The sequence below is a fragment of the Sinohyriopsis cumingii genome, chromosome 11 (assembly GCF_028554795.1).
Source record: "Sinohyriopsis cumingii isolate HCF-2022 chromosome 11, ASM2855479v2, whole genome shotgun sequence".
Taxonomy (NCBI): Eukaryota; Metazoa; Mollusca; class Bivalvia; order Unionida; family Unionidae; genus Sinohyriopsis; species Sinohyriopsis cumingii.
Genome location: NC_142971.1, coordinates 71,156,384 through 71,228,472, shown reverse-complemented (window position 1 = coordinate 71,228,472; position 72,089 = coordinate 71,156,384). Strand labels below are relative to the sequence as shown.

At 37.3% G+C, this 72,089-nt stretch overlaps 1 protein-coding gene across 2 annotated transcripts; it reads right to left on the bottom strand.

Annotated features, from left to right (window-relative positions):
- Window positions 1-14,954: 14,954 nt before the first annotated feature.
- LOC149788690 (protein FAM167B-like) lies at window positions 14,955-60,312 on the bottom strand. Of its 2 annotated transcripts, XM_089974772.1 has the most exons (4): window positions 59,899-60,312; window positions 25,461-25,578; window positions 22,481-23,472; window positions 14,955-20,378 (listed from the first exon to the last, which is right to left on the bottom strand). In XM_089974772.1, the coding sequence occupies exons 3-4, from the start codon at window positions 22,976-22,978 to the stop codon at window positions 20,121-20,123; spliced, it is 756 nt and encodes a 251-aa protein (XP_089830898.1). In that variant the 5' UTR covers window positions 22,979-23,472; window positions 25,461-25,578; window positions 59,899-60,312; the 3' UTR covers window positions 14,955-20,120. The 2 variants fall into 2 exon arrangements, with proteins under 2 accessions (XP_089830898.1, XP_089830897.1); XM_089974771.1 differs by lacking the exon at window positions 25,461-25,578.
- Window positions 60,313-72,089: the final 11,777 nt, after the last annotated feature.

The following is a 72,089-nucleotide window of genomic DNA, read 5'->3' as shown; positions in this document are numbered from 1 at the left end:
AGTGCCAGAGGTGTATATTTCGTTGAAATTGAATTTCGTATGTGATTTTCGGATTCTAATGTGATGGCTTCTTTGACAAAGGATCGTTTTGTGCATTACAATAATTGATTTGGCTTTGTTCCGCCACAAACGATAGTTTGTAAAGTCTTTATATTCATGATAGCAGTTTTGTTTGCGTTGTGCTTTTGCTATTTCATTGGTATACAATTCTGGTTGTTTTGATTGTTTAATTCTTTTGATGGGTATGGGACGTGTATATTTAGGATAGTAAGAAAGCAGTCGTTCCAGATAGACAAGTCATAATATGGGTATATATCAGTGAAATTTACTGCGTTAAAGTTTTGTGATAGTTCGGTGAGAAATTCATTTTCAGCAAAGAGTTTGAAACATCTGTATTGCATGTAGGAGTGTAAGTTGTTTTTCTTTGCGAGTTGCATCTATAGGATAGTGATCACTAATAGGGAAACATGGTATGTTTATCTCGTAGAGATTGGTAGGATTGGTAGTGTAGATGTGGTCTATCAGAAAAGAAGTACAGGCTTTTACCCTTGTTGAAGCAATAATTACCTGTGTAAGGTCGTGTAGTTGTATCATATGTAGCCATTTAGTGTTAGTATGAAAGGGGAAGTCAATGTTAAAGTCTCCTGTGATAATTACTTCAATGCTGGGTCATACCATAGGCATATTCGACCTTCCGACTAAGCCTTGCAGTTATCGCATGCATGACATTTTGCAGAATTAAATCAAAGTAAACAAAATCCTCATATAAATTAATTTAAGTGTTTCTTATTTTAAAAAATTTGGGTTTTGGGTATTTGAGTCAGGAGATGATTTGCTCTTTTTAAATGATACTGTGTTTTAGGTTGTCAATGCATACATACATACATACATACATACATACATACATACAACCATACATACATACATACATACATGGTCAGACAGACAATGGTAGCTCATTTGGATGAGTATCAGACTTGTAATGCAAGGGTCGCAGGTTCAATACTCGCCCAGACAAATGTTCATTTGGGAGATGAATTAGTCTGTCATTTTCTCGGCATGGTCGAACCAGTACAATGTGTCAAAGTGTTAAAGCCAATATAAACAAAACGCGTTTATACATATAAAACATATTGACTGATATGTGATAATAAATCTTGTTACATTTAAAACATATTGACTGATATGTGATATTAACTCTGCACTAATCCTTAGTTGACACAACCTTTCATTGTCGCAAAACCTGAAAGATCGTCACATAAACATTTTGATATCAAATTATAGTAAAGTTTTATTTTGTTTTAACATATATCCATGGGTTATGTCATGGGTTTGTTTTAAAATAATCCGTGTAATATTAAAAACACACGGTGGTTGTACATGGTTAGGTGACATATTATTCAATTATCTAAAAATTAGTCATGCTTCAGAATAAATGACTTGTATGTCTAGACAGAAAAAATATCAATTCGTATAGGATAAATTTCTGAAATACCTCTCTCTCTGTACCCATTAGGATACAAGAGCAAACCAGATGTATTCTTATAAAGGTTGAAGCATAGGGCACTTGCTCCCGATATGTATACGATCTGGAGTCAATTAAGAAATAAATAAAACGTTAACAATTTGGTGAATATAGCAAATCACTTTTCTAAAATTTCGAAACAGACTGAATGATCGATAACATGCTCTCATTTGGTCACGTGAGACAATGAATGCATGGGATTCAATTTCATAAAATAATGTACGTATCTTTAAAACTGACTATAGGGTTATATTTGTGTAGCCTACCGCATGTCTACCGCGTGTCTTCATCTTTGTGTTGAAAGAACCGAGAAGACTTCTTGTCTACTTCTTTGTAAGCATATGATCAAAGCAAACCACAATGTTCACCATTATGATAAAATTTTATGTTTTTAGAGGTCGCTAATTCCCTAAATCTCTGACGGGTATGTCTGGCCAAAAAAAGCAGGCTTTTAAACTGGAACTGGCGTGTCTTGTCTAAAAGCTAAACTTTAAAAGTTCTACTGGAACTGGAGTGTCTTGTCTAAAAGCAGATATTCAAAATTCCTACTGGAACTATATTTCTAGCCAATACTTGTGGTATTGTGACTACAAAGTGTGTGTGTGTGTGTGTGTGTGTGTGTGTGTGTGTGTGTCTAGAGAAATGGTCAATTTAATCTTTACTAAAATAATATATTCATAAAGAATGTTACATTTTACTTGCCTGCCCGTATAATATATAAATTTATCTGTTAGTACCTCTTATAGTGACGAGAGTTCAAGGAGAAAAAGGAAGAGAAATGAAGACAACAATGCTATTGGATCGTTAGCCTAATAACTGATCCATTTATCATAAGTACCAAGTTCATTTATAAAGACTTAAACCGTAAAAATATACTTTAGTGGTCTTTAGACTGGTTTCACGAGATATATGGTAAAATTAAAGCAATGTAGTTACGGAGGCACTGGTAATGATGCTTAAACACCAACAATATAACTTTTTACTGGACGATTGAAAACATATGGATTTAAAAAGAGTACAATTTGAGCATATCTTCCTAAATGGAGCTACTTGTATATAACACACATCCTCACACCCATGCACAGGCGTCGTAATATACTGGAGTGTTTGTTTTGCTGTTATCCTAGAGTACTGTTAATTATGTATCAATTATCTCCTTTCTGATAACATATGGAAACCCTTTTGTCCTCCTTATAAATGGGTAGGACGTGCTCTTTGAATGGCAGATATGTATTCAAAAATGCCGGTTCAAATGCTAAACTTGTTCACAGTTGACTATATTATGTTATCCTCTAAACACGTTTTGTCTTCTTTCGTTTGAATTTGAGACGTGCATGGGGGTAATACCATTATTTGTTCACTCTTCACATTTATAAATAAACCTTTGCTTAGAATTGCTGATTTCGACACAAACGTTCTTGATATTTGACTTGTGAACTGAAGGAAATCGATGACAGATAACAAATAAGCAGTTTGTACAAGACCTGACTGAGTTAGATTAGTGTCCATCCATGAGGTGTATTGTTTTCTATTGACAACCTTCACACCTTAAGGTCTAGAGAGGATGTGAACACCATGACGTGTATCGCTTTTTATTGACAACCTTTACACATTTAGATTTTGTGAGGAGGGTGAACGCCATGATGTGTATTGCTTTTTATTGACAACCTTTGCACATTTAGATTTAGTGAGGAAGGTGAACACCATGATGTGTATTGCTTTTTATTGACAACCTTTACACATTTAGATTTAGTGAGGAGGGTGAACACCGTGACATGTATTGCTTTCTATTGACAACCTTTATACATTTCGGTTTAGAGAGGATGTGAACACCATGACGTGTATTGCTTTTTATTGACAACCTTTACACATTTAGATTTAGTGAGGAGAGTGAACACCGTGACGTGTATTGCTTTCTATTCACAAACTTTACGCATTTAGGTCTAGAGAGGAGGGTGAACACCATGACGTGTATTGCTTTATATTGACAACCTTTACGCATTTAGGTATAGAGAGTAGGGTGAACACCGTGACTAGACAATTTATAATGCTTATGCGAGTCAAAGGCTAGCAATGTAAACATGATTGTAAATAATTAAAAAGTAATAATGAAATGAACCAAGGAATGAAAAAAAGAAATGCTTAGTAAATCAATTAAAGAAATAATGATTGGGCATAAAGTAACCAATGGAAAAAGGAATGTGACGTTATGAAGGATTCATTATTCACAACGTAAATGTACGGTGTAGCGAACAGCACCACATGTATTCCGTATGTAAAGAACATGTAGCAAAGAATTCAAACTTAGGGTTTCTCTGTTCATTAAAGTTATGTTAGATACACATACATAGCCATGTTGCTATTTAAGTTTCTTGTTTATTTACAATGAATACATCTAATTTACTACTGGAGTTCATGTCTCCACTTTATACTGTACTAGCAGTTTGTAAAGGTACGAAATGTATTCTTTTCTGGCAGTCTTTTCAAGGTATGAAATTTCCCTCGTACTGAAAAACTGTAAATGTTAGAAATTTCTATATGTACTGGGAAACGTTAAAGGTACGAAACTTTTCTTGCACATTGTAGGTGGCTAGCTCGCGTCAGTGTCAGTGGTCAAAATCAGGTCAAAAAATATGTACAAAAGACCCGACAATCGAAATCAGAATGCTCGGCAATTTTTGATGGACTCTTAATGTAGATATACTAGACGTTAAAGATAAACCAGTTTGTAAAGCCGTCTGTTAACGTTTTGCCAGTGAAGATGAAACAGTCTCTAAAGCAGTATGTTAACATCGTTCCAATGTCATCGTGAACTTTAATTTCTGGTTTGCACAGTCGTCTATTAACATCTTATCTTAGCGCAGTGTCATCGTTGTCTTTAACTTGCTATAAGCAATCATAAAGCAGCTGAGGATAATTTCTTCCATCCCATTATAATGGACATGTTTTATGGAGCTAACGATAACAAGAAATTAAGGGACGTGAATTTAAACATTTGACCAAACAAAAAGCATCTGTCTTAATATGATCTAATGAGCACACATTCTCCGAGAGGTGAGAGATACACTTATTCATTTATGATGGGTTATAGAACCCAATGCAAAGATATATTAACATGGGCGAAGGTGATTTCTTCGCAATTTTTGTAGTAACCGAATCGCTAGTTTTAATTCCTGTAGGAAAACCATACTCGACTACACTAAGACGATGAGATATATAAATAACACAAAAGGAGAACAAATACTCCAAACATCGTCCATTTTTAAAACCTAAATCGATATATGAAAATTGAATAGCTGGTTGTTGTTTAATTCCTTAAAATGTACTGCCTTGAACTCTGTAAATGTACATGCTTTTATACCTTATACTATATATAGATATAAATGTAACGTTACATGACAACGATTTTTCGGATGATAGAAGATATTTTATATTTAACTAGAAATCGATGGGCCAAAGAGATATCTGTTATTTTATGTAAATTTATGTACGCGCAAATTATATCCCGGATATTTCATTGTTATCGTTGCAATTATAGGTTATTTGGGTGACTAATAAGCAAATATAGAGAATTATTGAAAAGAAAACATGTCGGCTGCAAAATACTACTGTTTGTCAAATGATGATGTACATTGTGTTTTCTGATTTTTGTTTTAACTGGGTAATACCACCACTATCACAACCAAACCAATTGCTACCTACCGCAACTATTACCAACTAGCACCACATCAAACAATATACACCATAAAATCGAAAACCAGCTCCAACAGTGATTAAAACCTCCTATAATATTTCTTCCAATATCATGTTACGTTCCATTTTATGTGTGTCTTGGCTGTTATCATGTTATGACACGCCTCAATCAATGTTGATATACCACATCAGGATCATCTTATGACACGCCGCAATCTCTGTTACATTACCTCATCACTATTATGCTATGTCACACCTTAACCTTGTTTGGTGTTTATCACCATCAACAATATTAGCAGTATTTTGGATAGTGTTTGTTCAATATGCAGCATTACTGTTAAACGTCACCGTATGACACGGTTAGTGTACAAAACTCAGCCTTATAAAGTTTATTTATCGTTCTGCACCGACATATAATAAGAATAGTATACAATTTCTTCATGTCCTGTTCAATACATATTGGTAATTTAAATAGTAAGAGGTTTTGTGATCTCAAGAAAAGGAAATATGTATTTGATTGTCTCATTTATAACCTGTATTCAGTATACTTTCTTCAAGACAATCACTTCATTAAAAGCTAGGAAAGTTCGATATCGGTATCCTAGGGATTTGAATGGGTTTTTATGTTCATATTCTACTAATTACAAAGATGTAGTTATATTATTGAATAATAACTTCCAATCCACCTTCGCTAAATAAAAACAGATAAAACGGGTAATAAATAAGGGGTTTTGATTCATTTGATGGATTCAAATATAGATAGTTTTAATTATAATAATGTAAACAGCCCAAGAGCATAAGAAGTTGTCCTATATATACAGTATATGACATGCATAAATAGATGTATGGAGAGTGCAGAATATGGAAATCTATAGGTGTACTTGAAAAAAAAAACGTGTCACAGTAAAACAAGACCGGATTTATGTAGTGTGTCCAAAAATGCATTCACAATTCCTGAAAATGTAAATGTTGAACCAGGAATAAAGACTGAAAATTCGCTTGTAAAAATTAAAAGTGTTGTCCATAAAGGAAATCAAAGGACAAACATTATGTAAAATTCATAAAATTCATTATTAAATGACCCTGCATAAGTGAAAACGTGTGAGAGAAGCAATTTTAAAAGTTTAATCCCAGTATGTATATGCTGAGCAATTAGATATTTTTGAGAATATACTTAAGCCTGACTTCAAAACTGTTATAAATTATCCACTTTTCTTTGAAATTGTTATTAAAATGAGATGAAATCCATTCCACATGCATCCTTTAGGACAAACATATTTATGATAGAGAGGCAAAGTAACAAAAAGCAGATACATGCATGTTAGAAAGAGTGATGCGATTTGAATAAATCACCAAAACTTGATATAACAAAAAGAAATGAGTTAAAATATACTAGGACCAAAATGATGGAAAGTGTGAGGACTAGGTCTAGAGCTTAAGAAGGAGTTAAAGTGACTAAATACTATTTTAATTTAAAGAAAGGAAACTACATAAGTAAAATGATTTCACCTTTTGTTAAAAACAATGATTCTTTAACAGACAGAAAGACATTTTAGATGAAATATAAGCATTTTATTTGAACAACAATCGTAAAAGTATTCGTGTCGATCTGGAAATTCTGGGTAATTATGCTACATAATTATTCGGACATTCGAATGCTGAATGATTTAAGAAATATTTCTCAAATGGTTCAATATAAAGAATATAGAAGCTGCGAATATTTAGCAAAACGTGTCTAGTGAAATAAATCCAGATTCTGATGGATTCACCATAGCATTAAATAAAATTGTTTGGTAGAATCTTTAACAGTTTCTAGAGAGGACTATTAATTTTGGTAATGAACTTAAATAATTAACTTCCATATAGACAGGCAGAATAGGTATATCATAAGGTGATTACGCTAAGTAGCATGTTTCAAACTGTAGTCCCGTATCACCTCTAAATGTATCATAAACGTTGCCTAGCATGTATTGCAGGCAGGTTAAAAACTGTGCTACCTATAATCATACACAATGATCAAACAAGTTTTCCACAAGGATGACGCACTGGATAGAATAGAGGAATTGATATGACATAATGTTTTGCACCAAAGATGACAATATACCTGTATTAATCTTTCAATCGACTTTGAAAAGACATTTGATTCAGTCGCAAGGCCATTTATTAATCAAAGTTGTTTTGTTTTCAATTTTGAAGAAATAATAAAAGTGAGTTATTTCTATTGGAACAGTAAATCTTCAGCAATTATTAATGGTCAAGTCTCTGACTGGTTTGGAATCGAAAGAAAGTGCAGACAGTATTTCTTTTCTTCAAATGTATTTATATTATAGGTCATACGATAAGAAAAAATAAAGATATTATTGGAATAAATATAGATGACATTAACTACGTTCATTTTCAATATGCAGATGTTATATTAATTACACTTGATGGTTCAAAGACATATATGATGTCTGCTTTACAGCTAATGCATCTCTATTCAAAAACTGCTGGCCTTATTGTAATTATGGAAGAATGAAACTAGAAGGTTCAACAATAGTACGGAGAGTAACTGCAACAAAAACACTACCTACTGTTTCAACCTTAGATGGTTGCAGTAAACATTAATTCATATAATTTTGTCTCATAATAGATTTCGCAAAGAAATAACATTATTCCAAACGAACTCTGTTCTCTCTGTGTGTTGCATGCAGATACAATATATCTTATTTAATGACAGGTAAGAAAAACTTATTCAGTGACACCATAAAATGTGTTAAAGTACGTGTTGTCACAAGCATCATTTTGGAATTTTATAAATATGCACATTATCATTTGTTATTTTAAAATATGTCTATCAAAAATATATCCCATTTTTACGTTCTGTCCAAAACATTTTCTTTCTTCCAACAGTGGTAATAAATACTTGATTAGAATTTCCTACGCTCCTTGTCTTAAGGAACAGTGTTTCACTAATGTTCCTATACTTCCTGCATCTCATATAGATTTCAAATTCGTCATGTTAACAAAAACCTTTGAGGAAGAAAAAATTGCTCTCCTTCGTTGCTATCGCGATCATATAGGCCACAATTAGCTTGTAGAAGACGGGGGCCTTGAAGAGAAATAAATCTACGATCTTGCGAAAATAATATCCGACATCTTTTTTGTAGTATGCTGAGGAAGCAATAAGTCAACAGCGCAACATTCTAGATACCGCAAATAATTAGTCGGCAAAAACCCAACAGATATTTTCGTACCATGGATTACCTTGCCATCTGTTTCTTGCATTAGTTAACACTTTTACAGTTGGGTATGTAAAATTAACATACAATACTGAAAGTGAATTTAAGAACAACATACGTCAATTTGAAGAACAAAAAATATTTAATCGTAACAGCACATACATGTTGCATACAGCTCTACTGTTATATGTACAAGAACTAAAACTGTTATTTATTTATTTTTTTATTTTTTTTTATTTGTTTTTTGGGTTTTTGTGTTTTGTTAAAGCAACAAATCTAAAGTGCAGAACTGCAGATAGTACTAAATTTTGGTCAACGAAAGAACTTGTATGGTACATTTAAATATTCCACGACCCTTAAATAACTTCATATTTTCAGTTCACTCGTTTCGTTGATTTTCTCTAACCGTGATGTAACCGACTTTTATTTTAAGGCAAAAAATGGGAATGATATTCAATGCGAAAGAAAGTTTATATTACGTCTTGTCCAAGTTCTACCTAAATCGTGTGAAGTGTATAATAGAGTTTAGCTGACGGCTTGTCCAAGTTCTGTCGTTTCGTCGAATGTCTGTCTAAATGGAGTTGAGTGTATAAGGCATTATAGCTGTCGTTTGGTCGAATGTCTGTCTAAATGGAGTTGAGTGTATAAGGCACTATAGCTGACGTTTGGTCGAATGTCTGTCTAAATGGAATTGAGTGTATAAGGCATTATAGCTGACGTTTGGTCGAATGTCTGTCTGAATGGAGTTGAGTGTATAAGGCATTATAGCTGACGTTTGGTCGAATGTCTATCTAAATGAAGTTGAGTGTATAAGGCATTATAGCTGACGTTTGGTCGAATGTCTCTAAATGAAGTTGAGTGTATAAGGCATTATTGCTGTCGTTTGGTCGAATGTCTGTCTAAATGAAGTTGAGTGTATAAGGCATTATAGCTGACGTTTGGTCGAATGTCTCTCTAAATGGAGGTGAGTGTATAAGGCATTATAGCTGTCGTTTGGTCGAATGACTGTCTAAATGGAGTTGAGTGTATAAGGCATTATAGCTGACGTTTGGTCGAATGTCTGTCTAAATTCATTCAAACGTTTCTTAAGTATTCAGTTAGCCAGCCACTCTAAATGTCATCATAACAGGTTTCTCGTTTAGCCTTGGTATATCTAAACTAAATAGATCAGCAAACATATAAAAAAACAAGGATTCCTCGTCAACAGTATCTCTATGTGTCAATGTCTGTGCCAATCTATGTGTCTTGTTTTTCTTTACATTGATCTGTTACATTTTACGCATTAAGTTAAGAAGAAACGTATCATTATTGTATGGCACATCAACACATTGAGTACCCAATAAATGGCTATAGTGCCTAAAGGAACGTTAAGGCAATTAATGTGTCACCAGTGCACTAAGTGCCGAATGAATGGGAGTAACGTGGCTTAAAGGAATGATATGGCTATTAATAGCAAGGTCGTAAACTTGACGATTTAAAAGTAAAATGTCATCAGCAAAGTGATTTTAGCATTTCTAGGTTAATGAGCTGGTAATTTCAATTTTCTTTTTGGTATCTGTCTAACCGATTGAATGTCACCTATATTTATCTAACCGCAAGCTCCGTACAAATGATTTTATGTCAACTGTACATTGCTTAGAAAAAATCATCTATTTCAAATGTGTGTATAAAATATGGCCGTAAAACTGTTTCTACTAATCTACATTACTCACTCGTGAAGACACAGTTGGATGGTGGTGCGGAAACTTTTGTTGGGAGAAACCAAAGAAGAAGAGCACGGATCAGCGACCACATATGTGAGCATAACTTTAGTAAGAGGCGAGTCTTGCGATAGGCAGAGATCCATCAATCGGTTGTTATTTCAATGTTGATATTTCTTTAAAGCACATAGGCCTTTTAAATTCTGCTATTCATCTGCGTTTATTTATTTAAATCAAACAAAGCAGAAATAACCACCAATCTCTAAAAACGACTGCAGTTATGAAACAATACGGTATGCAGTTTAAGATAAATGCAGCTTGGCCTAATGAAATCCGTTACTGTTCTAATTTACGATATACATGCAACTTGGTATAACGAAATTTGTTACCGTTCTAATTGCAAGACTTGTACATGAAAATATATGCAGGTTTCCTGCCGATCTCTGTATCTCACAATCCGAACCATAGCAGTGGAGAGAGGAATGTCAAACTGACAGTATCTTTAATTGATTGAATTTATAATTTACCATAATATATATAAAATCGTGCGTAAGAAAGATAAAGATTATCTAAATTTGCCGTCATGGACCACATTGTATGGGTCACTAATTACAAGAAACTAACGTCGGTTGTTGCAAACAAAGTGTCATGACTTTGCAATTATGATGGGCGAGTATATAATTTCTTTCCAAATTCCTCACATAATAAGTGATCAACCGCTTGTGTATTGGCGCAAATGGGCACTTAACCCGTTCCTGCCGCACAGGCATTTTGAAATCGCAATGTGCAGCTGCGAAAGAAACATATATGCATGTTTAACGTATCTGTCTATGTTTGATTATCTATCAAGGTTATATGTTTACGTGATATGCTTTTGTGTGCATGTTCAACACTAGACCATACCATAATGTATTTTGTAGACACACACACACACACACACACACACACACCATGTGCACTTCTGCCTATCAAATTTCTAAACCCGTGTAAGGGGTCATTTTTTCGAATTGCTGAGATTTAATTAAATTTTGTTTGGAAAAATACGGTAAACTTCAGTGCATTTAATACATATCTTGGACATCTGTTTGTGATAAAGAAAGTTATGTTAAATTGATTATATGGAACGTTTCCTCCAAACCCACCAAGTATGTAGCATATTAATTAATGGTACCATGGGACCTTCTTCGTGGACTCCAAACGTTCTCATAGCGTGAAACTAGATGTGATAGGGAGGAAGTATCATTCCCTTTTACGTCTTATCTTTGCGTTAGGATTAGGCTCGTTGTCTTTCTTTCCATTAAGAGTTACGTAATCATTCTGAGTACACACGTTGCTATGAATATACTATGAATTCAAGTTATCTCGATGCAACACACCATTTATATACTTCAACAACGCTACGGTATTATTACAACTACTGTACATTATTATCTTTATGCAGACTACGGACTATTAAGATGCACAGTAATGAGAGAGAGAGAGAGAGAGAGAGAGAGAGAGAGGCGTGTATAAATCTGCGCCAACTCTTTCATTCTATTTTCAATTTCATTGCTAGATTCCTACAATATGTATGAAATTAGCTGACATTCTCACTTTAAGCCATTGTCACTGATATCTTAATCAGATTTTAATCAGATGTTACAGGTAATGAACTTCGAAGATAATGAATCAGACATTATGGTAAAGATTGATGGAAAAATGACCACATCATCGATAGCTACAGTCAAGATGATCCGTCTCTCTGTATGGTACAATGTATATTATTTCAGTGTTTGTCTTTCAGATCCATCGCTAATGGCGTGTATATCAATGGTAGATTAAGAGGCATTATACGCACTTTCTAAAGGATTCATTGTGTTTTATGTCAGTTACACTGGCCTAATTAGTGTCTTGATTCTTGTTTGTAAAGGATGACTGTATAATTGAAAGTACTTGCAGTCTTTCTACAACCAAGAGAAGGTAATGTTCACGTGGAGTGTCTATAATGATTTGTATTTTAAGACTGAATATTGAATCATCGATTTCCTATTTTGTACTGATCTTTAGATACGTCCACCTATCGAGATGGACCTCTCCGGTGGCCTAGTGTTAGAGCGTTGGCCTTGGATGCAGGAAGTTGTGAGTTCGAACCCATGCCGTGTGTTATAAAAGACTTACGAAAATAGTACTCACAGCTGCCTCGATTGGAGCTCAGCAATAAGAGGTTAGTGTTAGGACAGGTCGGCCTCGTTTAATGATAATGTGACTAGGTGGGACATCATGCTACATGTCTGAGACATGATGTCCCAGAGCAATGCATCACTATAAACTGCCACACTTCAGACATCGTAGCGATATGACTTCAGAATTGCTATAGCTACATTAAAAATCTAAATCACACACACACACACACACAAACACAACCACTCAAGATGTCATTCTTGTATCTTTTGTATCTACCTCCCTTTGATAATCTCCAAGCCCCATGCCTGTCCATTCTTTAATGTTTTCTTACCCCCTCTTTCTCTGACTGTCTCTTCTTCTGTACGTCCGCACTGTGTCATACAGGATATTTTTTGACAGTCCAGATGATCTTGAGACATGGCCGTACCACTTCAATTTGCGTTTTTCTCACATTGGACAAGAGGTCTTCATAGGGTCCGGTGGCTCCTTGGATTCTGCTGTGGACCTCTTTGTTAGTTAGGTGCCCAATATCTTTTGTAATGACCTCATTTCAAAGGTTTGTATCCTTCTTTGTAGATCAGATCTGAGCGTCAAGTTTCACAGGCATACAGCACATAATATATGACAATCGAGCGCATCAGCTTTATTTTGGAAACAAGAGCAATGTTTTCCGTCGTGCCCACAGGCGCCTCCTTAGGTATCCGTCATTTATGTCCAAACTTCCTGACCATATTTTACCTGATATCCGCAACTTATCCTACTGTTTTTTTTTAAAGTTCGTGTGTCTGTATGCAGTTCAGACTTGTCTGTCCAGATCTGAGTCCAAAAAGTCTAAAATCCAGACACAAAATCCGATCACAGGGCGAATATTTGGTGCAAAAACGTATCGTCTGAAAGATACGTTTTTCCCGCTATATTTTGAAATGCGGTAGAAAGTCCAGATTATTTAGTATCTTTGCAGAGCTATGTCAGTCTACTTTTCTGTACCTATGTTGGTGTATCTTAAATGACCTTGACGCCACAGAGCTCGGAAGTAGGGTACTATCTCCTGACTCACAAACGTGGCGGGAGGGGTTGATATGTTTGTAAGCGGGTGTCACGCTTAATTTGTTTTTCGTTATCTAGAGGTTGACCGCCCTCGTTATTATTGCCCGGCTCGAGTAAATATAAATATAAGTGGTGAAACTTATTGGTGGAATATATAGAGATCTGAGCAGATATATAGAACAAACCAACACGAGACCCCTTACATGTAAATAAATAATTTAAACAATTACATAAAACAACTGTGAGAATTTATTACAGCTGGAATATACTCTGTTTTTAGATATAAAACTTCCACCGAATTACAGAAGAAGAAAAAAACCCAAATATATTTAAATAAAGTATCCGATCTGTTTAATGATAGTTTTAGTTCATCATAGGATCGAGTGAGCAATGGAAGTCAATGCCTTGTACGATTGCATAACCTGTTTCTTCGTTCACTCCACTTCCACTGTAGCTGTTCCTTCGATTATGTCGGTCTTGCCTCTTTCGGTCCTCACTCTTTGCGTAGCACGTAGATTCACGGATACTTCACAGGATATGTCTCATAATACGTCTCCAAATTAATACGTTGTACCATACGTCGCAGAATTAATACATCGCACCATACGTCGCAGAAGCTATTTTCTCCCTTTACAACAATATAAATAGAGACAACCTAAATGTCCCGTTGTCTATGATAACAGAGGCTTTACCATTATTCCCCTCGTTATCATATCTTGCTATCGGTGCTAAACAGATGCTAAGGCTATCAGTGGGCTCCACATGTCCTATAATGACCCTAGTTAGTTATCACGCATTAACATCACACATTAACACCACACGAGGCATAGCGGTTCCTAGCCAGCCTCAATTTACACGAGTGAATAAATGATATAAACTACATGGCTTACTATGTCATTTCAGTCAATACACACTCTCCCTTAATCATACGTGAAATCTTCTAAATTCGGTGAATTCACACGGATTCTCGTAACTCATATTAACTAATGTAATGCATGAAATTCCTAGAACCTAATTCGCATGCCAACTAGATGACAAATTCAAACAATTGGTCAAACCTATCTAAAGATTAATGGATGACTTCTTATGCATAAACACAGTTATACTTCATAAAACAAATTGATATATGAATGTAGAAATTAAATTCATGCAAATATAAGTAAATAAATTCAGCAAAGCATTGTATATGGCATCAACAAATTACATTTAATTGTCACAAATACCTTTGAACTTTCATCGTTCCTCACTCCTACTGCCAAATTTGTTCGTCGGTTTTTTCTCGACAACAGTTCTACGAGAGAATTTCTTCCAAATGCTCTTGGAGTCTTCTTGATATGCTTTCTCTTGCAGAAAAGTTAGACTGAATACAATTTTCGATACATACATACATACATACATTGATACATACATATGTATTCATAGAGACAGACAGACAATGGAGCCATGGTAGCCCATTTGGTAGAGTGTCAGACTTATAACGCAAGGGTCGCGGGTTCAATACTCGCCCAGGCAACTGTCTTTGGGAGATGCACTTGTCATTTCCTCAGCATGGCAGAACCAGTACATTGTTTCAAAGTAGCATTAAAACCAACAAAAACATGTGCATACATTAATATATTTATTGTTCATGTGCTCGGTCAAGAGATTGATCTTGTTACATATAAAACATATTGACTGATATGTGATATTAATTCTGCGCTAATGCTTAGTTGACATTACATTTCATTGTCGCAAAACCTGAAAGATTGTCACATGAACATTTTGCTTTCAAACTACAGCCATTATTTTGTATGTACTTCCATGGAGAATGTCATGGGTTTGTTTTAAAATAATCCGTGTCACAGTAAAAACGCAGGGTGGTTGTACATGGTTAGGTGACACAGTATTCAATTATCTGAAAAATTAGTCATGCTTCAGAATAAATTACTTGTATGTCTAGACAGAATAGATATTAATTCATACAGGGAAAAACTCTGAAATACCGTTCTCTCAGTACACATTAGGATACTAGAGCAAACCAGATGTATTATTGTAAATGTTGAATCATAGGGCACTTACTCTCACTATGTATACGATCTGTAGCAAATTAGGAAGTAAATGAAACATTAACAATTGGCAAATATAGCATATCACTTTTCTAAAATTTAGAAACAGACTGAATGATTAATAACATGCTCACTGCTTGGTCACGTGAGGACAGTGAATGCATGGGATTCAATTTCGTAATGTTTTTAGTTATCTTGAAAACTGACTATAGGGTTATATTGGTGTAGCCTACCGCATGTCTACCGCGTGTCTTCATTTTTGTGTTGAAAGAACCGAGTAGCCTTCTGGTCTAATTCGTTATAAGCATAGGATCAAAGCAAACCACAATGTTCACCATTAAAATATAAGTTTATGTCCATAGTGCTAACAAATTCCCTAATTCTAAGACGAGTATGTCTAGTCTAAAAAAAGGGCAGGTTTTTGAACGGGAACCAGAGTGTCGTGTCTGAAAGCTAATATTCAAAAATCCTGCTGGAACTATATTTCAAGCAAATAATTGTTCTAGTGTGTCTACAACGTATGACGTCTGTGTGTGTGTGTGTATACAGAAATGGTCAGTTTAGTCGTTACTAAAACAATATCTTTATAAACAATGTTACATTTTACATGCCTGCCCATGAATATTATATAACTTTAAGTACTGGTGCCTCTTATTTTAGAAATCAGTGAAGAGAAATCAATAAAAAAGGAAGATAAATGAAGACAACAATGCTAGTAGATCGCTAGCCTAGTAATTGATACAGTCATCAGACGTACCAAGGTAATTTATACAGAAGAAAACCGTAATGATATGCGAGTCGGCAATATCTTAGCGGACTTTAGACGGGTTTCAAGAGCTCTATGGTAAAATTAAACCAATGTAGGTGCGGAGGCACTGATAATGATTCTTAAACACCAACAATAGGACGTTTTACTGGACGATTGAAAATAATATGGATTTATAGAGAGTACAATTTGCGCATGTATTCCTAAATGGAGCTATATAACACACATCGGCACATCCACGCACCGGCGTCGTAATTAACCGAAGTGTTTGTCTTTGGTGTTATCATATAGTACTGTTAATTATGTGTCAATTATCTCCTTTACGATAATATTTGGAAACCCCTTTGTTCTCCTTAGAAATGGGTAGTACGTATTGCCCTTCGAATGGCAGGTGTATGCAACACTGACGGCTCAAATGCTAAACTTGTTCACAGTTGACTACTTTATGTTATCCTTTAAAACAAATTCTTGTTTTGTTTTGAATTTGAGACGTCCATGGGTTTAACATCATTATGTGTTCGCTCTTTACATTTGTAAATAAACCTTTGCTTAGAATTGCTGATTTAGGCACAAACGTTCTTGTTATTTGACTTCTGAACTGAAGGAAATCGATGACAGATTAAACATAATCATTTTGTACAAGACCTAAGTGAGTTAGACTAGTGTCCATCCATGAAGTATTTTGCTTTCGATTGACAACCTTTACACCTTTAGGTTTAGAGAGGATGTGAACACCATGACGTGTATTGCTTTCTATTGACAACCTTTACATATTTAGGTTTAGAGAGCATGTGAACACCATGACGTTTATTGCTTTCTATTGACAACCTTTACACATTTAGGTTAAGAGAGGATGTGAACACCATGACGTGTATTGTTTTCTATTGACAACCGTTACACATTTAGGTATAGAGAGGGTGTGAACACCGTGACTTGTATTGCTTTCTAACGACAACCTTTACACATTTAGGTTTTGAGCGTAGGGTGAACACAGTGACTAGACAATTTATAATGCTTATGCGAGTCAAAAGCTAGCAATGTAAACATGATTGTAAATAACTATAAAGTAATAATGAAATGAAGCAAGGGATGAAAGAAAGAAATGCTTAGTAAATATATTAAAGAAAAAATGATTGGGCATAAAGTAACCAATGGAAATAAAGGAATATAATGTTTCGAAGGATTCATTATTCACAACGTAAAGGTACGATGTAGCTAACAGCATCGCATGCTGACCATGTGTAAAGAACCCGAAGCAAAGAATTTAAACTTAGGGTTTCTCTGTTCATTAAATTTATATTAGATACACAGACATACCCATGTTGCTATTTTAGTTTCATGTTTACTTATAATTTATACATATACTTTGCTACTGGAGTTCATGCCTACTTTATAGTCTTCCTTCCAAAAATACCTTTAAAGGTTCGAAATGTTACCGGTACTGGGCGTTTTTAAATGGTACGAAACTTATTCTTGATATAATAATCTTTTCAGGGTAGGAAATGTCTACCCGTACTTGGAAACTGTAAATGTTCGATACTTCTACCGGTACTAGGTAACTTCAAAGGGACGAAATTTTTAAACGCTCAGTTCTAGAGCTTGTCTCGCACACTGTAGGTGGCTAGCTCGCGTCAATGGTCAACATCAGGTCGAAAAAATATGTACAAAGGACCCGACAATATTGCAGAATGCTCAGCAATATTTGATGGACTCTCTTAGTTGAGATATACTGGAGTGTAAAGATAAACCAGCTTGTAAAGCCGTCTGTTAACATATTTCCAGTAAAGATAAAACAGTCTCTAAAGCAGTATGTTAACATCGTTCCAATGTTATCGTCGACTTTAATTTCTGATCTGCATAGTCGTTAATTAACGTCATACTAGTGTCATCCTTGTCTTTAACTTGCTAATAGCAATCATAAAAGCAGCTGAGGATAATTTCTTACATCCCGTAATATTGGGCATGTGTTATGGAGCTAACGATAACAAGAAATTAAAGGACAGGAAGTTAAGAAATTGACCAAACAAAAAGCATCTATATTGATGCGATCTAGAAAGAGTAAATTCCCCGCGATGTGTAAGATACACTTGTTGATATATTATGAGTTATAAAAGCCAGTACAAAGATATATTAGAAAGGGTGAACGTGATTTCTTCGCATTATTTAGTGTACAAATCAATAAATGTAATTACTGTAGCAAACCCATTATTGTACACACTAAGAAGCTGATATAAAACTAAGATAAAAGAAAAACAAATGCTCGGGAGACCGTCCATTTTTAAAACCTTAACCGATATATGAAAATTGAATAGCTGGTTGTTTATTTACTATTTCTTTAAAATTCACTGGCTTGAACTCTGTAAATGTACATTTGTTTTGTATACTTGACACACACACACACACACATAAATAAAAGGAAGATAAACTCTTCAAAATAAACGCAAATATGGTGCCTCTTTCAAAGTTAAAATTTAACTGAAACTGAGGTAAAACTTACTCAAGCGGTACGAGAGTTATAGATGACACATATAAATATTCAAAATGCATGGCCGAAAATATTTGTAAAAAAACAAACAAATAAAATGTATTACTTTTTTTCTGGTGGTTCATCATAAAGCTGGGAATAACGATAGCTCCTTTGGTAGAGCTCGTAACGCAAGGGATGCGGGTGGGATACTCTCCCGGACAGTCCCTTGTTGGGTGCCTCAGTGTGTCTTTGAGAGAGGCACTTAACTCACATTTTGTTTTGCATTATACAATGAATAATGTGTTAAATTGCCTTTAAAACTCATACAAAATATGTGGCCATTCCACGCTCAAAATATCCTGGTTCTCGTCCGATATTCCAAAATGGCTCTTCACTGGGTTCTCACATGACAGATTTTTTTAAAAAAATAAAACAAAATCAGTCTGAAAATCCACGTATTTCGAAAATTTTAAATGAAACATTGCCAAAGGTATTTTATGGCTTGTGTCTCCAAAGCGTTTAGAGGGCAGTAGACTGGAGGAGACGAGTTTCTCCATTCAGAACGCATAGGTAGGTTTATACTCGAAACATCGGCTGACAACGCTCATTAATGTCATTTCATGACTTTTGTGTGATGAGATCTTTCAGGCACATGTCTCAGTAGTGTTTGCACAATAGGAACAAAAATAAACCCTTCCTAATTCTTTGAGAAAGTCATAGGACTACGAACATTACCAGATCGTTACCTCGATCACCCCACGAACTTGTCGTATACTTTCAGATATATTTAAACATTCATCTTAGAAATCTCGGGTTATCGTACTTTGACTTCGCTTGAGTTAGGGAACAGTTAAGGAACAGATTCACGTTGTTTTTACAGGAAAATTATTCACTTAAATCTTTAACTGTTTCCTGTTTTTTCTATTGAGTATAATTTTTTACGGACTAGTATTCGATTCTGACTAATGTTGATATAGGCTTAAGGTTCAGTTCGAGTTTCCTTCCTTAATTTAGGAAACAGGTGCTTGCGTGCTCCTAGCTCTGTCATAAATCATCATATTTAACAGAACTATTTTTAAATACTTCCTCCACAAAGTTTTTAGATGCATGGTTTCTACGGTAAAATAATTAAGTCTGGTATTTGAGTGTAGCCGCCTTTGGCGAATATAATCTACCCTTATGTGTCAATCTTAACACAAACAATTGACTTATACTATGCAATGAATATATGACACACAATGAAGAGGTCCTTTATAACAAGGTGGCCCTCATTTGAGGTCCCAATGCAATGATCAAAAAGCTAGTATACTGGCTTTGACGTATGAAATTACTGGCATTTGATGTTAGTTGGCAATTAATTGTAAGCGATGACTGTACAAGTGTTGACATTTTGTATGGAATATAGTCATTTACTAGGGTGATGAAACCAAATAGTTATGACTACAAGGACAGGGGCAAGATTTTGAGATTGCAAAACTCCTGGAATGTTTAAGCTAACATGTCGAGAATCTCCTAGCGCTGAGGTTCATCCTGGTGATTCCAATCTGTCGAAGGGGGCACTCGTTTACAGAGTCAGGGAGGGGGACATCACAAACTCCATCAAGTTCGCGGGCTTCTTGAAGGTCGTGTGTTATGTTGTCTAACATTTGTTTGTGTTCCTCACAGCTCCGCTGTAACTTTAGCTGATGGATTTCGTGACGAATGGACAACAACTGGCGTGCCAAATCCTGGTCTTGAAATCGCATCTCCTGCTGCAATATATCAATCAATCGATCATGTATCTTTCTAAATATCTTTCAACCAGTCTGTCTGTCTGACTGTTAGTCAATCAATAAAACGCCAGACGGACATTCTATGAAAGGTAGCCATAAACATCAAAGACGCTATATGTTGATCTGTCAATCATTGTATAAAAACATCCAAGCAATGGGTTGTATCAACATTAAGTCAAAAAATGAAGATCAACAAAAAATAATGATCTCATAAATAACTGATTTATCACCTGTTCAGTTTCTGTAGCTAGCCATGGGCTTCTCACCCTTAATTGTATCAATGAATTTAATTTTACCCACTGGTCGCATAGGGAACGACCACTTGGTTGATTAGCAAATATCGGTTCTCTAAGTGGTTAAAGCGTCCGCATCCTATGCAGTAGGTCGTGGGTTCGAGCACCGGCCGAGTCAGACCAAAGTCTTATAAAAATAGTACTAGCAGCTGCCTCGCTTGGCGATCAGCATTAAGAAGGTTACTGTTAGGACTGGTCGGCTTGGTGTCATGATAATGTGACTGGGTGGAGCATGATGCTACATGTCTGCGGCATGACGCCTCAGTGCTAAACATCGCTCTAAACTGCCACACTGCAAACATCGTAGAGATATGACTGAAACATTGTTAAAGCTACGTTAAAATCCAAATCACACACACACATATATTACCCTACAAATACTTTGGCAGATAGATCAAAGTTAGTGTTAGCATACATTGCAGCCTAGCTAGCTAGCTATCTTCATAAATAGATATGGAATACCCTTATATTTGTATCAGTTAAGTGTGCAGTACTCAAGATGGTGCCTCTTATTAGGCGGTGATTGAAAATGCCTTCGTCGTGTAGAACCTTCGCTCTTATATAATTTGAAGCTTGCTTTCATCGTTCTCTTGTACAGTGGGAAAATGCTGCAAAGCAAATTATAACCTTTATTTTGAGTAGTGTACGATCGATCGAGAACACAAAGGTCTAGTTTGTGAAACTGAAACTACTCATTTTTATTAATATATATTTTTTTCAGGATAAATTTAGACAATTTGCAATTAGATTAATTATATGTTCGGCTGGGTCTTATTAAACCTAAAACATAAAACCGAGGTTCTAGTCACGACAATGCACACATGTCTCATTTACTCAATCATGTACCATATTTACTTTGAATTCTTAGTGGGTTTGGATAAAATGAAAAAGAAATTCGGGTCTTCTCAGGACACGAAATAAAGTTTCCTGAACGTACTCATCACGACTCGAGTTCAGAAAACAGTGCAAATATTTATTTACCATTGAGGTGAATGAAGTCAAAATAACACTGAGGTGAATGAGGTGACAACAACTTTGATGTGAACGAGGTGAAAATAACATTGAGGGTGAATGAAGTGAAAATAAATTTGAGGTGAATGAAGTGAAAATAACTTTGAGGTGAATTAAGTGAAAATAGCATTGAGTTGAATGAGGTGAAAATAAATTTGAGGTGAATGAGGTGAAAATAACTTTTAGGTGAATTAGGCGAAAATAACATTGAGGTGAATGAAGTGAAAACAAATTTGAGGTCAAAATAGCATTGAGGTAAATGAGGTGAAAATATCATTGAGGTGAATGAGGTGAAAATAACATTGAGGTAAATGAGGTGAAAATATCATTGAGGTGAATGAGGTGAAAATAGCATTGAGGTAAGTGAGGTGAAAATAGCACTGAGGTAAATGAAGTGAATCCACATTGAGATGAATGAAGTGAACAAAACAGCATGATATTGCCTGCACTAGCATCAATGCATTTTCTGGTCCTTTATGAACGTTTCCAATGTTACGTCCTTAACACGAAATTTTGGGTCTGGGTCTAGATCTTGCTCTTGAATAGTTTTAATGAATTATCAGCTGAAAATCAATGTATGTGGAAAACAATTATCCCACTGTGATTTAAATTCAGAGATAACATTTACTTATATAAGTGCTTTCAAATCTAATGCAATATATCAATTTCGTGAAATGAATGAAACTGATTGAATAAATAAATGTGTAGCCTCTTCTTGTTAATAGTAAAGTCGTTATGTATTATTTGTTATATTTTTGTTTCATGTATATTCCTTACCAATTCATTTCTAATCCATTCTAGTGCATTATCAATCCTCTCCTTTCTTTCCTGCGTCCACTGCTCTTTTGTATTGATAACATCATTTACAGTGTTATCGGCGAACATTGGCTTTGCAATCTGTAAATTGGACCCCATATATTTGTCCCTCCATAACATATAACTAGAGCGTCGAGTCCTAAGGTTTAATCTCGAGGCTGTAGCTTTCACCCGTGCTAAATCATTAGAAACATTTTTAGGAATTTTCACGTTGTCGTTCATATCCCTTCCATGTTTTGTAAAGGTGAACGTCGCATTTAGACCATAAATGTCAATATTGCCCAAAAGGGGTGCAGGAGAATTAGGTTCACTTCCACCTTCGTGAATTATGGAAAGATTCGGGCACCGGAAGTCTTTCATTCTGTGTATGTCTGACTCTTCCGTTGATAACGTGGTAGTTTGTGCTATCATTGGAATGTTAAGCGCCTCTTCATTTCCTGTTAAGTCTAAAGTGAACATTTAAAACTTTATTAGTCACAATGCATATCCTATATTTTTCTTATACTTAAACGGACATGCAAAGTATATGAACTCTCCACTTAAATCATCTTCAAATACGACTACAATCAACCCAATGTTGCAAACGTTTAAAATACCACTATGTTGTGCTTTTACAGTTTTTGCTTTTGCATGCAAATATTGTATTACAAAATCACGTTGAATAGCATTCCACACCTTTTGGACATTTCAGAATTTAACTATATTTTGCCAGGCATTTCTCTTAGTATTTTTTGTTTCCAGTCAATAAATTTGTCAAACATCCATGAAGACGCTGCACTCTACAATACTAATTTTCCTTTCTTCTGTTTTCCTATTTCAGGCACTGAATATTGGGATCGATAACACTGCCATCTCATTATCTCACTGTTATCTCACAAGTCGTCACATTGATTCCTCAAGGGACTGGAAAAATGACTCTGATGCGACGAGAAGAGAACGGAAGGAAATAGTATCTGAAATGGCAGAAAAAATATAATGTATCCATTGCCTCGAAAAATGATTTGTTGAGGTATGGAAACAAGAATGTATGGTTTTTGCCTTTGATGAATATTTAATTTAACGTTACAGTTTCGTAGTGATAAATGGTCGGGAGAAGTATAATAATGTATATGAACCCTACACTGATGATTGAGAAAATTGCAGAGAGAGAGAGAGAGGAATGTTTGCCAGTATGTTTGCATGCATGCCCATTATTTGCAAAATTACCGCGACCGGAGGCCTAGTGGTTAGAACGTCCACCTCGGATGCGTGATGTCGTGGGTTCGATCCCTGTCCGAGTCATACCAAATGCTAACAAAAATGGTACTAACAGATGCCTCGCTTGGCGCTCAGCATTATGCGGTTAGTGTTAGGACTGGTAGGCCTGGGCTCAGGATAATGTAACTAGGTGGGACATCATGTTACATGTCTGTGACATGATGCCCCAGTGCTAGGCATCAATATAAACTGCCACACTGCAGACATCATAGCGATATGACTGAAAAACTGGTAATGCTACGTAAAAATCCAAATCACACACACACACACACACACACACACACACACACACACACACACACTTTCTAATTATAGAATTTGCCTTCTGTACGTATTTTCATGAAAAGAATAGCAAGCTATAAACTTTTCTTGGATGAATTGTCTGTAATGACTTCAAAAGAGACTTAATCCTAATACTGAACATATTTTCATATTACGATTGCTATGGAATTCTAGACTGGTTTCAGATATATATGCCTAATATACTTCAGGCAGAATACTCTACTTCAGGCTTGGAATTTGTTTTCTGGTCTGCAAATTCTTAAATCATTACGAATAGAATCCAATCAATCCAAGGCTGATAAATAAAAAGAATCCGCCAGTTATTAACTCCAAATATCCACGTAGCTGTAGGCATCCAATCTGCGTTAAACAGTTATATGTCATGACATTTCACTTTGACAGTGATTGCTTTTAGTTGATAGACAGATTTAATTATAAAGTATTTGTCTCCGATTACTGAAAAGTAGACATTTCTTTCTTGGGCGAGGGGGAGACAAAGTATGTTGCGGACAACACTGCTCTATAAGCTGATGGCCTTGAAAATTAACACGCTCGCATTCAGAGGTACAGCAAAATAATATACAAATATTAACAAAATCTTGTCTAATTAACTCTCATAGTAAGAACATTTTCCGTAACTCGCATTATTAGAATTACTTATTCGACAGCTTTCTTCGATATTGGATGTACGCACAAGACAGTGGTTCACCCCAATAGATCTTGCACACTTTGAATTGCCTTTTGTGTATAGGTTCTGGGGAAAACATGAAAAACTTGCCCTGTGAACAAACTTTTTATTTATTTTCATAACGCCGGAAGACCTTTAAAAAAGTGTGTCACAAATATAATTCTAATCTGTTAACTTCGATGATATGGTAACATTAAAACCATTAAAGACTTTCCAGTCAAAATGGATTGCCTTTCTCATGCTCTCCTGTACTGAGTTTGCTAATTATTCCCCTTTCCAAAATCACTGTCGTTCCTTTTTCATGCAATTCTAATGTACGTACAAAGAATTTTCAGCCGGTGCAAATTCCTGTTCACATATCGCCTTAGAAAAATTTCCTTGTTGCAAATACAAAGCCTTTTGATACAAACGTGGATATACTACTAAACGAACTCTGCCTGGTGTTGCTACTTTAGGCACAATTGTCGTGCATAGTTTGCCCTAAACACAAAGGAGTCACGTCTTTTTAGCTTCGCTTCATTGCATTGTTTTATCTTTCTTTTCACTTTGGTGCGAGTGTCTGCACCTACCAGCACACGCTGACTAAGCAGTTTGTATACATAAGCCACTGACTTCAATACAAAGAATGTAGTTATCCTAGACAGCAAGTAATTAGTCGGCGAAAATGTACACTCGGTCAATAATACAACTTTACAAAAAATAATGATGTATTACGCAGTGGTATCTTCTAAAGTGTTTTCGAACCATGCGTCTAGCTCGTATAATTGAGACACTCTCGATGTATTTTTCGCTGGATCATTACGTCAAAGTCAGCCTTGAGCTGCCAAATTAACTGTAAAAGACAGCAAAAGCACCTAAGTTACACAAATTGATATAATAATATCCAACAATGCAACAATGGATTAATTAGTCAGTATAAAAAAATTGATTCATCTCTTAAACGCAGTCTCAAAATCTATTTTTCACGTATATATATCTGCAAAAATTGAAAAGCGAACACTGTGGAATAGAATTGTTACACTATAATAGTACCGTAATAGCTCATTGCATTCGGATTATTCAGGCCGCTCCCTTGAAACTGAGTAAGTGCTTTACATTACAAACATTATACTCTGTAAGAAAGATTTTCTTCACTTCGTGAAATTCCCATTATGTCTTTTTTTTTTTCTTTTTTTTTTAAGAACGCATAAGTACCTTTGCTAATGGCGAAATCTGAACCTTTGGAAGTCGAATCGTCCAAGGTTGAGGAATGCAAATGAAAACTTGGGCAATAAACCAGTAATCGTACATATTTACCTTGTTAAATACGTACAGGGACTGGTAGTAACAGACAATATTTTCAGTATTCTATCAGGGTTCGAGGTTTAGAACAAACATCTAATTTACAGTTTGTTAAAAACAGTTACAAGATGACAAATTACCATATTAAGGAGGACCAAGGATACACTAGTTCTCTGAGAGGAGTTTGTAATAAGCGATACACCGGCTAGTTCTCTGAGAGGAGTTTGTAATAAGCGATACATCGGCTAGTTCGTGAAATATTATGGTCTCACTGGACAGTTTATCTAGTGAATTTTCATCCGACGATGACCAATTACAGAAAAATGAGAATAATTTTACACTGAAGATACAAATAAAAACAAACTAATGATTTTTGTAGAAAGCATACATGTGAGATTTTGACTGCAGTAATCAGGTTAATTCCTGATGCAACTGGTGGTTTTTATACTGAACCAACACTGCCACCAACCCCTAAATTTTACATTCATTTTTGACAAGAAATAGCTATTTTGAATATTTTTCTGTGACAAGGCAGCTAAAAGAATCAGTATGTGCCTTATGCATGAATAAAGTTCACCAGTACTATAACAAATTAGCATTCTTTTCATCACCCCTCAACCATCTAGATTTTTAGATATTTACCTCTGTAGCAGACACACACAAATACGTAAGCCAAGTCGACAGCTCATTTGCAGCCCAAGTTATGCATTTGATCTCCAGTGCAAATCTAACTGTGACAGGCAGTCACCAACAAGCCAACCTATTTCCAAGCCTAACTCAAAGTAAATCTGAACCACATTATAGATTTAGCTTATGTGTGAATTTATAAATGCTAGGCTTGTGATAATTAGGTTCATGCCTTCTACCTTAAAAATTAGGGGGGTGTCAAAATACGAAACTATCCGGTGAGACCTAAGACGCTGGCATCAACTATTTATAAATTCGAAATATAACCATTATTCTCTTCAGTCAAGACACGGCTCAGTATCTCCACCGTGTTTTGTGTCTGTCCGTCTGTTTAAAAATCATGTTTTTCATTGGATCGAACCTCTGGTATAAAGAAGTATATAATGATTTTCGAATTTTCTTTTTCAGTGCCTTTTTTCGTAATTCCAAAATACTATAAAGGAATATCCTTTCAATATATGGAACTATGTCTGTTCCTCCTTTTACATTAACATTAATTTGTTAACATTTTTTGCTTCTTTGTTTTTATTCTGTTTACAATGTTATTTCCCCGCTCCGGTGGCCTAGAGTTAAGAGCGTCCGACTCGGATGCGGTAGGTCGTGGGTTCAATCCCCGGGCGAGTCGTACCAAAGACTTACAAAAATGGTACTAACAGTTGCCTCGCTTGGCGCCCAGCATTAAGAGGTTAGTGTTACGACTGGTCGCCCTGGTGTCAGGATAATGTGACTGGGTGGGACATGATATGTGTCTGCGGCATGATGCCCCAGTGTTAGACATCACTCTAAACTGCCACACTGCAGACATCGTAGCGATGTGACTGAAATATTGTCGAAGCAACGTTAAAAATATCCTAATCACACACACACACACTCACACAATTTTTAATAGATAAAATATATTATTTCCGGAACCAATAATTTCATTTGAGAAATTATTTTTTTTTAAATGAAGCTTCTATAACTTTCTTGCTTTTCATTTTTCTAAGAACGCAAAGCACATACACATTGAAAAAATATTAGGAAGCGTTCCAATAAAAGTAATACAAATATTATTACAACGAATTAAAGATGCTTCTCGGCTGTCTTATTCCGTAAGGGAATTTGAATGCAGAATCGTCGACATAAAGGTAATTGGAACCCTTTCTTCATTCAAAGATATTGTCACCAGTATGAGACAACTGAAAAAGTGATCTCTACTAACAATCCTTCATTCTACATTCTAGTTTTATCACTTTTACAGTCATTACAAACAAAACGGCAGCACCAACCTTTAGAAGAAATTATATTTTGGAAATGTAGATTTTTCATCAAAAAAATTATTTTGTTTTACAGTACCGATTTACCTTCAAGCAAACTAAACTTAACGATTGTTAATTTCAGAAAATTGCTTTAAAATACAGTGTTGGATAAAGTCAAAGTACATCAAAAAAGAAAAATGTATTGTCATAGAAGAAAATGTATAAACCATCACCTACCACACTATAATAACTTAAGTTTTGGATACCTGGTTTTGAAACAGTCAAACAATCCTGTAATTAACGTAACGTCATGCATACAGGATGTGTATTGTGATAAAATACTAATACTTTCTCAGGAGTTAATATTGAAAATCAAACATTGCGCGTTGGTATAATTTGGTTTAAACTTTATATCGAATGTCTTTATATTCCTTCATGATCCACAATAAAAGAAGACTTGACTAAAATACGGTTTCAACAAAAGGAAACAAATTCATACTACCTGTTGACAATGTCAACACAGCTAGAAGGTAGCTTCACTGTGTACCCTTTAGACAGAGTGAACATTGTGTTACCTTATAAAAGTTTTGGGTTTTCAAATTTACCTACGTCAAACTTTTATTTACACTCATGTATTTGAACTCTTCAGCAGACAGCCCTATATTTATAAGTGCTATCGTTGCATACCGGTAAATAATTAGAAAGCTTTTGCTATTTCTTAATTTATATTTCAAGAAACATTCTGCGGAGTTCCAATGTTGCGTTGATCGGTATGTCCAAAGTTAAAATGTATTCGTTCCGTCTTTGAATGATCAAAATGTTTGTAGATAAATACTGACAAACCTCTGCAAGCACTTACGCTTGACAATGTAACATGATGCCTTCAAAAGAGAGATAGAGTTCAAACGAAAGTATGGTAAACAATTCAAGTGTGAAGTTTGAAATGTCTTAAAGACTTCAAAGACTTCACGTTGATAAGAGTTCGGTGTGATTTATTGATTTATGATTGTAAATAGCATCGTTTTAAAAAAGTACCCTGTTCCACAATGGCCTTAGTTCCAGAGAAACGCTTTATAAACAAATGTTCAGTTGTATTATAGTAAAGAAAATATAAAATGGGATTCAATAAACACCGTGTCTGATCAGTAAACACCGTGTCTGATCTGTAAACACCGTGTCTGATCTGTAAACACCGTGTCTGATCAGTAAACACCGTGTCTGATCTGTAAACACCGTGTCTGATCTGTAAACACCGTGTCTGATCTGTAAACACCGTGCCTGATCTGTAAACACCGTGTCTGATCTGTAAACACCGTGTCTGATCAGTAAACACCGTGTCTGATCTGTAAACACCGTGTCTGATCTGTAAACACCGTGTCTGATCTGTAAACACCGTGCCTCTTCAGTAAACACTCTAAGAAGTATTGACCTTACCCCATCAATTTCTCTAAACAATATTGATTTCATCCCATCGATCATTATAAACAGTGTCGATCTTATACCATCGATCACACTAAATGCAATTTATTAGAAAATGCGAGAATATTCAAACGGTAAGATTCGTTCAGTGTCAGTGAAACATCTAATTGTAAACGGTGTTTTATGTAATACTTTTTATAAATGTCACATTTTAACTAGTTCAATGTTTTATCTACTATTCCAATTCGCAAGAGAATATTTCGTGATGTAAGAAGGCGCGATAGATTGTTCACCAAACGAAAAAGTGCATGGAGGCTTCAGACAGGCTGACATACAAAGACAATGTTTCAAGACATAAAGACAGACTCGACAGTCACGTGCATGTTGTATGCAAAACATCTTTAGTCGTTAGGTCTGTCAGATTATACTTACATCAAGTGCGTCGTGTTTGTTTATCAAACTCGCGTTGAAAACAACTGAATATAAGAGCATTGAAATGAGACCTGCTGTAAAAACGAGTGAATACTTTGGCGAAATAAATTTGCTGCAATAGTTTTGTCCTTCTAGTTCTCCTAAATGTTTGCCTGCTCACTGGTTCGTTTTATTTGGATTTACGTCAAGAATGCATTTGAGGTGTTAGTGGATTCCCTAATGTCATATCCAGTGCTGGATTTAGGCCTAAACTAAACAAGTTTCAGTTTAGGACCTCACAGTCTGAACTCACAGTCTGAAGGGGCCACTCAAATTTATTTTATGCCAAATAATATATATATATATATATATATATATATATATATATATATATATATATATATATATATATATATATATATATATATATATATATATCTGTTCCAATGTAATGCGTAATACGATCAATGCTTTGTCTAAAAAAGTATGGATGTTTTTTGTTCAAGTAGTCGCGCAGGATATTGCCTGGATGTTACTTCAAAACGACATATGTGGACAGTTTATAATAACATTCATTATCCTTGCAGAGTATCCTCCCATGCCTACGAGATTATAGAATTTGAACACGCACAGAGGCCGGTCGTAAAGTTTTAATTTCGCCTTAATTTTGACCAACTTTAATTTTTAATATTATATCACTAAGGATAAATTCCGAATTTTCCGGATGGCTTATAATGGATGAAGTATTAATGAGCCGTGACTCGTTCCCTCAGAAACTTACAGTAAATTAAAAATTACCTAGTACAGACATTGTGTACATTAACTTGTACAGTAGACTCAGAAGTACATAGTACAGGCATTGTGTACTTTATCTTGTAGAGCAGGCTCAGAAGTACAGAGTACAGGCATTGTGTACTTTATCTTGTACAGCAGACTCAGAAGTACAGAGTGCAGGCATTGTGTACTTTATCTTAAACATCAGACTCAAAAGGACAGAGTACAGGCACTGTTTACATTAATTTGTACAGTAGACTAAAAAATACAGAGTACATTCATTGAGTACTTTATCTTGTACAGCAGACCCAAAAGTACAGAGTACTTATCTTGTACAGCAGACTCAAAAGTACATAGTATAGGCATTGCGTACATTAACTTGTACAGTAGAATCATAATTTTCAAGAAGTTAAGTATAAATCAACTATTTAAAACAATTTTTGCCGTGTGTTACTTTCCGCTTTATGAAATATGGTAAAGTTGTACACACGGTCACGGTCTGTTGAGCACATCACCGTCCGTAGGCCTACTATGCTCGTACACACTGCCCATAATACTTGTACACCTTGCAAACTATACTCGTACTTTACATTAATTTTTGTGTTACGTTTAATATTTGCATGTATATATGTTTGGAGCATTTCCAACGACGCAGAATGGAAGATTCAGAAATAGTACACCAGATACAAGAATGATTTCAATATATCCTATGCATTAACTTAGACGTGTACAGGAACCGCCCTTCTGTTGTACGATTATGGCAACTCTATTACACAGTTGGGGAAAGTTTGTCACAATTAATTTCCAATAATGAAATATGTGACTGAAACGTTTAACCCCTCTGTGTGTGTGTGTGTGTGTGTGTGTGTGTGTGTGTGTGTTATGTAGTATATTCTGTAAGTCCTGTTTGACTGGTCAAAATGTATCTTGAAACCTCGATACATGCTTCTGAAAGTTGCTCTAAATGTTCGAAACCGTTTACAGCTTTTTATCAACTTTAGATTTCGGAATTAGGATTGGGACTTTGACAATGACCACAAGCTAAGGGAGCCTACTTTGCTGTAAATGTCTATAACTATCTTGACCTTGAACGTGCGCAAACGTCAATGTCAATAGTTGTTCGTAAATGTCTTGGTTAATTGACTATGTATGTTTCTAAGATTTTCGTTCCACGTTTGATCTTTTTGTTTCTAACGCAAATGGGGCGGGCAGAACCCATGAGTAAGAGGGTAATAACCAATATATATATATATATATATATATATATATATATATATATATATATATATATATATATATATATATATATATATATATATATATATCACTTTAAACAGAAATGCTCTCCTTTAATTGTGTGAAGTTTGAATGATATCGTTTATTTTATCATAAATTCACTGCAGTATATTTTCCGACATAGCACCTGCCATATGTAGTGCTTTTCTCATATCATATCATATCATATCATATTGCGTATCATATCATATCTCATATATCAATATCATATCATATATCACTATCATATCATATATCATATCATATCATATCATATATCATATCATATCTCATATATCAATATCATATCATATCGTATCATATCTCACATATCACTATCACATCATATATCATATCATATCATATCATATTTCATATAGCAATATCATATCATATCATATTTCATATAGCACTATCATATCATATCATATCATATATCATACCATATCATATCATATCTCATATATTAATATCATATCATATCATATCATATCATATCAATATCATATCATATCATATCATATCTCATATATCACTATCGTATCATATATCATGTCATATCATGTCATATTATATTATATCATATCATATATCATTTCACATTATGTCATATCATATCATATATCATATCATATCATATCATATCATATCATATCATATCAATACTTCAGTGTCTGATGTAAATTAGCCTGACTAGGCCGCTACTTCTTGATCCAGTTTTTACAAATAATATCAATCATTCCGAGGAAATAGTTTCTTACTTTGTATATATTTAGAACGTCGGTTTCTTGATTGGTTGCTCTGGTTTCAAACAGCGCTTTAACTTGAAATACATTATTGTGCGTACGGAAATAGAATTCGTTTATGATGCAGAGTGACGAGTAACTTAGCGTATTAAAATGTCACTTTTTATGGCATGTTGTAGAGACAACTAAATGGCATGATTTAAACAGTTGTTTGTCTGCTTACCGTATACGGACCGTTTCGGAAATTATACTAAGGTAGTTAACATATCCGTTCATAGAGGGATACATGTACTTTTGCAGTCTAGGCGGCGGATAAAAGCAACATATCATTTTCTTCTGAGAAATATCATATTTTTTAATATCATTTTATTTTGATAGAACTTTCTCATTATGTATAAAAATATTTGTCATAAGCAAGCTATTTTTTTGTAACGTTCAGACAAAATCTGCGATGAAAACTTCATTTTTGGATCGAATATAAAAATTGAAAAATACATTGATTCGAATTCTTGTTGGTACCCTTATCTACTTTGTGGGTATCCCTTTTCTTTTTAGTATATCGTGCACGCGTATTCTCCATTTCAGAAAGTGATTATGATATGTGGGGCCTTTTAGACTTTGGGGGTGGGGGAGGGGTATATGTCGATTTTAATGTAACACGTATGCCATGTATACAAGCCATTTTAACTCAGTACTGTGTTTATACCATCAACGGCAAATAAGATAATAGCTTGAAAGAGGTGAATATCCTCTATAATCATATGTTCAGTTGCTTGTGTAAGTATGCAGTTATTCAACACCGCTTCGAAATTCAAATCGTCGTCTCTGCATGGTTGGTAATTTATTAGTTTTATTTTTCATTCTTCCTTGACAAACGTATATCCATAGGTTCGTGCCCAATTACAGTAAACGGCGTGTTTCCGTATATTCATGGACTGGTGCCAATTGCATCAAATGACATATTTCTGTATATCTGCAGATTGGTTCCGAATTACAGAAAACAGCGCATTTCCTTGCTAGTCTTTTCCACGGATATCTTCCTCATACGCGAAATCACTATTAGTTTTGGGTCCACCTTCTCCCCAAGAAAACTTGGGATTTTGACCCCATTCGTGAATATGCCCCACTTTCATCGCCCACCCCAGCACTGCAGGGACCCGGGGACGGCAGTCACGCCCCTGTCATCAACAATGTATCAATAATCCCTATGTACAATTAGCAAGATGATACCGATTATTACACATCAAAAGAAAATTTGATGTGACGACGACAGACAGACAGACTATGGTGAATATAATAACTGCTCGTGTTTGTATTCAATGTATATTATATATTATTTCTAAATCAGCGAAGTAGAAGGGTAAAAGTACCTTTCTCAATAGCTTCATTGTAATAGGAAGGATAACAGTTCCTTTCAATACAGTTTCCTTGTACCTTTTGCAAGCAATTACTAAAAATTTCTGACAGTGCAAATATGATTTCACTTAAGACTCAAGGATTGCCAGTGAGTTCATAAACCAAAAAGATGATGATCTAAACACATGCGGTCTGCAAACTAAAATTAACGAGTTGAAGGCTTAACTCACCAACAATGGCCTAACGGCACGCACAAATAGGAGAGAACCGAGTTTCAATTCGTGTATTTCAAAGCCAGATTCGTGCCGAAGTAAATCAATGCATGGGATTTTAAAAGCTTATTATTATATCCATTCACTGCGTGGAATGTAGACTGTATATCATTGAATTCTGCATGATAAAGACAAAATAGACTGGATACCATAAGTTTTGCAGAGGAAAAATGGACTATACCATTCAGTTATGCATTAAAAAGACACACTAAAATGAATACCATTCAATTATGTATTATAATGACAAACTAAACTGTATACCATTCAATCCTGCATAATATAATCAAACTAGATTTATACCATTCCATTCTGCATCATAAAGACAAACTAGACTGTATACAATTCAATTATTCCTTATAAAGACAAACTAGACTGTATACCATTCAATTATTCCTTATAAAGACAAACTAGACTGTATACCATTAATTTCTGCATCATAAAGACAAACTAGACTGTACACAATTCAATTATTCCTTATAAAGACAAACTAGACTCTGTACCATTCAATTGTTCCTTATAAAGACAAACTAGACTGTATACCATTAAATTATTCCTTATAAAGACAAACTAGACTCTGTACACAATTCAATTATTCCTTATAAAGACATTCATTTCTGCATCATAAAGACATCTAGACTGCGTGCCATTGAATTCTTCAATATAAGGAAATGTTAGGCGACTAATCTATCAAGAGGCAATATACAAATGAGTTTGATCTTTATTTTCGTCCTACATGTCAAGCAACAGCACCCCACTACACTCCCTCCCCCTCCTAAAGAAAACTCTAATTCATAAAGTACTGACGGTTTATTTCCATTCTGATGGATATTTCTGAATTGTAAAATATCCAGCGATATCCATAAAAAGATCAAAGAAGGTAATTGACTACCAATGTGCTTGCAGGCCTTTCAATGCTGATAGAGTTTAAAGGAATCTATATATTTGTGTTTATATTCTTTTGGCTTCAAAATTAGTAAAACTTTACCCAGGTTTACGATTACACCAATGTCCCCTGTGACAGCTGTACAGGGTAGTCAATTTAGGGATAAAACAATATCCTATTTCTTTTTTTAATACAAGGAATTTGATGGTTTCATTCTTTCCACGCCAGAACACATATGTTTATAGTTTTTACGAAATGTTTGCCAAATTACATTCATAAATACATATATATATATATATATATATATATATATATATATATATATATATATATATATATATATATATATATAGTGTAACCTCATAGGTCTGGAAAATTACTGTAACCTCATGGGTCTGGAAAACTACTCAGGATTTTAACTTTCTTTTTCAGACCTTGAATCTACAAGGGTTTGTCTGACTTTAGCAGCAGAGAAAAAAGAAAGAAAAAAAAAACAACAATAATAGTAGTGAATGGGGATACAGTAGGGACTATAGGGCATACCATTAAAAACACCCTTGGGTCAATATAGGGACAATGTAAATTTAACATGGGAAAAATGGCTGGGTCAATATAGGGACAAGGGGAATTGAACATGGGAAAAATGGCTGGGTCAGTATGGGGACAAGGGGAATTGAACATGGGAATAGAGTGTGAGTCTGTCTAGGGACAAGGGGAATTGAACATGGGAAAAAAAATCTTGGGAAAGCTGAGCCTCAAGGGAAATGGAACAGGGTCGGGACCCTATTTTAATATGGTCCCGACCTGATGGGTCTCTAATTTTTTTGTTTTTTTAAAAAATAAAAAAATAAAAAAATGGGGCTAGGAAAATGAAAGTCTCTTTTCGACAGATTGGAGTGGCCCTGAAAAGGGCTTTGGGTTTATGTTAATGTATCCCTTAACATAAAGTGCACCGCATTGGTCTTCTTCTTGTCCTTAGGCTACGTCTCACTGTAGGACCATACATTAACACTCTTTTGAGACATCCTTGACGTTCTACATAGATCCTACGTATCCATAGACTCGTGTCTGTCCTATGGATAACTGCCCAGTTGGATCGGACATACATGGGTATGTCCGTCCGGAACATCATTGAAGACACAAGCGTGGAAGATTGTACGTCGGTCCACATCTTGAGACGCCGAGAACAGGTGAATCAATGCAGTGAACTGCGCTTATTTATAGGTAGAGGAAGGATTGAAACGGATTGAGTTCATTGACCAATCCAAACACGCGTTACAAAATTCAGTCAGCTCCCATCCAATCCGAAGAGAGCAGTCTGTGACGTCACGTGGTCTATATAGGTTTGCTAGCGCCTGTGCGCAGTCAATTCATGCGACAGTTATTCAACATGACGGAAACTCAGAAAACGATCAATTGGGGTGCACCAGCAGTGGAGACCACCCAAGGGAACCCGGACTTACTTTCAGAAGAGGTAAATTGGGATTTTGTGGATTTTCTTACCTCGCAAGAATTTGTTCCGGAACCTTCATCACCTTCTTCATTACCGCACGTGGAGAATTTTAGACAGAGACAGAAAGAAGAATTGGAGAAATTTATACAACAGCAAAAGGAAGCGGAACAAACTTTTCTCTTACAGCAAAAACAGCAAGAAGAAGAGGTATGAAAAAAACATCAACAAGAAGAAGCAGCAGCAAAGAAACAAGGGTGTGAAAATCAAACGGTCACGGTACTGTTGGACATTTTAGCGGAGTTAAGAAGTCTGAAACAAATGTATCAGACTTCTTTGTTACGACCGAAGAGAATACGACCTTCCCGAGCTAAACACTCCAACCCTGTAACTAAGCCTACCGTGTCACCCTTAGTGATTTCAACCAAATCATCATCATCATCATCATCATCATCATCATTAACAGTACTCAGTCCAGAAGTAGGTCTTGGCCGTGGCAAAGGCTTAAGGCAGTTAAAGTTGATTGCTTAAACTCACTCCTACACCAAGAAAAAGGCCCTTTTCAGGGCCACCCACGTCTCTCGAAAAGAGATAGACTTTCAATTGCCAATAACTCAAAAAGCCCCATTTTACCCCTATAGTATGTGTCTGTGTATGAGTGCATGAGTGTACGTTCTTATTTTAAAATCAAAACCCAAAGACACTTACCTTTTTATACCTAATTTATTCTTTTATAAATATTTACAATCCAATTCACAATTCACAACAAATCACTTTAAAAAGTTCATCTACTTCTTCTGTTTCATTGTTCACTCTCTCTGTTTTTTGAATTTCTTCACCGTCACAGACTTTTCATCCTCTTCCTCCTCACTTTCTTCCCTTCTTCTTTTCTTGTCCTGTTTCTTTTTCTTTGCCTCTTGTAAATAGAATTGAATCATTTCGAGAAGAAAGAAGAAGAAAGTAAGAGGCAGAAACGTGATCTATCGCCTCGTACCAGAGCTGAAGTCTTAGCACAAATTCATGCCAGTGATTTTGAAGAGGACATGAGTGAACCAGAATCCAAACCCTCTAAACAAAGTTCTCCACCCTTAGTCAACCCTGAAAACTACTATTCCATTCGAGAGACAGAAAAGCGCTCCTCTAGAAAATTTAGAACCACGGCTTACACCTACACGGTGAAGTTTAAAGATTTCAAGTTCGAAGTACCGTTGGAGAAAGCAGAAGGGTTCATCACCGGGGTGTGGGATTCTTTGCTCACCACACTCAAGCGACAATGTCAAGCCAAAGAAGACGATCGCTTGAGACTTTCCATACAACACGACGACTTGAAATCCCCTGTTTGGATCGATTTTAGTAGCCCTGCAGAATTGACCCCTTCCAAAGTCATGGACAAAATTCAACACGTACAACAATCCAATGACCAGTTTGACATCACCGACGGAAAAGCCACACTGTTTATGACCCACGTGTCTCCTCCTCAAGGGACTGGACGCAAAAAGATGTTATTGGTGAATGACCTTCGCAATATTAAGCGTAGCCTCGTCCAAATTCACAACCATCAAGACCAGATGTGTTTAGCCAGGGCTATTGTGGTGGGACGAACCTATGCCAACAAAAACGACACGGTAGAATGGAAAAGAGCCTGGGAGAATATTCGAAAATCGGACCGAGCCAAACAACGAAGTGAAGCAGAACTCCTGTTGCAACAAGCCGACCTGCCCAAAGACACACCCTGTGGCATTCCTGAAATGCAAAAATTGCAAGATGTCCTAGCTCCACGCTACACCTTGAAAGTGCACCCTCAAGAAATGCGTGGGCCTCTGTTGTTTCGAGGGAAAGACTTTAAGGATGGAAAATACATTCACGTCTATCATCACGATGACCATTTTGATACCATTACCAGTATCACCGGATTCCTGGGCTACGGTTATTATTGTGAGAAATGTGACTATGGCTATAAAAATCGAGAGCAACACAAACATTGCGGATCGAAATGCTCAGGATGTTTGGCCTCTCCACCCTGTCTGAGCGAAGGACAAGAACCAGTGCATTGCTTCACTTGTCTGCGCACGTTTGTCAGCCCTGTCTGTTACCAACAGCATTTGAAGACGCAAGGTTCACAGAAGAAATGCGCTTGTCAACTGCTGAGATTGTGCCCTACGTGTGGACAAGGCATACGTACCAATAGTGCCAAGGCACACGTATGTTTAGGAAAGAAAATAAATCACATTTGTCATCACATCGTGGACTTGGAACACCATTGCTACGTGCAAAAATACCAACCCCAACCAGAGAAAGAGGATGGACACAAGAAGAAAGGCAATTTCATCTTTTTCGATTTCGAATGCATGACCAGTATTCACATTCTTAATTTCTGCGTGGCTCATCGAGTGTGCGAAAAGTGCATTCAAGAACCTATCGTGAGTCATTGCCCTTACTGCAGTAAAATTCCTGGAGGGTGAAAAAATCTTTCGGGGGCCGAACACGCTAGCCGATTTCGCTCGATGGGTCTTAGACCCCATCGACAAGACGTGGAGCCAAGAGGACATCGAACGTTACGGAGATTGTCATTACCATGCCACGGTGATGGCTCACAATTTCTCCGGATACGATGGACAGTTTCTTTTGAGTTACTATACGGAACATGGCACCGAACGTCCTAAAGTGATTTTGAACGGAGCCAAAATCATTTTCATGCAAGTGGGACAAGTGCAGTTTAAAGATTCGATGAGTTACTTGGCCATGAATTTGAGTCGAATGCCTAAAACATTTGGAATGACAGAAATGACTAAAGGTTATTTCCCTCACTTTTTCAATACGGAAGCCAATCAACATGCCGTTCTACCCCATTTGCCTGAGGTTCACTATTACGACCCCGACAACATGCGTACCGAACAACGAGAAGCTTTCTACGCTTGGTACCAGGCTCACGCCTCCGACCTTTTCGACTTTCAGGAAGAAATGCTAAAGTATTGTCGTTCCGACGTGGACATTTTACGACGTTGCTGTGGAAAATTTCGAGAACTGTTCATGGAACACGGAGGGGTCGATCATTTGAAAGAAGCTTGCACCATTGCCAAAGCGTGTTCCTTAGTGTACCGCCAACGAATCATGCCTGAAAACACCGTGGCTGTCATCAGTCCTCAAACGACCAACTATGTCAAACGCCAATACTCGGTCAAAGCCCTACGCTGGTTACGTTACTTGTGCGACAAGGAAGACAAGTGGATTTAGCATGCCCGCAACGGAGGAGGAGAAAAGACCATCGGAACGCATTCGGTCGATGGCTGGGACATAGAAAACCCCAAGATCGTGTACGAGTTTAACGGTTGCTTATTTTTCACGGATGTCCAGTCTGTTACCCTGACCGTGGCACTAAAAATCAGTTTTTACAACGAACCATGGAAGACTTGTACCAGGCCACTTGTCAGCGACGCCTAAAGTTAGAACAGGAAGGATACCAAGTGGTGGAAATGTGGGAACACGAATACGATCACCGATTGCAAACCGATCCCGAGTTTAAACGCCTCGTAGAAAGTTACCAGTTCATGGACCCGCTGAACCCGAGGGATAGTTTGTACGGAGGAAGGACCAATGCCACCTGTTTGCTGTACCAAGCCGACGAAGAGAAAGGAGAAGAAATCAAATACTTGGACGTGTGTTCGCTGTATCCCTACGTGTGCAAATATTGTCGCTTTCCTGCAGGACATCTACAATTGTTCACCGAACACATCGACCTGAAAAACATTCGACAATACGAAGGCTTGATCAAGTGCAAAGTTTTGCCTCCCACGGATTTGTACCATCCCGTCTTACCTCACCATTGCCAAGGCAAACTGATGTTTCCTTTGTGCCATACTTGTGCCGAAACGTGCAACCGAGATCATCCTTGTCAGCACACCCAGGAAGAACGGGCCTTGACGGGGACGTGGGTCAGCGTAGAATTGTTCAAAGCTTTGGACATGGGATACCAACTGTTAGAAGTGTACGAAATTTGTCACTTTCCCAAGACACAACAATACCACAAGGGTGACCCCACGCAGAAAGGCATTTTCGCAGACTACGTGAATGCCTTTTTGAAACTGAAGCAAGAAGCCAGCGGCTATCCTTCCTGGTGTCACACTCCCGAAGACCAAAAGACATTCAAAGAGAAATACCGGGCACAAGAAGGCATCACTTTAGATCACATCGAGAAAAACGAAGGCAGGCGATCGTTTCCAAAGTGATGTTAAATTGCTTGTGGGGCAAAATGGCACAACGCCCGTGTTTACCCAAGACGGAATATTTGACCGAAACTTCCCGTACTTCCAGATGATTCACGACAGAACCAAATTCATGAAACACGTGGACGTCGTTCGCGAAAATTTGATCTTAGTGAATTACGAAGAAGATCTGGACTTTGTACAAGACGACCCTTTTGGAAATTTCATCATTGCGGCTTACGTGACAGCTTATGCTCGCTTAACATTGTACGAAGCTTTAGAACTGTTAGGGGAACGCGTCCTGTACTTTGACACGGACAGTTGCATTTACATTGATCACCCGGGTCAACAGCACCCTGACATCGAAGGAGACCGTTTAGGAGCCTGGACAGACGAGCACCCCGACGACAAGATTCTAAGTTTCGTCAGTGGTGGTCCCAAAAATTACGGTTACCGGGACAGACAAGGAAAAGTGCACACGACGTGTAAAGTGAAAGGATTGACTCTGAATTATCTTACCAGTCGTGTGGTCAACTTTGGGGTATTGAAAGAAGTCTTGCAGTCTAGAGAAGATGAACACTTTAAAGTGATCACCTATCAGCCCAACAAGATTGTACGTTTTCCCACTCACCACATCGTCAGTCGACCCTTGGAAAAAGTCTATCAAATCGTGTACCAGAAGCGAGTGCGACTTCCCAATCATTATACTTTACCGTATGGACATGTCGGTATAAAACATTGGTTGTAAGAGGATAGCCACCCACCAGAAGGATGACTTCGCCACAGCAAGAATCGAGTGAGAAACCCGATGAGAACTCCAAGTTCAAACCCTACCATTGTGATTGTACCCGTCGATTGGACACGTTTCAAAAATGGCCTACGGATAGGAAAGGATTACCTACATCGCATATTTTAGCTAGAACAGGATTTGTCTACTTGGGACCTGAGTCAGGATTGGGATACGAAGTACAGTGTTTTGCTTGTGGACTAAAGTTACGAATGGATCTATGTATCTATAAAGATTCAGCTATTCTGGAACATACTCGATGGTCTCCGCAGTGCCCTTGCCTTTCTATGGCCTTTCCACCCATTACATTACGGTACAATTATGACGGCACCTTAGAGACGGTACCTTCCAAAACAAGACATAAAAAAGGAACGATGCACAAGCTTGAGACTGCATTGCGACTAGTATAAAAAGGGGCTATGGTCAAGATCGATAGTTCATTGTGACTACCAAACCAAGCGAACAAGATGAATATTTTCAGAGAAACACAAAACAAGTTCAGACAGACACAATTCAAGTTTGGGGCTTCTGAAGTGGGATGCGATTGTGAGCCTTGCGATAGGAACGATGCTGTATGCTGTGACCTTAGTGATGCCGTAAAGCATCATGGGAACTTTGTTCTCACTGCCCCTATCATGGAAAGTGATGCTGTGCGTGTCAAACCTGAGGGATGCGAAAGCGATGCCGCTCGTCCTCTTGGACACTTTACTGGGTTTCGTTTTAAAGGTGAATGTCCACCTTCACGTCTACCTCCCTACGGATGTCATCCAGCCCTGAGCAAACTCCTGTCCATGTCACCCAACCCTCATCGAAACGAACCTGTGAAAGACGAATATTCGTTCCCTGTGCGTTTGTCGGAATACTGCGACTTTGAAAATCGTCTTCAATCGTTCAAAGGAAAATGACTTAAGTATCTGGGAGGACCGACCCCCGAAGAATTAGCCAGAGCCGAATTTTTCTACTTGGGCGAAGGGGATAAAGTCAAGTGCTTCAGTTGCGGTGTGTCACTTCACCACTGGGAACCACACGATTCGGCCTGCCTAGAACATGCTCGATGGTCACCGAATTGTCATTACTTACCCTTAGTGGGACCGAGACATTGAAGTAACTTACCATGTCGTTGACGAAGAAGAAACCAGATTGGTTAGGAGTCAAATGTTGGATATCACCGAGACCAGTATTTAAACTTCTTTTCAAAAACGATATTGAATCATTACCTAAAGAACTGCAAGAGAAGATTTACAAGGAAGTTTGGCAGGGGTTTGCCAGAGTGAAATCTCAATAGGTGACTGTAGAACTTTTGTGCCGATAAATTCACAAGAGGAAAGTGAAAAAAGTCAACCAGTGTGTTAGATTTCTCTGGGCCAAGTGTGCATTCGTCCTATTATATCACTCTAGACCGTTTACATCAGAAGAGTTCAATGAGATTCTTGAACGTTCCCCTGAATGGCAGTGGTCAGAAATTACTCACTATGTGGATTACTTTTGCTCTAGGAGAAGATTGTGAATTGTACGGACTGACCTATTCATGGATGCTTTGCTAGAGAACATTCGTGCTGTGCCTGTGGAGTTGAGAGAACGCATTTACCGAGAGTTGGTCAAAATACAAGTCAAACGTAAAGAACAACTGCATCCGTTACGTCACCGGTGTTTGAACCACTGGTACCTGAATGCTATACAAGGACTGATACAGTTGAAAGTGTTCCATTGGACAGACATTGATCAACGATCCCCTGGTTTTAAAAAGGATTGGTTTGCTATTGATGATTCTATCTACTACATTGTAAACTTACTGCATCGAATTCCAGAGGAAGAGTTAACGAATTACCAACATCTTTTACGCAATGTCAACTTAGTGAAAGAGGAAACTTCTGAACGAATTGTAATGTGTAAATTAGTGACTAAACGATTTAAATTCGACACTGAAGTAAAACCATGTCTGTGCAAACGGTATATTTCTTGTGTCGAAAAGAGGATTTAGTATGACCTATTCATGGATACTTTACAAGAGAACATTCGTGCTTTGCCTGTGGAGTTGAGAGAACGCATTTACCGAGAGCTGGTCAAAATACAAGTCAAACGTAAAGAACAATTGCATCCGTTTCATCACCAGATCTCTAACTACTGGTACCTGAATGGTATAAGAGGACTGATTCGTCAGAAATTGTTTCAGTGGTCAGACCTTATTCATCACTTTCAGTTAGTGAATGAACTAAATGTTCGTAAGTTTGGTTACTTCGAGATTTACCTAGAGCAACGTATTGAGGAAGACGAGTTAAAGGATTACCAACATATTTTACGTGGAGTCTGCTTAGCGGAAGACGAAACATCTAGACAAACTCTGAAGTGTAGGTTACAGTATACAAGATTTAGATTCCCTACTGGAGAACGAAGATGTCTAGTTAGCAAGTACCTTTATTGCTTCCGAAATAAAGAGACTATAAAATCAGGAATCCATGCCCCGGCTTATGTCACAAGTGATTGAACAGATTCCGTGGAAGGAATTCAATGACCATATTCAAACCGTGGATCATTACCATCAATTATTACAAGAACTGTATCCATTCAATTTGGGACGACGCATAGTGTGTGTCTTAGTGACTTGTTTTCTGGGATTTCGTTTACCAGCCGATTCCTTGTGGACTCTTTACGAACAGTACTTACCACCCCAATGGCCTTAAATGGTCACGAAAGACTCCTTTTGCTCAAAGCCTTGCGTTTTCATCTGAATACTTCTCGACCTCAACAGGAAAAAAAAGATTCGTCAGCTTTTAGCTACCGAAGACGTGTATCACGATGTGTGTGTAGCTTGTGACTTACACCCCCATTGGGCAGATGTTCGTGACTGGAAAAAGGGGGGTTTTGAGGCTTGGACCCAAGAAGTGGCCCACTATGCACAAGAGTTGTTCAAGGAAAAAAGTTACTTTTCAACCTGTGTTAGTGACAGGGCCAGAAGAACCTGTCACCGAGAACAACCACTCGCTTCAGGACAGGACTGTCATGGACATTCCTGAAAGGTCATTACGGGAGGACACTTGTGTGACAATACCTCATGTAGAGACTGTAAGAACATTACACACTGTCCCTAGGACATCTTGGTTACCCAAAACATGTTGTACAGAGACTTGTTTATATTCCACTTTGATCGTTTTGATGTGTTTTTTATTCCTGTACATAACTCTTTGGCTTTTATGTATTTTTGTCATTCGTGTTGTTCATATTTGAAACATTCAATAAACGTGTCCTGAAAAAAGTATATAAACTCTCGTCTTGTTTGTTTTCGTGTCACAAGTGACATTCCTAACACTATGGCTACCTCTGCTGTCTCTGTTCCCGCTTCCTCTACTGTCAAAGTCATCGACGAACACTTAGATCGTGCCAGTTGGGAGGCTTTGTATCTTCGCCATCCCTTTAACATGCTCATTGCTGGACCTAGCGGTTCAGGCAAAACCGAATTCGTCAAACGTTTGATCGAACATAAACATCATTTGATCGATGAACCACCTCAACGCATCGTGCGGTGTTACAAGGAGTGGCAATCGGCGTACAGCCTCTTGCGAGAAAGTCAAGGCGATTCCATCGTGTTTGTGGAAGGCATCCCTAAAGAAGACGAAGGCATCGTCTCTGACTCCCGTCAAACCCATTTGGTCATTTTCGACGACATGTTAGGAGAAGACGAAGAAGAAATTAAACTGTGGTTTACGCGCAAAGGGCATCACCGTAATGCCAGTGTCGTTTACATCACCCAAAATTTGTTTCAACAAAGTAAAGCCCATCGTACCATCAGTCTCAATGCGCATTACGTGGTCTTGTTTAAAAGCCCTCGAGATAAATCGCAAGTGCAAGTCTTAGCCAAACAGTTAGGAACGCCTTGGCTGACTCAGGCGTACGACGATGCCACTCAAACTCCACACGCTTATTTACTTGTCGATTTGAAACCTACGACCCCGATGATTTGCGATTTCGTACCCACTTGTTTCACCATTGGGGCCAAGACTGAGGGCCTGTCCTGTACACGTCTCCGTCCTCGACTTAACTTCACTCAACAAAAAAATCTATAAAAGCCTCAGACACTTTTCGTGTGTCTCACACAGCGTCAACATGACGTCCCTTCAGTCGCATCTTCCCGTCAAACTGATTCGTGCCTTGCGTGGCATCAGTCGAGAACAAAATCCACAAATACGAGCTCGTGTCTTAGAAGCTAGTCTCAAAGAAGTGTTACGATGGTTCACGGTGACGGCACGTCAATTACTCCAAGGAATCATTCAGATTCCTCATCAAACCAAACGCTTTTTTGATCGAAACAAAGTCGCTTTGACCCAACTGGCCGATCCTCGCATCAACACTCAAACCAAAAAACAAATCATTTTGAAACCTCGAGGGAGCGGTACTCTAGGAGGGGTCATCATTCGCTCTCTCTTAAGATGGGATCCTAATACTCCCAAACTTCTCCCCAAGAAAAAAGTCAAACGAAGCTCCAAGAAGAAGAAAAAGAGCCACGGTGCCAAGGCCAAATCCCCAAGGAGACCCGTGTCTCCAAGAATTTCTCCAGTGGCGGGCTCTCCTCTTACCAGACACCACCCCGGAAAAAGAAGAAAAGTCCACAGAAGAAAACTAGTCGTAAGAGAGGCACTTCGGCCAGGACGCAACCTTACACTCGCAAACCACGACCTGCAAAGGCGGTGACCGCGTCTCCGGTAGCCTCAGGTTCATTCACTTCCCCGGTGATGTCACCAAGAACTGAAGAGTACTTGGAGACGTTGATCACACCAAGAACATCTCCGTTGATAACACCAAGAACTTGGCAGTGGCAGGTCCCTCCAATTTAGCGGCAGTGGCCGCTGCTCACAAAGTACCTTCTCCCAAAATCAAAGTCCAAGAAAGATCGGGCATGTTACAAAGTTTACTGGATTTATCCAAGCAAGAACTGGCTCGATTTAGTCCGTTACGTACCCCTGCACGACGTGTCATGCCTGTCCTGAAGTTGATACGCGGTAAAGACAACCAGTGGCGACGCGTTCCAGTATAAAAAGGCCTGTCACTAAGTAGGGGTATCAGTGTTTTTGGTGCTCCTGAAGACTCAAAGATGTCACCCTCCAGAAAACATCCCTCTTCTAAAACCCAAGGAAAGAAAAGGAAAGGACTGCCACCACGTTTAGTCAAACATGGGGACATGTTATCTGTCCTGTCCAAAGCTTCTCCACCCCTACGAAAAAAACTCATTCAATCAGCCTCCAAAGAGGTCATTGATACCGTGTGCGAATGTTGTTTAAACGTCTTGAAAGGTACGATGCCTTTGTCCAAACACCAGAAACAATGGTTAGGCAAACATCGTCACGTTCTTCGCCAAATGGTTCAAAAGAAAATCCCCATTCGTCAAAAGAAGAAAATGTTGGTCCAACGTGGAGGAATTTTACCCTTCTTGTTAGGCCCATTGCTGAAAGGAGTCTTGGGAACCATGTTGGGAGGACTGGTGGGAGCAAGATAAAAAGGCCCTCGGAAGTCTCAAGATCTCAGAATTGACCCCTGACATCCCATGGAAGGACGAAAACTAGCTTTAGTGCCTTACAAACGATGGATGGAATACCATCGTTGGCAAGAACAACGCACCCCGCATTTACCTCCCAATCCCAATTTGAGCGAAATGTCCCAGTTACAACACGAATTGCAGTCCTTGATGGATCGCCAAGATTTGTACGAAACAGAAAAATCGCAAAAGTACGGTCAACTCTTGCAACGACTGCAACTCTTTCACCAAAAAGCTTTAGACGAAACAGCTCTTCCCACTCTGAAAGATTTTAAGACCTTGATGAAAAGTCCAGCACCATCATCACTACCACCACCACCACTACTACCAGCCCCAGGGGTCACCAGAGATGCTACCCCACGAAGACCTGAGGAAGAAGAGATACGAGAAGTCTTTCAAACACCGTCAGCAGCTCCCATATCTAGTAAGATTTCAGCATCCTTGTTGACCCCGTCCCCCACACCCCAACGAGAAGAAATGAAAGCTTGGGTTAAAAAGATGATGTCCACTCCTCCTTCGACAGAAGTGAAAAAGAAGGAAGGGAAACCAGAAGTGAAAAAGAAAAGAAGACCAAAGCCATTCCATTGCCACTTCCACCACAACCTTCGACTTCTACTCCCGTAGCCCATCGGACACGTAAATCCGTTTCCAAACCACCCTTTCGTCCCACCCAAAGTAGCATCCTTGAAGAGTGGGTGCCTTATTAAGAAACAAAAAAATGGAAAAAGTGTTAGCCAGCATATACTATGATCCCTCCCATCCTGCAGGTTACGCAGGAGTTCAAAAATTGTATCGTGCTGCCAAAACGCGACTGAAAAGTCTCCGTTTACCTCAAGTGCAACGATGGTTACAAGAACAAGCTACCTACACTTTACACAAACCCATTCGAAGCAAGTTCTCCAGAAGTCGCACCCGAGTGGAAGGCATCGATCATCAATGGCAAGCCGATTTAGCCGATGTCTCTCATTTGGCCAGCTACAATCGCGGCTACAAATATTTGTTTTGTGTCATCGACGTCTTTTCCAAATTTTCTGGGTCGTACCCTTGACTTCCAAATCGAGTAGTGAGTTAGTGCGAGCTCTGCAACGAGTGTTGAAACAAAGCGGTTGTTACCCTCTTCGATGGCAAACGGACAAAGGCACCGAATTTCTGAACCAAGCGTTCCAAAAAGAATTAAAGAAACGTGACATTCATTTTTTTACCACCGAGAATCCTGAAACCAAAGCCAGCATCGTGGAGCGTTTTCAACGCACTTTGAAAGAACGCATGTGGAAATATTTTACGCATCACCACACTCTGAAGTACATCGACATCTTACCGCACCTGGTGCAAGCGTACAACCAATCTTACCATCGAAGCATCGGACGTGCGCCGCAAGACGTGACTCCCGAGAACGAAGTGTTGGTGTTTGAGCGCCTGTTTGGGCTGTCCCCAAGAAAAGTGGAGTGTTGGCCGTAGCAGATTAGGTGCGCATTGGCAAAACCAAACGCAATTTCGACAAAGGTTACTTACCTAACTGGACGACCGAATTGTTTCGTGTCACTGGACGAGTGCATGGCCGTCATCCTGCCGTCTATAAATTGGAAGACATGAACGGAGAAGTGCTCAAAGGAACGTTTTATTTGCCCGAGTTACAACGTGTCACCAAAAAAGAAGACGACGTGTAGGACATCGAAAGCATTCTCGGACGCAGAACCCGTAAAGTGAGCAAACGACGTGTCAAAGAAGTCAAAGTACGTTGGAAAGGATATCCACCCAGTTTTGATTCTTGGATCGAGGCTTTGCAAGTCATCGACTATAAAAAGAAGTGACCATCATGCCCTTTCACACAGACGCAGCTACGTCGACCACTCCTTCACCTAATTCTTCTCTGCAAGATTTACTAAAACAACCTTTGTGGGTGTGGTGTGGAGAACGTGTGCCTAAAACGCAAATCGTCTTTTTCTGCCAAATCTTCGTGGTGTATTGTGTCATCGGGGCAGCCATCGCCAATTTGAGTTTGCAACAAGGAGACAAACAATTGTGGACGATTTTATTAAGCAGTTGCATCGGTTACCTGCTTCCCAATCCCTCTCTGAAATTCTCCTCGAACGGGAAGAACGGGAACCTTGTGTCCAGTGCCAGTGCCAGTCACCACTCCAACAACAACAATAACCCCATTTTGGGCGGAGACACGCCTCCGACGTCCAGTAAACCCTCGTTCAGCCACAGAACTCTGGAATAATGAGTCACCAATACCAATTTTACTTAACCTTACCCAGTGACAGTTCCATGGAGGTGTTTCCCCACAATACGTTGTGCTGTTACACGGCCAAATTACCTCAGGCCATCCCATTAGATCACGAAGCCCATTGGGAAGTGGCTTTAGTAGAAATCATTCACCCGACCCAAGTCCTCAATGTCCCTCCCAATCAAAATATTTTTACGGTGGAAGTTCATGACGAGCAAATACAACAGTACTTGGATATCCATGGCAAATATAACATAAAAAACCCTAACACAAAAAATGCAAAGTTGACCGACTATCGCTTGTCCATTCTCGCAGGCTATTATTTTAGTGGTCAACATTTGGTCAGCACCATAGCCTCCAGGTTTAATGTCGTGTTTCTGAAAGCTTTGGAGAGTGTCAAAAAAAGTGTCACCCTGGAGTACCACAAAACAGCTCGTCGCTTCCTGATAAAATTTCCTGAGGGGAGTAAAATCATGTCTTTCTTATTTTGTCCTGAATTGTTTGTCATGTTGGGCGGGGACATGGAGATCAGGAAGAAAGTAGAACAAGAAAAAGGCGAATTACTAGTCATTTCTGACAACGATACTTTTGCCAAGTATTTTCGTACCCCGGTAGAACTGAACCAAGGACTGAATTTGATGTTTGTGTACTCCGATGTGGTGGAGTACAGCGTGGTGGGACACACCTCCGTACCGTTACTGCGTGTCATTCTTTTCAAAGTGGATTCTGCCACGGCCGCTGACGAAGAAGGTGGAAACACTTATCACGTCCACCGCGAATTTGTACATCCTCACTATTTGCCTGTCAGCAAGTCTTATTTGGACACGGTCAACATTGCTATAAAAGGAGATCTGGGACAAAATATTCCATTCACCAAAGGAAAAGTCACGGTGAAACTCCATTTTCGGAAACGGTTCTCTCACGACTCGGAAGTCATGTATCCAGTGTACCGAGAGGTTGCTCGACAGCGAGGACACGGTTTAGGAGATATGTTGAAATCGGCCTTTCGTTCGGTGGCTCCGGTGTTGAAACCGATGGTGACACGCGGATTGCACGCCTTGAAAGATGCGGCACTGACGCAAGGCAAAGAATTTCTCCAAAATGTCATCATCGACAAACAAAACCCCAAAGAAGCCTTCATAAGGGCAGGCAAAAATGTCTTGCTGCAAACGGGTAAAGACCTTTTGAGCCGACGAGAAACACCTATAAATGCCCTGCACGCTACCGTGTCAGGGATTCAGCAAGGACAAGGCAGAAAGAGACGACGAAGAAAACACCCTTTCACCAGACTTCACACTTCTAAAGCTAGAAAGACAAAGAAAAGAAGAACCGTTCGAGACTTAAACGTTTTCGATTATTGAGAAAGAGAAAAAAATGATGCACCGAGAATCTTGCGCTTGTTCCAAGTCGGAACTAGATCTGTTTGCCATGCCTCCCACCATGATGACCATGCAAGAATCTCAGCGGGTGGAATTTCACCCCGTCTCCTCTTTGACGGCCCCAGCTTCCATCGAGTTTGAAATCAAAGGACAGCCCGAAGATTACATCGATCTGAATAGCAGTTACTTGTACCTGAAAGTCAAAGTTATCGAAGATGACAATACAAACATAGAAAGTGATGAGGTAATAGCTCCCGTCAACAATTTCATACATTTCTTGTTCAGTGGAGTGGACTTGTACTTGAATAACAAACTAGTCAGTAGCAGCATGGACACTTACCCTTATCGTGCCTACCTGGAAAATCTCTTGACGTACGGAATAGACGCCAAGAACACTCATCTCGATGCCTGTGTGGTATGGGAAGCTGACGAAGCTGACGAGTTTGAAACATGCGAAATTATTACAACTGATAAAAATAAAAAATACAATGAGGGATTTGTAGAACGAAGAAAGAAAATTGATGATGGATCGTTTACATTTGGACATGTGGTTGCAAGAAAAGTATTTGCTGAATGGGGTGAATGTTCGCCTGAGACTGAATTGTAGCAGTGCCGCTTTCCATTTGATAGGTACTGCCGCTTGCAAAACTGTCATCCAGGAAGCCAGGCTCTACGTACGACGCGTGGGAGTGTTACCTAAAGTGGGAAACGACATCAGTAACACTTTAAGCAGAACGACCGCCAAGTATCCGATACGACGCGTGGAAGTGAAAACCTTCACCATTCCCAAGGGGCAATGATCCATGATCGAAGATCATCTGTTGCAAGGACAGCTACCCAAACGTTTAATCGTTGGTATCGTGAGCAATGAAGCCTTCAACGGAGCTTTGGCTAAAAATCCTTTCTTCTTTCAACCCTTTGGCGTGTCCAAGATCGAAGTCAGTCGCGATGGCAAGACCTTGTGTACCCGACCTTTCGAACCTGACTTTGACAAGAAGAATTACTTGAGATCGTACTTGTCCCTGTACGAAGCCACCGGTCAGTTAGGAACCAACACCAGTCACAGCATTACGTACGACGATTATGCAGGAGGCTACGCTTTGTGGGCTTATGATTTCACTCCAGGCCAAGGCAGCGACGAGGGACATTTCCACCCTATAAAATCCGGCCAGATTCGAGTAGAAATTCAGTTTGCAAACCGAATTCCTGATGAAACGGTAAACGTCATTCTGTATGCAGAATTTGATAATACCATAGAAATCAACAGTTTGAGAGAAGTCATTCTAGATTATTAGAAGCTATGGAAGACTGTTATCCCTCTTTACCTAGTGGAGAAACTTTGGAGATGAAATGTGAGGAGACCGTAGATGAATCCCAAGACAAAGACGAAGAAGTTGTCATGATGAAGTCGAGATGGCCAGAACAAGAAGCCCATTTAGTCTCCTGTTTTGCCAAATACTTGGTCGAAACAATTACGGAACTGATCAAGAAAGATTGCTATGGATGTCAAAACAACCATCCCAGTCAAATTCAACACGATAAATGCCTGATGTTGAGTCAAGAAGAAAAATTGGATGAGTATCTGGACGAAGCTTGGAGTCTCATCTCGGACGAAGTCGTGTTGCACCAGTGGTATAAAGACTTGCGTGAACATTCCTGTCCACCATTACCCACTCAAGAGATCCATCGTATCGAAGCTCTCCTGAATCAGAGTGGGGAGACGAAGCGAAGAAACGGTTATTTGTCAGACATTTTCAAGCAAAAAGTCAGGATCGAATTGATGACTTATTATTACCTGTGAAGAAAAAAACAACACACAAATGGATACCTGGGAACTTTATTACTTTTTGAACCACAGTTCGTACACTGCTTCTTGGAATCCTGTCGTCTGTGCTAAAGATGAACTCCCTCATCGCAAACCTCAAGACCATCAAGCTTATGTGATCAACACGGACGACAGTCATCTCCCAGGAACCCACTGGGTAGCCGTCTACTTTCCTCAAGAAAGATGTGTGGAATATTTCGATTCGTATGGATTGCCCCCTTTGGAAGACGATATCATTGACTTTATGAGAAGAAATGCTCACACCACCCGATTCAATAATGTGAAATTACAAGGCACAGATTCCTTGGTGTGTGGACAATATTGTGTGTATTTTCTGCATCATCGCAGCCTGGGCTATTCCTTAGAACATTTAGTGACTCATTTTGATCCTCGTTCTTCTTCTAGAAACGATGTGAAAGTAGATCGATGGTTTTGTGACCATTATGCTTATCTTTTGTCTCAAGCTAGGAAACGTAGTGTCCATCAATGGCCTAATGACTTCCAACAGTGGAAATCACAATTTCATTCACAACGTTGTCAACCCTGTTTAAAGTAGAGTGTTAATTGAAATAAAATGTTTGTAATTTGAAAAAATGTTTGATGTTATATTGTTGAATTATTGTTAAAAATGTTATAGTTGTTTGTTAGTATTAAGTGATTTTGAATAAAAAATGTTGTGTTTTGAAGAAAAAATGCCTTTGTGGTTTGTTTGACTATAGAAATCTTGATTCATGCTCTTTGACTTCTTACTATCCCTCTCATGACACTCATTGAACGTTGCGGCTCGAAAACCGTAGAGGGATATTTTCCTTTGCGTCCGCGCTTTGACTTTAAGGCCGGGACTGCCTCCAGTCTAACCATCCATTGTCGACTCATCCTCCTACGAAGATGTGCTCCAAACTAGCTAAGCTAAACGAAGCCTACGTGAATTTGCATAGGGTCAGACACAGTCTGATACCGAAGCCAGAAGAGATAGAGAATGTGAGAATGTTAAAAGTCACTGAAGACCTGATACAAGAGCTCTTCAGAGAAGAAGTGAACAGGGAGAAAGAAGAATGGACAGAGAAGTACAGACTTCAGAAACAGCAGAGAGAGCAGCAACAGCAACAACAGCAGCAGCAGCAGGAACCTGAAGCTGACAGAGGCTTTGTCGATTGTCGTATCGACACCAAAGAGTTCTTCTTCTCTTTCCGAAGAAGCAAACCTATCGTCAGAAAGTCTATCATCAGAGGACGTCGCATTCTTAGAAACTAAAAGATCGCCCTAGCTTCAACTTCACACAAGCAAAAAAAAAACAGCCCTTTTCAGGGCTACCCAATACTCTAGAAAAGAAATAACAATCGATTTGCCAATGCGTGTATGTAGAGTAGTGTGAATATAAGCACTAACTCTTTTCTGGTGTGATTGTATGTGTTTGTGTGGACAGTAGATAATGATCATATTTTTTTGCTGTTTGACGTGCGTGGAGAGTATATTTGGGGTTTGATTTGATTGCTTTGCGTATGTGAATAGTATATTGAAGTGATTAATGAAAATTTTTAAATTAGTAATGGGTAGTAAAAAAGTGAGTGAGTGTTTCTTTTAGGTCCGCGCGTTGTTTGGTCATGGTCTAGGTAATATAACTTTGGTCTTGGGGATGTTTTCCTTCACGTCCGCGCTTTCACTATAAATTGAAAATCGCTCGGCAGTCTAGCTACCCTGTTCATTCGTTGACAAGACAATGAATACCAGAATTGTGAAACTGCTAGAACTCCAGATGCACCTGGAATATACCAGGCGCATAGTAAATGAACTGGCCGCTGAGCCATAGTAGAAGAGGCAAGGATAAAGAAAGAAGAGGAGGAGAGAAGACAAAAGGAAGAGGAGGAGAAAAAGAAAATAGGAGAGAGGATTGCTTACAAGATACCAGAGACAGAGGATTGGGGTGATGAAGCCAATCATCCTCCCTCTGCGCTCCCAGTCAAACGAGTCAACTGGAAAGATTGGAGTAGAAGATGTGTGTGTGGTGCCAGACCTGGAAGGTGCCATCATTAACCAGGTGTCCTGGAGTTCTTGAAAAAAACAGCCCTTTTCAGGGCTACCCAAATCTCAAGAAAAGAAATAGCAATCCATTTGCTAATGTGTGTATGTAGAGTAGTGAGAATATAAACACTGACTCTTGTTTCCTAGTGTGAGTGTATGAGTTTATGTATATGATTGTGTGTTTAGAAGCACTAGCATAGGTTAGTGTGGATAGTAGATTATTGGGATTTGATTTTAATGCTTTGCGTGTGTGGATGGTAGATTTTGGGTTAGTTTATTGCTGCTTAGCGTATGTGGATAGTAGATAATATGAAATGAGAAAAGTAGGGGATGTTTTCCTTCACGTCCGCGCGTTTCAAGTAATGATCTAGGTAATATAAATTCTGTGTCTTGGGGGATGATTTCCTTCACGTCCGCGCTTTAACTATAAGAACCCACAAAGTTCGTCATTCACACCATTCTGCAAAGAATAAAAAAGAAGATGGCTTCGAACCACCTTGATAAAATGAAAAAATTACAAGACGTCCTGGACAATTTGGGCATGATGGAGCAAATGTTAGTTAGGCTAAACGAGGATCACTATTCTTATAGTCCCCATCGAGTGAAGATGGAGATTAACAACTTAAGAAAACTAAAGGAAATCATATGTGATCTGTTGAAAGAAATAAAGGAGGAGAAGGAGGATGAAGAGGAAAGGATAAGGATGAGAGCATGGAACGAAAAAATTGAAAAAGAAGAAGAAAATGAGAAGAGGAAGAAAGAAGAGGAGGAGAAGCAGAAAGAAGAGAAAAAGAAGAAAAAGGAGGAAGAAGAGAAAGAAAAGAAGAGAAAAAGTGTAACAGAGAAAATAAGAAGCTGGTGGAGAAATAGAAGAAATTAAAAGAAGAAGAAGAAAACCAAAGGCCCTTTTCAGGGCCACTCCAAACTCTCGAAAAGAGATAGACTTTCAATTGCCTAGCGCTATTTATTTTATTTTTTTTTTTTTAAATTCCCATGTTCAATTCCCCTTGTCCCTAGACAGACCCACACTCTATTCCCATGTTCAATTCCCCTTGTCCCCATATTGACCCAGCCATTTTTCCCATGTTAAATTTACATTGTCCCTATATTGACCCAAGGGTGTTTTTAATGGTATGCCCTATAGTCACTACTAATAATTTTTTTAAAATCCAGGACAAGTTTATTCAATCATTTCTAATCTGTAAAAAAAATACACCCATTTTACCAGTTTACAAATTCAGATTTTACTTATAGAAGTACACCAGTAGATAGAACCATAATGGATATATTTAGATTATCTAAAGCCAATTCATTATATACTAAAACTAAGCCTGAATGCAAAAAATATATAATGCGGGCAAAGTCTAAGTTCTGAATTATTCTCCAAAATTTCATACATTAAATTTTCCTTTTTCAAAAATTACCACTCTCACTTTTTCTGATTTAATCAATCTTTATTCTAGATCTTAATCTTTCCCAGCCCTTTCCTGTATTCTTTTCCGTCTGCCCCCTTATCTTCCTACCCTTATCTGTCCCTGACTTGGAACAGCGACGCTCTTTATATACAAGGTTGGCTCGTGTAAAAATTCTGGTAAGCAAAGCATGGATTGGTGGGTATTGCAATCGATCGGCCAATCCAAATCGACCATGCTGACGGAACATGACCTCAAGCCAGTAATACACACAAGTCGGTGTTTTAATTATATATATATATATATATATATATATATATATATATATATATATATATATATATATATATATATATATATATATATATATATATATATATATATATATATATATATATAACAGACACGTCATGGCCTTCAATTTGTATTCTCGGGAAATAAAATATTCATTAAATTTTACAAAGCTTGTTGTCTTCACTCCTTTCTGTTACTTGTTTTAACGCACAATTTCCCTATTTACGTCAAATAATTAATCATTTAAAAGGGTTCTCCTCGCTCCCCCCCCCCCGTCCCCAGCTATACCATTGGAAAATATTTAAAGCTTTCAAAAAAAATTGGAAAAGTCTGAAAATAGGGCGGAAATAACGAGCCCACTCTGAAAGCCTTTCTTTTTCTTCTCGTAACTATTAGGAAACCGAGAAGTGGGACGTCTGAGGCGGGAGTCTGTTTCGCACGACCTTCATTGGCACAGTATATGAGAATGCATTATATTAGAATCTAAGTTAAAATTCAGCAGAATTATTTTCAGGATGAAATACAAAATAAAAATCATAAATCATGCCATGTCACAAACATGATTTCAGACACTAACGATGTACATACTACGAATAATAATAACTCCTGCCTTGTGGTATTTTATTTCATTTTATTATTGGGTTGCTTTTCTTAATGATTATACGGTATATTTGCCCTTGGCATTGTCCAAAATCACGTTCAATGTGTATCTGAACAGGGACATTTATTTTGTACACAACATACTACATAGCTAATATTTCTCAATTATTGTGGATCAAATACTTCGATCATTATCAATGGAGATAAACATGTTCATTGGGTCTGGGTCTAGGACAACAGATTCCCACTTGGAAATTCCTTAACTTTTTGACAACTTTGAATGTGTTAGAGAGGCTGACATATATCCAGGCTCTATTATTTTGTATTAGCTTTTATTCTTGTTTTTTATGTAATGTTGTGAGAAATTATTCAGTCTTCCCTTACTATCTTGATGCATAATCTGTCTTATTGTTGGGTTCAGTTTTTTATTTGGGTGGAATTATTTATTCAAATTATTATTTGCTGGAATTATAAAATGCTCATCAATAATAGTCTTGAACTGGAACATTAAGTTATAATTAGAGTCAATTCATACTTTAAAACTGTTGGATTATATCATTGTGATACATCAAGGGACTGCTAGCACATCATCACAATTCAGGCCATCGGCATATTACCACGTTCAAGATAACACGCACATCAACAGATTTAAAATTGTAATTTATTTGGAATACCACTGAAATTCAGTTGGAACTTTATACATTTGGATTTGTGATGAACGTTTAGGACTATTTTGGATTTAATTCGCAATAATGGATATTGTTTTTAAAATTATCACTTCGTGTTACAGGAAAATAAATTATTAGTTGAATTTTACAAAACATGTTGGTTTCCACTCTTTATATTTACTTAGTTTAAGACCATCGAGTCATAACACCATGCCACAAATATTCCAGTCCTAAATCCTGCCATGGCACAAACATATTAACAGACACACATCCTGTACATTTCAAATGTTGGCACTAAAATCACGAGGCCTAGAATTCCAATTTGGTTCCTGTTTTTAAAATTCTGAGACCAATTATATACAGCAACATGTGTTTATGTTCATGCTATGTTAAATATCCATAAATGATGATGAGTTCTGTCCGTATCCCTGGCATTTCTCTGGAGTCAAATCAACATTCGATTGTATTGTTATCTTTTAATTAGCTTTCTGTATAGATTTTGGCTACAAGCTTGCGTCATATTGATTAGACAATGAGAGTAATGTTGATTAATTACTATTGATGATATGAAAAATCAATGTATTTGAAATAAAAAAATCATATTTGACACCATGTGTAAATTAGTGAACATGGAACTGTATGTTCTATACAGACAAAAATACAGACGATCAATTTGTTTTCGTTTTGTTAGCTTAGACAGAATTTAGCCAGTCGGAAAATTACGTGAATTTTCCACCACACCAGCACTGTAAGGCTATATAGCGTCACAAGTGAGTGGTAGTAGTAGGGAACAAAGTAAAAAGTATACTGAAAGTTCTTGCGTTAATCTTCCCATAAATATTAAAATAATAGTCATTGAGATGTTACAATATTGAATTTTAAAGAACACCACACATTGTGGACGTCAATAGCATAGTTGCCACATCAAATTTAGTACATACATAAGTACATACATACATACGTACATACATACATACATACATACATACATACATACATACATACATACATACATACGTACGTACGTACGTACATACCTACCTACATACATACATGCATAAGTCAGTCAGTCAGTCAGTCATACATACATATCATATCATGTTGGTGACCGCAAACAGCATAGCTTCATTCTACAATAAAATGTGTGCCCTACTATCAACTAACATGCCCTAACATGATATTAAAAGTAAGTAGTAAATTAACATTAAATATAAACAATTAAAGGCCAAAGTCTTCTTGTCAAATCCGCAAATTTTGTTGTATGACAGCTGTTTGTGTGTGTTTATGTATTTGTTTATGTATTTGTTTATGTTTATTTCCATGAGATTTCTATACGGTTTTCTGTATTTATATATCTCATTTTGTAAATGCATTAGTTGACGATGTATATATATATCATGCTTGCGTTCTCGTCTCTGATGTGTCTCATAATCCTATGATATGTATAATATGTATCTTAGCAACCTGATATACTCTTTGTTGAAGAGGTAACTAAGTCATTTAGACAGTCAGTCATAGATAAATGCATGCACGCACGCATACGCGCAAACAAGTATATATATGCATAAATACATGCGTCATATGAAGAAAAAAAAAACTACATATAGAATTACACTGTTATAAGTTTTACATTTCATTTTCGTTACTATCTCGAACTTAATGTTAAGCACATAACACTATAGACATATTAACTTTTCGAAATATTATCATCATCAAGCAACCGTTAAAAGATTAGTGCCTTGCTCCGCCAAATGACTGCAGATTTGCATAATTGCAGGCATTGAGATATTTCGTTTTGTCAATACGGTAGCTGACACAGTATTACTATTGTATTTTTGTCAATTTTCTGTTTTATTTTATGATCTTGTATTATCATGAATTTGTTTATTCTGATGTAATCTCTTTTTAAAGAGGAAATAAAGTCAGTCAGTCAGTCAGTCAGTCAGTCAGTCATACATACATACATACGCTTGACGCTTGCTTACTTACTTACATACATACATACATACATACATACATACTTACTTACTTACTTACTTACTTACTTACTTACTGGTATTATAAACATACATTTTAATAGATCTGGGAAGATACCATTTAAACATTCTCCGAAATGATTCTCGCTCTTAATCTAAATAAAGACCTTGGAAACAACAACCTTTGCAAGTTTAAAACAAAAGTGAAAAAAAAATATATTTAATTAAATTCTTTTTGGTTTATAGTAGTGAAGTGTGACACGATAAGCAGGAATATTAATTGATGTTTTCCTGCTTAATTGTACATGAATGTCATTGAACGAGAGAAGGGAAAAGGAACGAATGACTGGAAGACAGAAAGAAGAAATATGGATTTTATGAAGCAGTCAAATGTTAGACTGAGATGTGGATGCTATTTATAATACAGTGTTTACTGACCTTCTAATTTGCTGAAAACCCATGTACATAATATTAGGAACAGCTTATTGTTTGTAAAACATCACGAAAATTCCTCTTCTCCCATGATAGAAATAGTCCTATATCGAATACATATACCGCTTGGGATTAACGAAGCTTTTGTCCACACGGTATTATTGATAGCTATGTTATGTCCTTCATCATAACTGACACCTTTATGCTGGTCAATACCGCTCAGTAACTAGTATATTCAAGTATATCACCGGTTTTGCAGTTTGAAGCATGTTTGACTGTAAGCGTTACTTAAGCGGACTGCTGAAACTCATTACGACGTTATACAAGTAGCGAACAAGTAGGTCCCGCTGTTTTGGCCTTCTGTATGCAGTATGTATGCTAGTAGCACTGACGGTATCATCGAGACAAATCCTGGGCAGAGTAGACTGCATCTACACAAACCATATGTATTTATTTATATTTATTACGCTTGCATGCTATTAATTTATGATGAAAACTTCCAGCAGTAGTATTATGGCAGAAGTCAGTCTAAATTATACATTGCAATTTCGTAGTACGAGGACAATCCAGTGCTTATTTTCATCGTGAGTTATCGTTAACTTTTTATCATGTTATGTCTTTTCGACTATTCCTTATATTAATTAATAAAAATGATAAATTCGGAAATGTTCCGAACATTTAATACATAAATGGCTCATCATCAAAAGCACGAGTCAATTGAAGGCAACTCTCCGCAATAAAATTAGCACGAATTCATGTTTTCTCCTTCTGTAATTATTTAAATTATATATATATATATATATATATATATAGAGAGAGAGAGAGAGAGAGAGAGAGAGAGAGAGAGAGAGAGAGAGAGAGAATGATAATTAAACACCAGACAGAACGGAAAGTGCTATCCCTGGATTCTATAGAAGAATGCTTGATAATAGTAGGCAGAATTAATATTTTATTACAAATAATAATATCATACAGATTGAGACTTTTTAATTCGTACTCTACGGAGATTTGAACCCAGGTCCACGGGTAAACTTCACCCATCGCCTTACCTGCACACACGAGCCAATATTCCCTCACTACTAAACATACATATCCACAACTGATGCTACTCAGTTTGTGTTATATGCATTCGTGTGTAGCAGACACTAGCATAACGACGCAATAATTAATTCTTATCTACCTACACAGTTATTCCGAATTCCTATGAAGAAAAAAATCAAGGTATATAGAATTAATTATAGAGAGGTATAAATATACACCTGACAGAACGGAAAGTAACTTCATCATGACCTTGGACCTTGAACCAAGCATCATGGATTAAATCTATGAACTGGACAACGTTAACGTCATCATACGCTTATATGCATCGTTTTGCTAAATACATACTTAATGTTTTTGGTAAACATGTTATAGACCTGTCAATCAAGGTATTCTACAGACATGCAAACTCTGAGTTTGATACAAATATATGCATAACTGTATATCCTGTTTAGAAGATCGAGTGATTAGAGCGTCTGCCTTACAAAAATGGTACTAGCAGCTACCCCGCTATTTATCACTATTAAGAGGATAGCGGTCGGAATGGTCTGTCTGGGGTCAGGATAATGTGACTGGGATGGACATGATGCTACATGTCTGCGGCATGATCCCCCAGTGCTGGACATTACTGTAAACTGTCCCAATGCAGCCATCGTAGCTGAACAATTGTTAAAGTTACATTAAAAACCAACGCACACACGCACACACACACGCACACACACTGTTTAGAAGACATTACAGATTAAGTACTAGTAAGTACTAAAAATATCGTACTAAATACAAACTGGTCAAAATGCATGTTAGTAAGTAACAGATACTATGATCACTCAATGAATTAAAACAAAAAATGTAAGGTGTGACCTTTGAGTTGAACCTAAGATAAAGTAGGTCCGTATTTGAAGCATATGTATGATAACACAGAGGTCACAGGTCAAAGATGCAGCTTTTAGTCAAGACCAATGACGTACTATCACAGGAAGTTTTTAACTGAAAAACTCAATGTCGCTGATACCATTAGTCATTTTGTTTGGGCACTTGTTGCCAAGGTGAGAGGCATGTAGTAGATATATCATTCAAGACCGGTTACATACTGTAATAGCGCTGAAGTGAAAACTCCATTTTGATACATTTTAAGGCTCCACCAGATGTGGAAACAAACTTTTCAAAATGGCCGCCATGGCAGCCATTTTGTGAGGTCGGATCAACACGTTTATCATTTTGGACATAGTACATGTCATCAAAAATGATTCCGATGAAACACCGTGTCGATACAACCTTGAATTCATGATTAGCAAGAATGACAAGCGTCTCAATGCAATGCAATTTTACATTAAAACAAACTCCATATAGTTTAGAAGCGTTTAAATGAAACCCCATCGTACTACGACCTGTTCAAGACGAATAGCAATAAAAAGAGTTCCAATATGGCCTCAAAGGCGGACATGTTTGAATTAGATCGATATCTTGTTTTATTTAAGCATCTGCATCTTACAGGCTCCAACTCACTTCACACGCACGTACGCATATCCTGTTTCTATTTGACCATCCATTCAGTAAAAGTGGCGATAAAATGATGGTCGATGGCTGCCATGTCGGCACAATTTTAATATATTAAAAGCTAGACTCATAAGTTGTTTTGTGAAAACCTTTTGTCAGTATCACTACCCTTCCAGGAGTAAAACTCAAAATAGAGTATCCAAGATGGTAACCATAGGAGCAATGCTGGAAATCAAATTGGTGCCATTTTCATTTTGGACATTTACGTATTATACGAAGCACTTTGGTATAATTCTATGTCGATATCGCCATCCATTTAGGAGGTATGACATCATTTTCAAGATGGACGTCATCGATGTTAGACAGACACCAATTTCCCATGGAAACAATATATATTTTATACAGTGTTTTTTTGTCCATACAAGAGGAGTAGCGATGGCAAACCTTTCAAGCAAGAGGGAATTGATGGAGGAGATGCTGGAGGGGGAGGCGCTACTTTCACTTATGACTTTCTAGATCTCATTATGCATGTGTATGTCAAGTCTCAAGACAATCTTTCAATGGTGTTGACAAGTTGTAATAACACGTCCCTGTTAACTTTGCAGTTGTGTGTCTGTCCCTATTTTACTATTCATAATTGTTTCACTTTACACGATGAGACGTAAACCTATTTGATGAACTGCTAACTCATATTTTATTTTAAATTCAAGTTTTAAGTAATATCTTCTGTTATTATCTTGGAATATGTTAAACCAACAACAACAAAAAAAAACTTGTATGGCACGCCTGAACAAAATCCTGGTGAATTCCTCCCTTTTCACATCCCTGTATCAGAATGTACCATTACAGCCAAACATATTCCCATTGGTGAGTCGCCGCTGCACAAGTGATGCCATATACCGACAGACTAGATCAAACTTTACTCAGCTGGTTACCCAGTAATTACCTCCCTATAAATACATAGAAATTCACCATCATCATCGTCAGTCCCGCAGTCTGGTAGACCGTTGGGGCACCGCACAAGACCGAAAAACTAACTTCCTCCATTCCTCTCGATTTTCCGTCTTTCTCAGTGAGTCCCTCAATGTCAAGCCTGTCCACTCTCGAATGTTATCTTCCCACCTCTTTCTTTGCTTGCCTCTCTTTCTTCTTCCTTGTACAGTATTGTCTTGGCAAGTCCTGATGATCGTGAGACACGCCCATACCACATCATTTTACGTTTATTCACTGTAATCAGGAGACCCAATAGCTTGTCTTATCCTTTGCTGTATTTCTTCATTGGTGACATGGTCTTTGTATGTGACGCTGAGGATCTTTCGGAAACATCTCATCTATATGGCCTGTTTTCTTTTCTTTAAGTCAGTTGTTATGGTCCATGATTCGCGGGCAAAGATAAATATAGAGATCATCAGTGAGTTCATCAGTCTGACCTTTGAAATGAGTGCGATGGTCTTGTCCTTCCAGATGGGCTTCAGTTTTGTCATTTCTGCTGTTGTCTGTGCAATCCTGGAGAGTACTTCAGGCTTCGATCCTTCGTCTGTTACAGTTGCCCCAAAACACTCCATGATTCTCTCCAGAAAAATGTTGAATAGTGTGGGAGAGATCAGACAGCCTTGTCTGACTCCGATTGTCTTTATAAACCAGTCCCCTATGCAGCCGTTGAAGTATAATGTACTGTGACCTTGTCATAGAGGTGCTCTATTACTGTGATGAGGTTGCCATTGATGATGTACAGTCTCATGGTCGCCCACAAGGCTGCATGCCCTACCCTGTCAAATAACTTCTTGACATCCACAAAGACGCGGTACAAATCTTGCTGGTATTGGAGGTACTTCTCATACAATATCCTAAGATTGAAGATCTGCTCTGTTGTGCTGCGCCCTGCTCTGAACCCTGCCTGCTCCTCGGCAATGATCTTTTCAGCCTATGACTTTAGTCTTTTCAACAGTATCCTTCACATGATTTTGCTTGGATGGCTAATAAGGCTGATTGTACGGTGGTTTTATACTGTTGCAAGTTGCCTTTCTTGGGGAGGGTGATGATGAGTGATTAGGTCGTACTCCTGTTTGCCAGATCTTGTTGCAGATGTTTGTTAGGACACTAATCATTGCTTCTCCTCCAGATTGGATTAGTTCTGCTAGATTTTGTCCACTCCTGCTGACTTGTTTTTATCAGCGATCTCACTGTGGCGTCTTCTTCTTCGCGTAAATACACAGAAAAGACCTGCCTCTAAATATATAGCAAATACCTCCCTCTACACAGTAATTACCTCACTCTAAATATACAGAAATCGAAGCAATTAGAAAATAATATTACATGTTACAAATATTTTCCAAACATATGCATAACCTTTTTGAACATGTATACAAACGGACCATTTCATCATGTTATTTATGATCGGTAATATATCAACTGTGGCCAAGCACCTTACGCACATACCAATGTGTGTAATAAATTAGAGGGATGCCATATTGAAAATACTACATGAAATGTATCCCTTGTTCACGTACAGAGATTCAATTGTTCCTTTTCGTTGCATGTTTTGAAGCCAAGACGATGTATGTAGCGTACACAGTAAGTTCAGTAGACTAAGTTAAGTTGTGAAAAATACGCCTGACCTATAGTGAGTCGAAACACATGATACTTGCACGCGTGACGCCTCCAAATAGTAAAAACACATAATACTTATACGTCTTTTCATCATGTCAGTGGAAACGAACGGCTAGTCTCCAGTCAGTAGAAACACATAGTACCTACACGCGTCTTTTTGCATTGTCTGTAGAAACACGCAGTGCTTACACGTCTGACCTCCAGTCAGTAGAAACACATAGTACTTACACGGATTCCGTTCTGTCAGTGGAAACACAGAGGCTGGCCTTTCAGTCAGTAGAAACACATAGTACTTACACGTCTTTTGTCCTGATAGTGGAAACACGCGCTTCTTACACGTATGGCCTCCAGTCAGTATAAATATATAGTGCTTAGACGTATTTTGTCACGTCAATGGAAACACGTGGTCTTTGTTTTAAAAAGACAATTTGCCCTTCTTAACATCTATTAAATAGTACCATTTACACACCAATGTTTCAGCCGCTCCTATTTTATTTAGTTATCATGTATATTTCATTTACATAAAAATGTAAGCACACCGTGCAATAAATGATAGGGTTTAAGTCTTTCTTATTTGAAATATCAACCAATGAAAACCCAATGTCAATAGGTCACGAGGAGTAGCCATTACAGGCTTTTCAATATGATTGGTTGGGGAGGGGAGGAGAGGAGAAGGCAATATTTCCATTTATAAACCTCTAAACCTTCTCATGATGGTGAATGTCAAGCGTGAATAAGGAAAGCATGCATTTCACTTGCAAGTTTATCCGATAATTCCTGGTAACATATAAACATTGATCAGAAAAACAAACATCGCTAAGTTCAAACAATCATATTGGTTTATAACTAACAGTTTTCTCAAGAAAATAGCAGAAACTACTTTGAAGAACAGTAGGGGGAAATGTCTCGAAATTATTTTCGCTCAAAGACATTCATCTAAAATGAAGCAGTATATCATGGCACTTAGATATGTTTTTATTATCATTAAAGCCCCCCACCCCACCCCAACACATTCCCTGCCAATATAATGAAGGATACATAGATGCTCAAGTAGATTAAACATTTTTTCAATTGGCAACTAGTTTCTACTCCTAACTGAACATTCCGTTTGATGACTTTAATTTCACTTCCGGTGTTCAGGTACACAAATAAGTTGTATAATATTTAGCCGCAGTATTAGTTTTCATACTATCTCTCCTTTGATGATATTACATTGTTCATGTAATCACAATATATATATATATATATATATATATATATATATATATATATATATATATATATATATATATATATATATATATATATATATATATATATGACATACAAAATGTATGTACACTTTCAATATTCATGCCATCATATGTTTATTACATGCAACCTTATTTCATTTAATGTCATCACTTTGTATATTACGTGCAACATTATTTCACTTTCACTTTTGATCCATATAATGAAATACTGCAAAATAGTCTTAGATCATAATTGCTTTTTTCAGAATAGTGTGCTTCAAATTTGTGCAAGAGTACGGTTTATTAACTCTGTCCTTTTATTATTACCCTGCAGTTGAATAGTTATTAGACTCGTTTATCAGGTCTCATCTGTACATATTTTTACCCTTTAAACATTACATGCTAATTTGACATGTACGTCTAAACGCCAACAGACTGATATAAGCAGTAAACTGAATACTATGTGGTATATATATATATATATATATATATATATATATATATATATATATATATATATATATATATATATATATATCAAGAAAGGAAAAGCAATAAAAACTGAATACACCCAACACTAGCATCATTTGAATGCTTTATTTATCTTGTATGACCTATTTATATATAACCAAGAACCGTTAACGTGATGTTTGTGAATAAATTGTGCATGACCATGTTTCACAAAAGCAGGTAATGATGAACTCAAAGATTTGGTTATCTTATGATGGAAAGATTTAGAGCCCTTTCAGTAAAAGAAAAAAATGTCAAACCAACAAATAACAAGAAAAACCACAAAGTCATGACATATTCTTTTATGTGCCTTTTTTGAACCCATCTAATGACGTTTCCAACTTATATTTTCTTTGCGTTTTTACTTTAATGTTCTCTGCTTCGATGGGATTGATCTAAGCAACGCTAGCACATTGAACAAAACAAAAGAACCTTATAATGCAAAAGTGTATAAAACTGTCTGATGATGTATAATTTAGAACAATGACGGTAATCTCAAACTATTATATTTTTCGAGATCACTGAACCACGTAAACATTATTTTAAAAAAAGGGTTCAATACTTCACATATAGACACTACCCTTCTTCTCATTTGGAAAAATTTGAAGTGAATATTTACACAGATGCTAAAATGTTTCTTATATATATATATATATATATATATATATATATATATATATATATATATATATAATAAATATTACTCCAATCATCTTAATATCTTTTTTACAGGGGGGAGGGAGCGAGGGGAAGGGGAAAAGATGTGATTAATTAAGATAAATTGTAACTGTATAAATCCCATACCGACTACTACTAATGCTGCTGATACTACTACTATTACTACTACTACTGCCACTAATACTACTACTACCACTATGGTATTGTTCCAGTTCTATAAGTCAATCACAAACAGTGAATTGCCCCAGTCACACATACAGTTACTTGTACATTTGGAAGCATATATTTTATTATACATTCCCTACCTTTTAAATTAATGCTACACACCTAGCATATATAAGTTATATTTCTTGTTAACGATTTACAAAATAAACTCGAATTTGCCAGTTGGCAAACGATTGTATATAATAAGCATTTCTTTGCCATCTACTATTAAGGATGTATTCAACTTGGGTTTTAAGGGTTTTTAAGGGTGTGTGTGTGTGTTTTATTGGCTGTAAATGGGAGCTAAGTACCTTCCTCAAGGCCATACCGAGGCAGCTGGCCCAAGCTGGTCTGGGCGGGTATCGAATTGGCTACTCTTTGTATTACGAGTCCGACGTTCATTTTCTGGGCAACCACGGTTTCCTTCAAAGTGTACATTGTTTACGAATTATGACAGATTTCTTAAGTGCTCTGAAACTGACACCATGAGGATTGATACCTACCTACCTACCTGCATACAGCCATACATACATACATACCATACATACATACATGGCATGCATGCATGCATACACACGCACGCACGCACGCACACACAGAGACATACATACATATACATACATACATACATTAAACCTAAGTAATATAATTATATTTCACCTCTGTAGTCATGGACATACGCATTGTTTGAGCAACGTTTTAAACTATGTAAATCTAAAAAATATATGTATATAGCTTCATTTATAATATAGCTAGGCATACACAACCTGCCATTTTAAAACATGTGTTACAAGTTAATACAGGCATTCGTGTATACACTGTTGTTTTACAGTGGAGCCGCTATTCCATCACAAGAGTATATATTGTAGTTGTTGTAGGGTATAACGCCATTTTCAGGACCAGATAAGCTATAAATGGCGGCCAGTATAAATGGTTGAGGAAGAATCCATGAAAACCCCGGATGGAACCACCGACCCACAAGAAGCTACCGGCAAGCTTTCTCAAATACCCACATTGACCGAGCCCTCAACGGAGTAGATTATCTTTCTGTGGCAACAAAGACACTAACAAATACGTGCCATTGATTGGAATCATCCTAACAATTTGCTTTAAAGTAAATAAATTAAATCAGTTGTTTCACATGCTGCAAAATCTTCAGATATGAATGTAGTATGCTCCGTACGGTTATGTTAAATTGTCGGAATGTATAGTACATGGTACAGTCAGGTTAAAGTATAGGAATGTATGATACTCAGCACAGTGATGTTAAAGTATGGGAATGTATTATGCATGGTACAGTTACGTTAAAGTGTAGGAATGTATTATGCTCAGCACAGTGATGTTTAAGTATGGGAATGTATTATGCATGGCACAGTTATGTTAATGTATGGGAACATATTATGCTTAGTACAGTTATGTTAAAGTATATGAATGTATTATGCTCAACACAGTGATGTTAAAGTACTATACATGGTACAGATAGGTTAAAGTATAGGAATGTATTATCCATGGTACAGTTATGTTAAAGTATGGGGATGTATTATACATGGTACAGTTATGTTAAAGTATAGGAATGTATTATGCTCAGTACAGTGATGTTAAAGTATGGGAATGTATTATGAATGGTACAGTTATGTTAAAGTATGGGAATGTATTATGCTCGGTACAGTTATGTCAAAGTATATGAATGTACTATACATGGTGCAGTTAGGTTAAAGTATAGGAATGTATTATCCATGGTACAGTTATGTTAAAGTATGGGAATGTATCATAAACAGTACAGTTATGTAAATGTATTGGCTAAATTACGATTATTTTCAAGTGCAAATTTTGATAGCATGTTTGCCTTGACTGACGAATCGTTTCTTTTGTTTTTGTTGTGTTTTTCTTTTTCGTTTTCAATTAAAAGTAGAATGAAAGTACGTATGGCAAATAAAGAGTCTCCACCAATAACAGCCTCGTAACTTTAACGTCTTTCTTTATCATTCACATATGAAAGTACAAAGCATCATTCTTGAAAGAAAACTAATGTAATTGTACAATTGAAAACTAATGTAATTGTACAATTGAAAACTAATGTAATTGTACAATTGAAAACTAATGTAATTGTACAATTGAAAACTAATACAATTGTACAATTGAAAACTAAAGTAATTGTACAATAAAAACTAATGTAATTGTACAATTGAAAACTAATGTAATTGTACAATTGAAAACTAATGTAATTGTACAATTGAAAACTAATATAATTGTACAATTGAAAACTAATGTAATTGTACAGTTGAAAACTAATGTAATTGTACAATTGAAAACTAATGTAATTGCACAATTGAAAACTAATGAAATTGTAAGTACAGTTGGAAAATTAGAGGTAAAAAGTATAACGTCATTAGCTGATTGAAGATGCTACCATCAAAATAGTAACATTTAAGTTGCAATGAATTCATATATTTGTACTTTTAAGGTAAATGTATTTAGCTAATCTAGATCTAGTAGATAATGTGGCTCCTCAATTAATATAGTTGATTAAATAATTTCATTTTAAATCCTCCCTCGTTAAATGATCAACCTCCCTTGTAATGGAGAACCTGTGTTTTGAATTATTAGCTCTGTTAGTGCCGAATGGCAAGGTATAAATTATAACGTTGTAAGCAGCAGCGGAACAGTGAGCTATGTTGACTTATATGATTTCAGACAAATTAATGGGAGATTTCCTCGGCATTAGATGCTACAAAAACGTATCTGTATAAGATAATGTTAATGATCTTCACATGAATGGGCATTCTGCTGGAAAAACAGGAAGTGTAATTTTGAAACAAGAAATATATATATATAAATTCAAAGTATAGTTTGCCCCTGAATAATTCCAATATTTAAGAACAAAGCACGTTTTTCAATCTCAGGAGATGTAAACGGTCACGTGATACTGATCACCATAATAGCAATACCCCTCCCACCTACCTCTGTGATCCAGATCAAACTTTGCAACCGCAGATTCAGATCGCCCATTAGAAGTTAAAACAATGTAACTGCACAGACCGCCCTGCACTCCACTACTCACCCCTTTTGCCGAAGAAAGCGTATGGCATGCTTTAGAAGCCAATCTTAAAACATCATTGCATTCTGCATACACGATATGGTCCACTGTTATTAAGGTCAGGGTAATATGACTAGCAAGGGATCTCACTAAAAATTGACTCGAGTTTACTTTTGATCATCGAAATTCGTAGACATTAAGAACCACGAATGCTATAGCAACGCTTTGTACACGTGCGTAATGTTGAATAAAGGAATATCATGTTTTAACGGCAACAACAATTTCTGTTTCTTTTTAAATTAAAAAAGGACCATAACACGATCATGAGATCACTGGTATGATCCACTCTGACATTCTACCCTTTATATAGACGAATTTTGCCCTGTGAAGATGGTACTTTCGTAGTCTGTAGAGAGGCTAATTAAAGACATTCTTCGAGCTTCCTAACAGAGATTGCTTTGCAGATGAAATTCGCTGATACTATGACAGAAATGAAGTAAATTGGAATCACGAGGATTAAATGATTATGGCTGGCTATTTATCAATTTTCAAATTATTACCGAATCACTCAAAGAGTTAACATAAAATCCTTCAGATTTTATTTACTTTCGAATGATTAGGTGAAATTTACGAATCGATAAATACCCAACCATACTCATTTAATCCTATAACGAATATCTTTGTTGGTGAAGTGTTTTTGTTATTCACTTCGACCTTGATCGATATGATTATCCATCTGATGTTGTCTAAATAAGAACGTTCGTGCAGGATTGTATTCATTGTTTGGTGTTAAGATGCAAGATAAGACATTGAAGGCCTATGAAGGTATAAACTTTAAAGAGATAAAGGCCATTACTCAAAAATGGTATCACCTTCTAATCACTTTAATATTTTTATCTGTTTAATTACATCGTTACTCTGTACTAAACGCTTCTGAAATAGAATGAAGTATGTGCATAACTTCTGCCGGATATAATCTATCCTTGAAGTGTCACAATTTCACACGCATGAAGGTTTTGTTGCGCAATGTCGTAAAATGTCTAGTATCATCAAATTTTGAACAGCTCTTCTGGACGCAAGCAATAATGCATTACTTAAAATAAGAGATTATTTATGAAGAGCAAAGACGTATCGTCGGCACTTGCTATGCGGCCGTAATGGATCACGACTACATCACGCAAAGTACATGTCCCCTTTTGGAACCATGATAAACATCGGCGTCATGCGTAAATGTCATATATCTAAGTATTAACTTTAACAAGACTTAAAGCTTCACCTATTTTCATCATGGTCGACATGTCTGTTCTTACTCTTCTTTGCTTTGGCAAAATTTGAAAAAATCGGCAATATTGTTGCACGAATATAGGACAGACATTCGAGATCCCCTCCAC

Coding starts and splice junctions, on each gene's coding strand:
- LOC149788690 (XM_089974772.1), bottom strand. CDS start 22,978: ATGTTCACTTTAGACTTAACAGGAAATGAAGAGGCGCTTAACATTCCA. Junction 20,379..22,480: donor AATGGATTAGAAATGAATTG/GTAAGGAATATA, acceptor GATATATTGCAG/CAGGAGATGCGATTTCAAGA.